This window comes from Sturnira hondurensis, unplaced genomic scaffold (assembly GCF_014824575.4).
Source record: "Sturnira hondurensis isolate 20B ecotype Veracruz unplaced genomic scaffold, ASM1482457v3 Scaffold0021143, whole genome shotgun sequence".
In the NCBI taxonomy this organism is placed as follows: Eukaryota; Metazoa; Chordata; class Mammalia; order Chiroptera; family Phyllostomidae; genus Sturnira; species Sturnira hondurensis.
In genome coordinates, this window is record NW_028093774.1 from 18,868,472 (window position 1) to 18,938,213 (window position 69,742).

General features: G+C 52.5%; 2 protein-coding genes across 9 annotated transcripts; one reads left to right on the plus strand and one right to left on the minus strand.

The window, feature by feature from the left end:
- The first annotated feature begins 1,375 nt into the window (after nt 1-1,375).
- ZDHHC22 (zDHHC palmitoyltransferase 22) lies at nt 1,376-9,584 on the plus strand. 2 transcript variants are annotated; one of them, XM_037031333.1, is made up of 3 exons: nt 1,376-1,564; nt 3,386-3,934; nt 8,882-9,584. In XM_037031333.1, the coding sequence occupies exons 2-3, from the start codon at nt 3,409-3,411 to the stop codon at nt 9,145-9,147; spliced, it is 792 nt and encodes a 263-aa protein (XP_036887228.1). In that variant the 5' UTR covers nt 1,376-1,564; nt 3,386-3,408; the 3' UTR covers nt 9,148-9,584. The 2 variants fall into 2 exon arrangements, with proteins under 2 accessions (XP_036887228.1, XP_036887229.1); XM_037031334.1 differs by lacking the exon at nt 1,376-1,564 and adding an exon at nt 2,577-2,627.
- A 16,639-nt stretch (nt 9,585-26,223) lies between these two features.
- On the minus strand, nt 26,224-41,555 carry CIPC (CLOCK interacting pacemaker). 7 transcript variants are annotated; one of them, XM_037031190.1, is made up of 5 exons: nt 41,458-41,555; nt 35,394-35,566; nt 31,518-31,687; nt 30,966-30,968; nt 26,224-27,791 (listed from the first exon to the last, which is right to left on the minus strand). In XM_037031190.1, exons 2-5 carry the CDS (start codon nt 35,527-35,529, stop codon nt 26,904-26,906), a joined length of 1,197 nt encoding a protein of 398 aa, XP_036887085.1. In that variant the 5' UTR covers nt 35,530-35,566; nt 41,458-41,555; the 3' UTR covers nt 26,224-26,903. The 7 variants fall into 7 exon arrangements, with proteins under 7 accessions (XP_036887085.1, XP_036887080.1, XP_036887084.1 ...); XM_037031185.1 differs by lacking the exon at nt 30,966-30,968 and adding an exon at nt 31,430-31,432; XM_037031189.1 differs by lacking the exons at nt 30,966-30,968; nt 41,458-41,555 and adding exons at nt 31,430-31,432; nt 41,300-41,322.
- Nucleotides 41,556-69,742: the final 28,187 nt, after the last annotated feature.

Genomic DNA, 69,742 nt, shown 5'->3' on the forward strand with positions numbered 1-69,742 from the left:
CTGGCAAGCTGGGGTGTTTTTGCTCCTATGTAAGACCCTTTCAGAGCCTGAGGTTTCCTGGCCCCCCTTTTCATTGTGATGTACACTGATAAAATACAGAGAAAACAGTGTCTGATGGTTCAAAGATATAGGCTGAGCTGGTAAGCACATGGCGTTCATTTTAAGGGGTTGCTCTTGTTTTAATCAACCAGTTGAAAAAGTCAATAAACAGTGATTTATTTATTACGTTTGCCTTCACCCAGAGATGTGGAACAGGGCAGGTGCGGGAGGGGCGTGACAGCCCAAGAAACTGAGGTAGTGGTGGTGGCTCCAATATGCCCACAGTATTTCCAAAGCTGCCGCTGCCTTCTTCACCCCTACCGCCTTTTGACACACACTGGCCAAGGGTCCCCACCTCCTTGGTGGCCCTCAGTATCCACCTCAGAGTAGTGAACATCAGAAGAAGCCCATAGGAACAGGGAGATGGGACAGGATGCCAGGCAGGTGCTCCTGGTCCAAGCTCTGTCTGGATAAGCCCCTCTGTTGTCCTCCCTTCTCCCAAATGAGAGATCCTCCTGGGTCTCAGAGTGACACTGGGCTGTGTAGAGGCCAAGAGGGGGTGCATTGGTTCAAATCCAGGCTCTGCCACTACCCCACTGTGTGACTCTGGGCATGTGACTTAGCGTCTCTGTGTCTCAACCTCCTCATCGACACAGTGGGGATATCAAGCTTCTGCTGGGAAGATTAACAAAGCTGCCTTATGATAAAGGCTCAGCACAGTGCCTGGTTCTGAGGGCCAATAAATAGTGTCAATAATTATGCACTAATAAATAGTACTTACCACAGGCAGGCCCTGTTTCAGGCTTTACGTATATTATCATTTAACCCACACACCTCCGCTTTACAGAAGAGGAAACTGGAATCTGAAGATCACACAGTAGTGAATGGCGGATATGCAGACCCCGGAGACAGGCTCTAGGGTCGGGGTCTCAACCCCTCCGGGACAGTGACAGTGACACCGATCTTTATGTGTGTTGCCCCTGCAGGCTGAGGTTCCGGCCTCCCTGGGGTTCCGGCCCGGCTCTAAGCCCCCCAGGCTTCTCTCTGTCCCAGAGTAGAGAGAGCAGAGAGAGTGTTCAGCCACAGTGGAAAGGCAAGAGCAGGTGATGGCTACAGCTTCCACTCCAGAGCTGAATCAAAATCCCAGGTGGAACCGGTGGCTGAAGTCAGGCAGGGCGCCCCAGCCGTCTCCGAGGGAACTAGGTAAGGGAGGGGTGGGGGGCAAGTCCATGATGCTGAGAGGGGTGGCCAGAGCGCCGCCCCCTGAAGGGGAGGAAGGGGTGGCGAGGGCTGAGGTGGGGGGGTACCCAGCTGCCATACCCGCCGCTTCCTGGCCCCCACTCGCCGGCGCCCAAGTGGGAGGACCACAGCTGCCCGCTCCCTTTCCACACCCCCGCTACCTGCCCAGTCCCCGAAGCGAATCGTGAGGAGGCTCTGAGCCAGCGGGGCCGAGCCCACAACTTTGCAGCTTCGGGGAGGGCGAGAGTCGGCGTCCAGGGCTCCTCTTATCCGCGACTTGAGCTGGGTGAGCTCCTTTCCCCACCCCTCTGCGGCGGTGCGGCGGCGGCGCAGGGGGCGGCTTCCCGGGCGTCCGGGAGGCGGTGGCCGAGAAGCCGGCGGCCGCCCGCGCTGCCTGCCTCCCTGGGGTTCCGGCCCTGCCTCCCGCCGCGGGCGAGGCCGGCGCCAGTGCTGAACGGACAGCTCCCCTTGTCCTCCAGCCGCACCCGCGGTCTCCGTCTTCTCTCCTCCCGCGCAGGGCCCCGGCCGCAGCCGTCAGGCGAACGCAGCTCAGTCCCCCAGCCCCAGCCCCAGCCCTTCGCCTTCCAGGCGCCGCGGCGCATCTGGAGGCTGCTCCTGCGCCCCCCTGGCGACCGGCGTGGGGAAGACACTTGCTTCCCTGGAGCCCGGGGCCGAGGGCTCTCTCCGGGGTGGACAGCGCCGCTGCAGCCCAAGGGAGCGCGTGGCCAGACGCAGGGCCGGGCCCCCAGCTACCACCCCTGAAGGTGCCTTGCGCTGGGCCCCTGCCTCGGAGAGAAGCCCGCGGCTCCCAGGGCAGCTGCGGGTCCCCGGGAGCACTGGCACCTTCAGAGGGGACTCCAAGGTGATGATGGGTCGCCCAATCGGACGGGACAGCCTGGACGCGGGCCCTGTGGCATTTGCCCATCCAGGGTGCAGCAGCCTTCCCAGAACTTTTCTCGCGCCTCGGGCTCTCCTCTCCTTAGCCCCTAGAAAAGTTCTCTCTAGCGCCCAGAATCCTGTTTCCCTGTGGCCTCCGACGCTGGGCAGGAACCAGGGCTGAGGGGAGGGGGCGGGAGGAGTGGGGATGCGGCGGGGGCTACGCTCGGCCGCGGGGCTCGATCAGCAGAAAGGCTGGCGGAGCACTTACTCCTGAGCCCAGGGCGAGCTTGTTGGTACCGAAAGGGTTTCGGCGCCATCGGCGTTGTTTGGGTTTCTAGCTCCAGGAGGGCGGGAGGCGGGCGCGAAGGGGGGATTTTAATATCGTCGCCTGAAATGAAAGCGCTCTTTGCAAAGAGATAGCCAGGGTTGCCGGCGCGGAGAGGTGGGCTGACCAAGACCGGCTGACACAGGTATTCCGGTTGCCCCCACCCCACCCCACTCGGTGCCTGAGCGCGTGTGTGAATGTATCGATTGCTTTAACTGATTTTTCAAAAGGCAGGTAGCAGTGGCTGCTCGTGTGTACACAGATATACACAAACACAGACACCCAGGCACACATAGATTACACATCGAGTCACACAGGGAACCCCCCCCCACACACACACACAAACATCACGGACCCACAAACACACATACCTCCGAAGAGTCCTAGGTTACCGGTGAAGTCCCTGAGTATTGCCCAAGATGGGGTGGGGGCGGCGGCTGAGAAAGGGGAGGTGAAGCAGGAAGTCCATCATTTGCCTCAGTCCCCACCCCAAATCCTTTGCTTCTCTTCCTGCGGGTGGGGGGTCTGAAGGAGAAACCCCAACCCTGGGCTCTTTTCCGCTGCAATAAAGGAGCAGAGCCGTAACCCCCTACCCCCACCCGTTGCAAACTGCGCACAGGCCCAGCCTCACTCTCCTTGTGCCTGCCTCCGGGGAGCCCGGGGGGTTGCCGAAGTCGCTCAAAAATCGAGGGAGCGGGCACCAGGAAGTACAGCCTGACCCCAAGAGGCCGTTGCGGTCTCGGGGTCGCAAGCCTGTTTGGCCCAGGTTAGGAAAAAGAGGAGGGGTGATCGCGGAACGGATCCGAGAGCGAGGATGTGCGTGGAGCCGGACCAACAGACAGCACCGGAGTAGCACCCTAGGGCGCCCCCTGGACGCCGCAGTAAGTCTTGCTCTCACCCTAGGCCCCTTAGGGATGTAATCGAAGATGCTGGCCCTGAGGCTGCTCAACGTGGTGGCCCCCGCCTATTTCCTGTGCATCTCCCTGGTGACCTTCGTGCTGCAGCTCTTCCTCTTCCTGCCCAGCATGCGCGAGGACCCCGCCGCTGCCCCCCTCTTCTCGCCGGCGCTGCTCCACGGGGCACTCTTCCTGTTCCTCTCAACCAACGCCCTGGGCAATTACGTCCTGGTCATCCAGAACTCCCCCGACGACCTTGACGCCGGGCAGGGGACCTCCACCAGGAAAGCTCTGTGTCCCCCACCCAGCACCCACTTCTGCCGGGTGTGCGCCAGAGTCACCCTGAGGCACGACCATCACTGTTTCTTCACCGGCAACTGCATTGGCGGCAGGAACATGCGCAACTTCGTCCTGTTCTGCCTCTACACCTCCCTGGCCTGCCTCTACTCCATGGTGGCGGGCGTGGCCTACATCTCCGCCGTCCTTTCCATCTCCTTCGCCCACCCCCTGGCCTTCCTCACGCTCCTTCCCACCTCCATCAGCCAGTTCTTCTCTGGTGAGTGGGCCTTGAGAGGCAGGTTGGGTCCTGTACAAAGACCCCCCCAACCCCAAGTTTGCTGGATTTAGAAAACAAGCAAATCCAGAATGCCCAATTACATTATCATTTCAGATAAACAATGCATAACTTTTTAGTGTATAAGTATCTCCTAAACACTAGATGAGACGTACTGAAAACACCCACTGTTACCCATCAGAAATGCAGTTTAACTGGGCATGCGGTAGTTTACCTGGTAACCTCTCATCCTACCCCCATCCTCATCACTTCCTCCTTGCTCACCACTGTCCATTTGCTCATAGTGTTGTGGTGATCCAGGCAATACACCTGCTCTGTGCCAGGCGGGCTGGGTGTTGGCCATCCTCCCATGCAGCCTGGGAGGGACTCCCATGCCATGACCTCCCTTGGCCTGGACCCCAGTCCTGCTCACACGCCACCCCACGGCCTTTACTCCCCAAAGGTCTTCCAGCCCACCACAGGAAGGTCCACAGGGTGCCAGGTCAGCCCCAGCAAGAGACTAAGCTCTGCCCTCCTGCTCATTATGTTTGACCCCTCCCANGTGGTGATCCAGGCAATACACCTGCTCTGTGCCAGGCGGGCTGGGTGTTGGCCATCCTCCCATGCAGCCTGGGAGGGACTCCCATGCCATGACCTCCCTTGGCCTGGACCCCAGTCCTGCTCACACGCCACCCCACGGCCTTTGCTCCCCAAAGGTCTTCCAGCCCACCACAGGAAGGTCCACAGGGTGCCAGGTCAGCCCCAGCAAGAGACTAAGCTCTGCCCTTCTGCTCATTATGTTTGACCCCTCCCAGGCAGTGGAGGCCTGAAGATGCCTCCGAGCAGGGGGCAACTTGGTTGGGGGTGCAGCCATGGATAATGGCTCCATCCTCTCACGACAGAGTCACTGGACTGGTGTGGGGTCTACACCTCCACTAGGTCTCACACGGGCAGGGGCCAGACGTGAGGGGCTTCACTGAGGTGCTCAGCAGGGTACCCTAGGGAGGGCTGTATATAGTGTGTCCAAGAACAGCTCCCTGGTACCTGGCCCAGAGGGACCTGGTGGCAGTTCTTACCGCTTTACCTGGCCTTGAAATTTGTCCCTCCCTCATTTACTTCCTCTCCATCCCTACCCTGGCCTTGGACTCTGATTGACTTGGTTCTTACAGCTGATAGTGTGCACCAGAGTGTGTGTGACATTGTTATCTCCCTTTCTCCGATGAAGAAACTGAGGCTCAGATGGGATTAAGCGGCTTGCCCAGGATCTTACTACTACTGCAAAGCAGCCCCTTGCCTGCCCCTCCCCCCTCCAGCAGCAGGAGGAATACAATGTATTTCCTCACCCATTGGCATTTTAGGGACAAAGAGAGCATGGAGCTAGTTCCACTGAGAACCCAGAATTTTCTTGATGTGCCTGGACTGGACATTTATAAAACTTCTGCTCCACTCTGGAGGGAGCCCTCATTTCAGCCTTTGCAGGCATAGCACCATTGTGCCATTTGGTGGTGGGAACACAGAGACCGAGGGAGGACCCAGCTGGGGGGTTGCCTTGAGGTCTGGTGGCTGAGCTGAGCCCAGAACTCAGCTCTCGGGCCTTCTGGATTCTGATGCTGGCATAGGAGGCTGCTGGGACGGAAATAACCAGGAGGAGGAAGGGTAGGTGGGCGGGCGAGGGGGTGGAGTGTGAGCACAGGCAGGTGGAGGGAAGAGGAGAGCCAGACAACCTAATTACACTGTCTTCTCCAAGTGGCTTTATCACATAAAAATGGGGGGTTCCAAAGGGAGGACCTTGCAATGGTTTGATTCGAGATAAGCCCAGGCTCGAGGCCTAGCCATGTGTGCGAGGTTCGGGAGGCAGGAAAGAAGGGAAGAAGCATCTATTTCTTTGATAGGACGGGAGAGCTGAGCCAGTAAATGCTGCCTTGGAGGCCAGGTCCCTGCTGTAGCAGAAGGGTGAGCGCCGTTTCCTTCTGCCTCCTCACCGTGCCCACTAGGAACAGGAGGCCGAGATTTCTCATCTCCAACTCTCCCGTCTTGTCTTCCTCTTTTGCCAACCTCTCATCATGCCCCTTGCTAGTCCTTATTCTCTCCCCTCCCCAGCACATCCACCCCACCTCTTCAGCACCTCCCTCCCTATCTCTTCCCGCCCCCCTCGATTCTCAGCCCAGGTGGTTGAGGGCGCTCCCTATATCATTGCTCAGGAGGACAGGAGGGAGTCAGAAGGCCCAAGTTCTTTGCCAGATGGAGCTCTTATTTCCCAACTGTGGTACTTTTTGGCCCCGACTATGGTGCTGTCGCTGAGTCATATCTGCCACCAGAACATGGGATGGCTGGGAGTGTGGGCCCTGTGAGTTAGAAGGGGAAGGGGTCTTCTGGTGGCTGCAGCCCATGGGCCTTTAGCTGATGCTAAGGACATAGGAGGCTGGCCAGGTGGATTTAGAAGTTGTCTTCTCTTTGGTCTGTGCAATTCGGCACAAGTTGTGTCACCTCTCTGAGCCTCATTCTTCTCACCCAGGAAACAGAGATGATGCCATCTGACCTCTGTCATGGTGTTTGTATAAGTACACCAGCATTGCAGATGTCACCAGAATGTCCAGTAGAAGGGAACGGGGATTAACATTTGTTGAGCACCTATTATGTGCTAACCACTGTGCAGGTCTCATTTCATTTAATTCTCACCACAAGTCAGTGAGGTAAGTATTATCATCTCCATTTCAAAGGCTCAGGAACCAAAGGGTCAGCAAGGTTAAGTTCCCTTGAGGCCACACAACGAGCATGATTTCAACCCCAAATTCGGACTCAGGGTTACTAGCCTCCAGAGCTCACATTCCTTCTACTCCACCACACTGCGTCTCTACAGCTGTTTCTGGATGAATAAGCTGTTTCTTGATGGAAGCAAGGGAGCTTCTTGTCCCTGAATGTCTATTAATGATGCTAGGCAGCGACCTGTCAGAGGTGTCATAAATGCTTGGTGGGAAGCAGGGAGGGAGAGATGGAATGGTGTGACCATTCAGGCCCTTTAGAAAAAACTGATTTTTCTAAAAGAAACAGAACTATTATTAGATAGTTGAAAGAGCCAGGCAGCCGGGTTAGGCAACTTCAAACACTTCAAGAAAAAAGCAGGTCCCCAGAAGAGCTTTTGGTAGCTGCCACAAGGGGCCAGGAGAAGGCCACAAGGTCTTGTCCGCATGCCTTGATTTAGTGCCAGAAAAAAAGCTCGCAGAAAACAGCCTCCATTAGCCCAGGCTTGTCCCTGAGGCTGAGATGCAGGGCCGGCCGGCGCCTGACAGCTCTGATGCCCTCACACCCCAGCTCCAGGGGCCGTCTTGGCCTGTCAGTACTCCCAGAGCCCAACGGGAGCCACGGTCCCTGGACCCTTCATCTCACTTGGGGCTGCCTGAGCTAACCTGTGCTGACAGGAAGAAGTGGGTCAGAGGGATGGCACAGCCTGGTGTGAAGCCTGTCCTGCTGCTGCCCCCGGCCAGCTGATGGGGCCCTCAAAATGCCAGCTGGAATGAGCTTTCCATCCCCTGGGCAGATAGACTTATTTTTCTCCAACTTTGCAAATAGAAACCTGCTATCAAAGCTCCTAGGGCTGAGGGCAAGAGGAGGCTGCTGATGAGCAAACCTGAACCAGGCCCGCATCCTCCTGGTGGCTGAGAATGTCACTGCTCAGGCTGGACACGTTTGAGAAGCCCAACCCTCAGGGGTCTGAACATTGGAGCCTGGGAGCCTGGGGAAGAGGAAGACGGGGGCCAGGGGATGCTGGAGAAGGGAGGGATATGGCTGATGTTTTCAGAGGTCAAACAGGTCGTCTGGAGCAGGCACCTCATCACCCAGGAGGAGGTGGTGGTGGGTGTGTCCTGCAGAACAAGACAGGCTGAGGAGGGCTCTCACATTCTCTCCTGGGTCCACCACCCTGGCTGCTGGGCACGTCGAGGTAGGTGCCTGCAAGCCCTGGGATGGTCTAAGGAGTTGAAGTTGAGAACTTTTGGGGGTATAGTCTCCTCATTTGCGAATGACCCTCAGCAGGGAGCACTGCGCTGAGTGTGAACCAGAAACCTGGCCACTTCACACACACTTCTCCTGAGTCATGGGGCCCTGTGGGACCAGTTTACAGATGAGCAAACTACAACTCGGAGAGGTTGAGAGACTTGTGGGAGACCACAGAGCTGGGAGATTTGAACTTAGCCTGGACCGACCACCCCCACTCTGAAGAAGAGTGTGGAATCTTTCACTCAATGAATGTTTAAAAACTAGTAGCAGAGAAATCTTGTCTAGAGGAGTCTGCAAGAGGTTCTGCCCAAGGCAAGGGCTGGACTAATGACCTTGGGGGCCTCCTTCGGCCTCAGCAAGCTCTGATTGACATGTCCTGGTGGCCCCGTGTCCCCTTGTTAACATTAGTGACTGAAATATTCCCTAAGTTGGAGCTCTGCACTGCCCTGGGAGCTTGGGACTTATTCTCCTCGATGACTAGGCAGCGTTCTCCATCATGCTGTCACTTTCCTGAGTGCCACCCCACCCGCCGTGCTTCCAGCTCCACAAGGAGAAAGAAGGTGCTTCAGTCTGGCCAGCTGCCCAGGCGCCAGCTCCCTCTCTAGGACCCCCAGCTCACCCCTCTTGCCTCCGGAGAAAAATCCTGCTCCCTGTTTCCAGAACAGAAAGGGAAGGCAGAAAGACAGGCATGTCTGGTTCAGGGCAAGTTCCTGTCTAGGTTCTGTCCAAAGAAGCATCCTTCCCGGCATCCCCAGTCCATTTCTGGCCCGGGGAGTCATCAGCGCTAAGAAAAAGTTAGGGCAACTAGTTATTCTTTCTCTGCCTCGCTGCAGCGCTGAGGTTTCTATAAAATGTAGCTTCCGCCTCATCCATCTCCCTTCTGCAGCGACGGCAGGCCTGGACGTGGCCTGGGTGTAAAACGAGTCTGGTGTTTCCCCGCCCCCTCCCCCGCAGGAGCTGTCCTCGGTTCTGAAATGTTCGTCATCCTCATGCTCTACCTCTGGTTCGCCGTCGGCCTGGCCTGCGCCGGCTTCTGCTGCCATCAGCTGCTGTTGATCCTGCGGGGTCAGACCCGCCACCAGGTGCGGAAGGGGATAGCAGTAAGGGCCCGGCCGTGGCGCAAGAACTTACAGGAGGTGTTCGGGAAGAGGTGGCTGCTGGGCCTGCTGGTCCCCATGTTCAACGTGGGAGGTGAGAGCTCCAAGCAGCAGGACAAGTAGAGGGCACTCCCAGCATTTCTCTTGCTGTGTCTTGACTCCTGAGCATAAGACCATGGTATCCTTGTCTCCACCCATGACCCACTACAACCTATGGCTGGTGATGTCCTAGCGTCCACCCACCCCCCCACTGGTACACATGGAGGAAAACATTGGCTGGTGGATCGTGACAAGGAGGAAAATGAGGTCCCCCAGGCGTTTTTACCCTCCCCACAGGCCAGCCAAGTGGCTGTCAGGAGGCCGCCGCTTTGGTTTCTTTTCCTCGGGGTCCCTGCCTTGCCCCCTACCACGTCTCATGGCATCAATGCCATGTGCGCCAGCTCTTCCTCTCAGCCCCGTGTTGGGAGTGGGGAGTGAATTCTTGCTTCTAGGAGGCTGCTCCCTGGGACCTGGAGGCTGGCAAAGATGTTTATAATTACAAAATATCAAAAATTACCAAGTCTGCTCTGCCGACTGCCAGGAAGGTTGGGAAAGGGTGGGGAGGGGAGTGTCCTCATCCCCTCGGTGGAACTGTGGGCAAAGGGAAGGAAAAAGAACTCGGGAGCCTGCTGCTCACAGCACCCTGCCCCCAAGTCGCAAGGCCTTTCTTTGGGACACAGCAGCCAATGGTCTGAGATAGCCAGCTGCTGTTCCCTGCGCATTCTGCCCCCGCTGGCCACCCCAGCCCAGTCCAGGACCTGGCTGGATACTTTCTTTCCCTGGCGTGCTTTCTGCCTTTGCTAGATGCCGGGAAGGCAAAGAGAAGAGAGAAGAAAAGGGGACATACCAATAAATGATAGAGGTACGTGACTACATAAGCATATAGAAGGGGACAAGAGAGAGAGAGAAGAGAATGCTTAGGGAAGGGGAAGAGAGGTTGGGCACTGGGATATTTGGGGAAAATGATAACAAGAGAGGTGAACGGGTTCATTTGTTCCCTGCACTGAGGACTTTCTGAAAACTAAAGGCGCTCCATGTTAGAACGTCTTCCTGGGCGCCGTGGGGTGTGAGTGCCACTAGCCTGGAGGTTTCCCAGCAGGCGCTTGGCAGGCAAGCCATGGAGAGACTGTCTCCGCAGGGTCAGGGAAGGGGCCATCTCTTCCCACCCCAGGATTCCGGAGTCCTCTTCGTGACCGCCAGGCCCAGAGGCAGGATCTGCAGAGGTGCCTGTGAGCTGTGTGCTTCCATGGAGGGTGAACTGGGCATGGAAGAGTCCGAAAGTCATGATGCAAACATTTAGGACCCCACCCGGCCACTCAGGCAAGAGTCGTGGAGGGAGAGAGTCTACCTGGGTCTCAATGCTGGTTACAGGGGGCTGGCATTTGGGGACGGGGAGAGGCAGCAGCTCAGAGGCAGGTGGGGACGGTGGTGGGAGAGCAGAGCCTGGAGGTCCTGCTCAACGCAGAAGGGTGAGGTTGGGAGAGCTGACGCTGTGGAAGGGGGAGACCAGAGTAGGGGGGTGCAATGGCCGGACCAGCCCTGTTCATCTGACTGGCTCAGAACAGGGGCACAGCTGCGTGTTCTGGAGCCCAGAGGACCAGACCCCTGGGACATGCGAGGGAGTGGGAACAACACACGTGCCCCCTCCCAACTGGGTCTTGAGGTCAGTCAGCAATTCATGCAGGCAGCAGGGCTGAAACCCACACTCCGCAGTGTCCAGCTGGTGGCCATGGCAGCCTCAGCTGTCGCCACACATCACCCTGAGTTCTTGAGCAGAGCTTGGAAGGACTGTACCTTGGTCCTGCTTCCTGCCCCCTAGAGGACTACCATGGTAATGGCTCCGCCCTATTAAACTCCCTCCCCTCTTCCCTCATTCATGAGTCTTACCTGTGCTTATCTAGTTAGTGCCAGCTAAGTGCTCTTCTGGGCACTGACACACAGTGGTGAGCAAGACAATGAGATTCCTGCCATCGGGGGCATCTCGTCACTGCCCCCACCCACTGCCTTCCACCCCCAGGAAAATGGTACCTCTGCCATCATGGCGGTCAGCAGGGCAGGTAACATGGAGGGAAAGGATGGGGCAGAAAGGAGAGCCCAGGCTGCCTGGATGGAGGAGTCACTAGGGGGCATCCTCACCCAGCCCTGGCCATGCTTAGGTGGTGGGAGCGGAAGGAGACAGGAGAGGCCCTGGGCGAGCCAGGCCTCGGCTCTCTGTTGACTGCAAAGCTCCAGCCTGGAAGCCAGCACAGCCATTCGCAGCCTCCTGGAGCCTCAGCCCTGTGAGGCTGGGCACTGGGGGAGGGGCCAAAGGGAGACCTACAGGGGGTTGGCTCTGGGCAGATTGGGCAGTGTGTATGTGTGATAGGGGTATGGTGTTGGGGTGGGGAGGTTGCCAGGTGTGGGACTTGAGTAACATTTGTATACATGGCCCTGTATTGCCAATAAAGAACATCAATAAAATATGTGGTTTTTAAATTGGATTTGATGTGATCACATGGGTGCTGTGGTTGGTAGCAGGGCCGCAATGCACTGATGCAGTCATACCAGCTGTTAAAATATTTAAGGTAAGTATCAAAAATACTTCTGCTTAAGTAGGTACATCATCTATGTCTAGACGGCTGCCTCATCAGATGCTCCTGCTCCTCCCCTGGGGCCCTGGCTCACCCCACAATCCAGCCATGAAAAGGGCATCTGTGTGGGCCCCCCCAGGCCCCTGCCCCAGACTTTCAGCAGCGCCCATTGTGATGGGTCAGGGTTGTGCTGTCTACTTGAGAAGTGTGTGGATGTCAACCCTGGTCAGCAGCAGGTCTACAGTGCTGGGGTCTGTAAAGCCATGGGACCAGGGAGGACTGGTTAACCCGGGGACTTACTTCCTCTTCTCCCTCCTCCCACCTCTCCATGTCGGCGGAGAATGAAGAGGCCACCTGCTCCTCCAACACAGCCAGAGATGACCACCCCTGAGGATCAGCCAGGGCCCCCTGCCCTCTCAGCCTCTACCTACCACACCTGGAGACCTTGGGCTGCCCAGCCCTGGTGACTGCCGGGATGGGGTGGAGCCCTGCAGGGAGTGTGGTCCCTGAACAAGTGAATGGGCATGACCTCTGACACACTGGGCTGATGGATAAAGTGCTGATTCTACTTGGGCTGTTGACAAACCTTCAGCCTAGGCCGGGGTCTGCATTCCCTGAACACACACCATTGGGCAGCAGCCCCGCTGATATGCAGGGGCAGGTGGGGAGGGATGAAAAGAGCTATGACTAATGCCCTAGTGCTCAGCACACTCTAGAACATGGGCTGTCTCTCTACACTCCACAGGGAAGATGGACCTGTCTTGTTCACTCTCGTATCCTGGATGCCATGCAGCATGTAGGCACCTAGTAGGTGTTCAATAAATATTGACCAGGCGAATACACAGATTCAGAGCTCATTCTCAGTCCACATCTCCTACGCCCCTCATGCGGCCCTCGTTGTTCTGTGAACATCATGGGGCTAGCAGACGAATGAGACAGCTCCGTCCTCCAGGGGCTCACTTCCGGGGGGAGGTTCCCAGGAGTGCTCAGAGGATGGCACATGCAGTTTCCTGTGCAGGGGCCTGGAAGGGTGTTCGAGGTCTCCAAGGTGGAGACAGACCAGCTGGGCTTTCCAGGCAGAAGGAACAAATCAGACACCTCGGAGTGGTCACGGAACAATGCACACAGGGGATATCTCGGAGAGGCAAGAGGGAGTTGAGGGTGAGTCGAGACTGGAGCAGAGGGGCTTTGAATGCCAAGTAAGAGTCAGCAGTGAATTCGCCGGATAAGAGGAAACCACTGAAGGTTGTGAGCAAGAGCTACATGGTTGGAGCTAGATTTCAGGAAGTGGAGCCCTGGCAGCCGGACAGGAGATGGGAGGGGCCCAGTAAGAGGCATTTGGGAGGATCTGAGTGTGATGGGACCAGGGTCTGGGTGGGAACGCTGGCTGTGGGTCAGGTCAGGAGTGGAGGGTGAAAGAGTCCCTTCACAGGCTGGGAGCGTGACTGGTGGGATGCTGGGGTGGGGGCCCAAGGTGGTTCTGAGTGTTGAGACAAAGCGATCAGGGTGACCTCAAAGGACAGGCCCTCAGGAGCACTGTGGCAGGGAGAAGACCTTGGCCCTGAGGCTCAGGGCCACCAGAGCACTCTCCTCTGTCATTGGTTCATCAGTTGTCAGTTGGTGGCATTGTTCCTAATTGACACTCTGCATGTAGCCTTACCAGAAGGGAGGGGTCAGGGCGATCAGTATGTGGTGCTTTGCTGCACAGCCCTCTGAACCCCCAAGCTGAGTGGAACCTTCTGCCTGCGGCCACAGGGGTCACAGGTCCTCTGGCCACACACCCTGCAGCCGACAGAGTGAAACGCTTGGCTCCCCAGAGCCTTAATTATTCCCATGTGGAAAGTGGGCACTCTGCTCCGGCCCAAGTCCTAGTGTCCGATTGGGCGGGCTCGCCGGGACCCGAGCCACACCCCCTCTGCTGTAATGAAGCCAGTCCGAAGGTCCCAGTGGCCTCTTTTTAGCAAGTCCCTTTCCCGTAGAATAGGGTTGTCCTTGTCACTTTATGCATTCGGCCCTGTAAGTGCCCTGGCTCCTGTCTGTACCCCGTGCCCTTCAGCTGGGCTCAGTGCTCCCCTTATTCCCCTCCTGCCCTGTCTCTGGGCACGCTCTCGGGGAGACAGCCCCTCCTGCCAGGGAGAAAAGGAGGGCATGGGCAGGGAGCAAGGATGCTGTGTCCTGCGCTGCCTGAGATGGTTTAGAGGGGCGGCAGAACCGTGGACCCGGTCACCCACCAGGGCCAAGCCTGCTGGAGGGGCAGGGGCTGTCTGGGTAGTTCGGCTGCCTTGACATCAGCTTCTGCTTCTGCCCTCATTCCTCTCTGTGGGTGGTGCTGGCCCAGCTCCTCTGTTCATTCCTCAAACATTCACTGATGCTGACTTGATGCCAGGCCTGAGGCCAAGAACCAGGAATTCAAAGATGAAGGAGATCTATTGCCTGACCTCAGGGAGCCCATGGGGAAAAGGACCAGTTGCAGAGGGTGTGGTTCAGTGGCTGATGGGAGGGAGAAGAACAGGGAGCTACGGAAGCCCAGAGGAGAGAGCTCACTTGGCAGAGGGTAGGTTGGAAGACTTCCCAGAGGAGGAGCCGTCGGGGTCATGCAGGATGAATAGGAGTTGGCCAGGCAGAAAAGCAGGGCCATGGGTGGGGGTAGGAGAGGCTGGGCAGAGGCAGGGGTGGTGGGCAGTCTCTGGGATTGGGAGTCTCCACTTAGGAGTGGTGGGGACATGAGTACACCTGTTGAGCCACACTGCCCGTGAACCCTGCCTCCCCCTCCTCATCTCTTCTCACAAAACCCTGACTCACCGTCACTCAAGATGGTTCCTCTTGGGTAAGCCAGGTGCAGATTGACATTTAGTTTTTCTAACGGTCAGCAGGGTTCTCCAGGTCAGAGACCACAGACAGGGGGGTCATGTTCATTCCCCAGGGAATCAGCCTGGGGACATCGGAGACCTCTAGACCTCTCTCTCTGGGTCCTGAGACTGGCCTCTGGGAGCTCCCTGCCTGTCCTCCCCACACAGCTTCAGTAAATGGGGTTGGAAGGAAACTGTTTCTACCAAGACAACTTCCAGGAGCTAAAGTCAAGCTGAAAGGCTAAAACATGGGGATAACATTTCACACTGCACAGCCCCCCACCCTGACTGGGGAGGCCCTCTGCACCCGGGTGGGCACCTGCAGCCCCATAACCTGGTGGCCCAACATGCCTCTTCCTTCATCCTCGGCCTGTCCAGGCCCTCTCCATCCCACATCCCACAGGGCCCTGTCTCACAGGTCCAGCCCCTGGGGGAGTCTTCCCTGCACTCAGCTCCAACCCATTGCTCTGACTGCCTCCCTCCTGTGAGGGTTCTGTCTCTCTGCTCTACTGTAAACCTTGGCAGGCAGACAGCGGGATCCTCTGGTTTCCTCCATACTAGTGTACGACACAGTGTTGCCTCTGTCATTCTACCACAAGTAATAAAGACCAACATTTGCTGAACTCTCTCCATGCCAGACCCTTGTCATACACACATTTTACCAGTATTAATTATTTATCCTCATAGCAATCCTTGCTGTATGCTTCGTTACTCCCCCCACTTTCTGAGTAAAGAAACTGAGGCACAAAGAAGTTATGCAACTTGCCCAAAGCCTCATGGCTAGTAATCGGCAGTCTGGGATTCAAACCCAGGTTGCCTGCTTCAGGGTTTATCCTTTAAATGCAGACCCTAGACTATCTTTCCATTGTGGACTATTGTAGACACCCAATCAATTTCAGCTGAAAAGTTACAAGGGGTTGAGCTTTTATTCATTAAGTCACTGATTGTTTCATTCATTCAAGATGCTTATTGAGCACCTAGACACTAGGTGTCTCTGCAGTAGACACTAGGGGGTACAGAGAAGGGAGCTAGGCTCAGCCTCTGCAGCCTTCACAGAGCTGCAGAAGGTGACTCTGCAGGTGAAAAGAGCTGGCTTCGGGGTGTACGAGGAGCATCCGGCCCCTCCCAGGCTGATGATAATGGGCAAGTTGCCTTGTGTGCAGCAGTTTCTTTCAGAGCTTGATCGTGGAGGTCCGAGGACAGTCCAGGCTGGGGACCCTACCCCAGCGCTCAGGGAAGATGCCCAGCCAGGGAACAAGACTGGAGCTATTTCTGGGCTGCTGCTTGCCCAGGCCATGTCAGGGCAACTGCAGGAGGGGACCAGACGCTGTCAGAGGCCTGAGCACAGCCACCCCCTCCCCCAACCAGGCCGGGGGCCACTGAAGAGCCTTAAAGGAGAAAAGTGTCTGCCACAGCTCCTCCAGAGAAGCCTCTGGAGGGGCCGGAGGGACGGCTGGTGCTGCGGGGTCACAGGTCAGTGTGCTCCCCACTGCAGGCAGCCTCAGCACAAAGCTGTGCGGGCTGGAAGCAGGGCACTGACCTGGAACCCGGGGCCCAGAGCAGTGGAGAGGAGAGCGGGCGCTGGGGTGCTGTGAGGCCTTCCACAGAGGAGGCAGGTCCTGTGTCGGCTCCGCCCCAGAGGCCCTGTCCCTGAATGCCTCCGTTCTAGCTTGATTATGATGCCTGAAAACCCCACCATTAATATCTCCTTAAAAATAGCATTGCTCCCCACCCCACCCCCAAGTCCTCCTTTCAAATTCTGGGAGGGATTGGCTTGAGCTGCCCTCTTTTTCTGCCTGACAGCTGAAGGTTGGGCCTGAAGTGGTCTGAATTTTCAAGTGTTTGATGCAGAGGAGGGGAGAGTGGTATCCACGGCAACTCTCTGGGGGGAGCTGAGGGGACTCAGAGGAATGGGGGCCCTGCATGAGTGGTGGTGGGGGGTGCCAGCCTGGGTAACTCCTCCAGCATGGGGCAGGAACTAGGCCTCTGATGGGCAGAACTGAGTGGGGGGTAGGGAGTGGAGGCGGGGCCACATAGCCCTATCCTGTAAGTGGTACCTTGGAAAGATCACTGTATGGTGAGTCCAGAGTGGCTACTGGCTCTGCTGCTGAGTCCCTGTGTGATCCTGGACAAGTCACTGCCATTGTTGGATCCTGGACTCACTCTTAGACTTACCAAGAATTGGACACTCTGGGCCTTCAGTGGGGTACATGGTTTGAATGACCTCCCCCAAAGGGGAGGTCTGCTTTGTTCTACTTTGTCACAGACTCCACAGCTCCCAATTGTCCCACACAGAGTTACTCACCCTCTTCCCCGACCAGTAGGTTCCCTGGAGGCTTCTGACTTTGTGATCCCTGAGGGACTAAGTTTCAGAAGATCTGAGCTCTAGTCCTGGCTGTGCCCTAGATATGCCAAGTGACCTTCCACGAGCCACTGGCCCCCATCTGGCAGACCTGCTGAGGGCATTGTGCTGTGGACAGCGGGAGGGAAGGCAGGAATAGAGCTTAAGAGAAAAGGCAAGGAGGGATATGATTTGAGAGTTGGAAAGGCAGGGGAGCTGAAAGGACATGAATTTGATTTTGACAGGTTCTTAGCCAGCAGAGGTCACCAGCAGCAGGGGAAATGCCATCCTGCTTTTTACTCGGTCTGTGAGGATTGCTTGCCAGGTCCAGGTGCAGAGAAAGCTCAGCAATCCAAGCCAGGACAGCAGCCAATTGAGGCTCATCCACCTGAGCAAGCCTGGCAGTTGAGGCCGAGGAGTCCCTCGAACGCGGTGGATAATTAATAAACAGAGCATGGGGGCGGGGAGATGGCGGCGGGGGCCCTGGCTCACCGGAGAAAGGATTTAATTAGCAAGGCTTTCAGGAGAGAAAATTAAATTACAGGAAACAATGGTGCCCCCGAGGAACACACACCCCCTAAATCGATTCCTCAGGCCCCCACGCGCCAGGGCCGTAATTCCACTGCCAGGTCCCACCTTGTGGGACAAGAGACGCGTGGGGCTGGAGCTCAGCGATCTATGGGGGTGCGCTGCCGCGACGCGAATGCGTGCCGCCCCAGCACCCTCCAGGGCCCACTGCTGTGGCTCGCTCCGCCGGACGGGGGCGCTGCCGGGCCATACTCCCGCCAGTCCCTGCGCAAGCTCTCCCTTGCAAAGGTTGGAGCACCCGCGAACCTAGGGCAAAACAATCCCCCATTGAAGGGGCTGCTGGGTTTCTTGCCTCGCTGAGTCACAGAGAACTTCGGGAGACAAAGGGTGAGAGCTGCGCCCCAGACTCATGCTGCTGGTAGTGGTCTTTCACCCTAGACTCATCTATGCTTCAAAAAAGTGGGGAGAAGCAGCCTGATCCTGGGAAGTGGAGTCAGGGAGAGCCAGGACAGTGCAGCCTTGTCCACACCCCATCTCCCTTACCTGGTCCCCTGCATCACCCCCATAGCCCTCAGGACCTCCCTTTCAACCCTGCCCATCTTCCCCAGATACCAGTGGGGACGGTTGTCCCCTCCACCCTCTCCACTGCCTCCCTGTCACATGGGAATATTTTTATTTATAGCAATAGCCACCATTCTTGAGCTCGTGCCAGATCCAGGCCGTGAGGAGAGTACTTGGCCTAGGGAAGTTCACTGAATCATGAGTCCTGTGTACATGACTAGCCCAGATCTGCAGAAGAGGAACCCGGCACTCAGAGAGGCCAAGGAGGTCGCCTGGGAACACACAGCTGGTAAGTGCCGATGCTGACATTCACACCCCATTGGCCTCTGAGCTCTCCTCCAGCAGGGGAGCACTGTGTTTGATCCCCAGGCTCTAGCACTGAGCCTCTCACTTAGTAGGTGCTCAGTAAGAATTTGTCAAATGAATGGCAGGTGCTTCCGTGTTTGTCCGAGGGGAAGCTAATAGCAGAGAGGCAGTGAGGACGAGCTGAGACGGTGTGTGTGAAACACCTGGCACTGCACGTGGGCACGTGGCCCGCTGTGAGCATCCAGTAAAAGCTGGTGTCAGTGCTTCTCAAAGTTGACAGTGTGTGGGAGTCACCTGGAGATCCGGTAAAATGTGGACTCCAATCAGCTGGGCCTTTGATTCTGCGTTCCTGGGGTGGGGTAGTGTTGCTACTAGTCACACTTACTGTATCGTGTGGGCTAGTCCCCGCACAAGCCCGGTCCAACCCCAGTCCCACAGTAGGGAGCCATTGTAGTCCTTGCCGGCTTTGTCTGAACTCTTGCAATCACCGGCGGAGTTTTCAAATTTACTGGTGGGAGTTGGGTAGAGGTGGTCCTACCTCCCAGAGAATCTGATAGAATTGGTTGGTCTGGGTGTGGCCTGGGCATCAGAATTTTAAAAGGTCCCCAGAGGCTTCCACTGTGCAGCCAAGGCTAGAGCTTTAGCAGCAAAGGTGCCTGAGAAGGGCGGTAACATGAGCAAGGTGGGAGTTGATAAAGTTCACCAGACACAGGTGTGGAGAAGAGATTGTGCCTGTGAGAGGCTGGGCCAGGTGTGAGATTAAGGATCCCGGTTAGGATAGGGCAGACAAGACATAGCTACCGCCCCCCCCCCCCCCCCCCCCCGGCTGAATAGCCCCGAAGAGGGGTGAGTCCTGGGACAGGTTGGGGAGAGTGTGCTTGCCAAGTACTCTGAAGGTGTGTTCCAAGGAGGGGCTCTGTTCTGGGTGCAGCAGGGTGTAGGACGCTGACAGAGAGCTGGGCTGGTTGGCTGCTCATCACCAGTAAGTACAAAATGAATGGCTGACCTTGGACCAAAGCCAGCAGCTGGCTTGTCCTCAGCCCTCAAATGGCTGCAGTAACAATCTTATGATTACTGTTTGTTGAGCGCCCGCCATGTGAGGCCCCTGTTCTAGACACTGTCCACACTGAGGCACAGTCATTTTTGAGCAGGTGGTAACCTAACAGATGAGGAAACGAGGCCCAGAGAGGTTATCTAACTTGCTAGGATCACACAGAAACCAGATCCAGATCCAAAGCCATGATATCTCCACCTCACCCTGATGCCTCATGTCTTCCCTTTGGCTAAAATGCTGTTCCCATGCTCTCAACTTGCCTAACCTCCATCGCCAGGGCTGAGATTGGATCTCAACTGGCCCTGCGTGCCTTTCGAAGCTTTGGAGTGCTCCTCCAACTCTGGTCTGGAGTTGGCCTTGGGCACCAGGCCATACTACCTTGAGTTTCTTCTACTTTCCCTGGGAGTCATGTCTCGTGGCTGAGCTGTAAGGGCGCCAAGGCCGGGACCACGTGCACTCTTCCATGGGTCTTGGGCCTCATTTAGTAAGTGCTTGGTGCTGCCAGGGACAGGATCAGGTCCACTGCCACAGCTAGGAAGGTGCTCTTGTTTGAGGTCGTGTGAATGCTCCTGCTGGCAGCCTGGGGGCAGGGGCGGGCAGGGGCGGGCGGGGGAGGGAAGGCAGACGCAGGTGCTGCTGCTGTTGGAGGTGAGTCACTGAACAGGATAATCCACTTCTGAGAACTCTCCCCTAGTGTGTTTGAGTGTTGAGGTGAACTTATCAACTAATTAATATATTGAGCCTATATCAACACTTCTGTTCTCAACTACAGTTTAACGTTAAGGACTCTTGCCCTTACCAACGGATGCTAAAGCCAAAGGTTATTAGAATGTTAATCTTTACAATGAAACAAGTAAGACGCGTCACTTTAACAGACTTACACACCCAACTTTAGACCTGTAAGAGCCCGTGAGGCCGAGGCCATCGGGGGAGGGACTGACTGACTGACGGTCATTGCACCCTCCCCCTGGAATGCAAGCAGGACCCATGCTGTTTCCTTTGCCATTTCACACTCTCCAACCAGGTCAGCTCCTGGGACATAAACGCGTTGGCGACTTTATGTGTTTGTTATCCTGAAGAATGGCGATGACAGTGTTTGGTCAGGTAAAACGTCGGGAATCATTAAAACTTTCCCAAGTAGAAATGATCAGGGTTTGAGAATAATACAAATCTGAGGGTGTGTGTGTGAGAGAGAGAGAGAAATAGAGGGGACCGCACGTTTGAGGCTGTTTAAAGGCCTCCAGAGTGGGACTTACTGTGAGGTGGACCTGTGCTGTCAGGTGCTTGCTCACTTCTGACCCTGTGGGTGCCGGAGCCCTGTCTTCTTGAGATTTAAAGAAAAAAATCACACTGGCAGAGACACTCACCACTCACCCGGTGTGCGCTCTCCCATTTCCCAGTCCCCCGCTGCTCTGGGCCCTCCTGTCCGGGGGGGGGGGGGGGGGCAACCTAACACACACAGCAACATTGGGGACTTACTAGCTCACTAGTAGCTTACTTAGTGGCTTCAAAGTGTAGCTGAGGCTTGGAAAATGCTTCAAGAATGAGAGCAGCACATTCTTCCAAATACTCTTGACTAGACAAGCGTCAACGTGGGGGCTCTGAAAAGAGACTTGCACTTCAGCTATCCTCACCCCCTCGGTCTGCCGCAGTGCCAGGACCGCTGGGGAAAGCCCACAGTCTGGACCGCCCTTGGAGTTTCGTTGTTGGCTGTGGGGGTCCTGGGCTGCTGGTTTGGGCAGTTCACTGTCCTTCCTTCCCTTTCTGTGGTGGTCTGCTTAAGTGACAACTCACTTGCCTTTCCTGAGCAGCCCAACGACACTCGGGGAGAAGCCCAGAGGACTGGCTGGAGAGTGGAGGGGTCGGTAGGTCCTCCTTCACTAGGAGGACCGCATCTCCAGGCTTTTGTGCATCCGTTCAATACGATGCAGGGCCTGCCGAGGAGGCAGGTTTGTATTCGTGGATATCTTTAAGCTTCTTCTCTTCTCCCAACTTGGGGGCAATTTATTGATTTGTATAAGGCGTGAGCAGGAATGGTGAAGTCAACCCAGCTTTCTGTAGGGGTATTTCGGTTTTACCATCTACATGTAGTAGCAGGTCCTCGTTTCTCAGGCGCTCTCTCAGCCCCAGATGAAGGGCAGGTTCCAAGCCGAACACTCCCATCTGCCCACCCAGCAGCGGAAGGCTTGTGGGTGCCCCTGGAGAGAAGAGGCCCCTGCCTGCCTCTGTTACACAGACATTTACCAGAACTGTGGAGCTCTCCTCCAAAGCTGCTGTGATTCCTGAGTCTTTGGGAAAATTAAAGGCAGCTATTTTTACTCTCGGGCTCTCAAGCCACTCTGAAGGCCCCGCTCCACTCGCTAATCATGCAGCCTGACAGGGGCCCTCGCACAGGCTGGCCTCCGATCCCGCTTTCAGCTCTTAGTCCCCACCGTTTCCTGACAGCTGCCGCCCACTCACTCGCAGTGTTAACTTCGGACTCCACAGGCTTTTCTCTCTTTCTTGCTCATCTCCTCCAGCTGCTGTGATTGGAGGCAGGAACCATGCAGACTGTTCTTTCAAGTGACTCTCTAATGTCTTGCATAACCACCCTTCAGAACAGGAGAGAGAGGAGGGCCACGTGTTCTAAGAAAAACGGAGCAATTCTGAGAAGAAAAAGCCAGCGTACCTGGGCCCACAGAATAACTCCTTGCAATAGACCCGTCAGAGGATGGATTGAGATGTCCCCGCTTCCCATTAGTTGTAAATGAGATTTTGGTAAAAGACGGCCCTAATCATCCCGAGCAAATGACAGCCCCAAAGAGGCGAATGCCCTTACTTGTATTCATTCCATCACTGGGTTTTGGGCAAAGAGGCTTCCTTCTGCGGAGGAAGTTTTAAACTACTTCTGCGGAGTAGTTTTAAAACCCGAGTCTTTTTTTTTTTTTTTTTGCACTCCACCACAATCTCTGGATGTCAAGTGGACGGTGAAGAGTTACTCTCCTCCTCTTGAGACAGAGGAGGCCATGGCAGCAGGATCAGGCCTGCGCCTGCTGTCTCCCCGGCCAGCTGTTCCGGCTGCTCTGTCGCCCAGACCGACCGCTTCCTCGCTCAGCTCTCTGCTGGGGTGGATGCAAGGTCACGGCCAGAAGGCAGGGACCTGAAACAAGTCCTCACAAAGTGCTCCTGCCTCCAGGTAGGCTGTGACTACCTGAGAAATCATGTTAAATCAACCGAAGAGACTCCTTATCAGACACACAGAAACATCCTTCCCGGTGGTGGGCAGAGAAATCAGGAAGGAAGTAAAAGCTAAATGATATATTCTCCAAAACATAAAACCAGGTACAACCTTCATCTCAGGTGAGAAGAAAGCACTGTCTGCAGGTGACTGACCAGGAAAAGCCACTATTTCATTTAACCCCAAGTTACTCTCCTTTGGGGCTAATAATTCTTTGCTTGGGAATAGACTTTTCCAGGGGAATTAGTGACTCCATGGAGCTGCAACCAGGTAATGAGACAAAACCACTGTGGACTGGCAAACGGCTCTTCCAGAGGCACCTGCGAGAAGACAAAACTCCGGCAGCGCGCTGTCATATAAAGTCATCCTAACCGAGCACTAGGAACCTACTTTGTAGGATAAAAATTTTGAATACATTAACTTTAGGGCTCACCCACCTGTAACAGACCCAGAGATCTCACAGACGATTAGAAACTGTGGGGAGAACCAGTTCCGATTCTTTATTATTCAACTGACAGGAGTGACACCTCGAGAGGGTCAGTGACCTATCCAAAGTCACCTTATCAGTGAGTGATAAATGTGACAGGCGTATGCATTCTCCAGACCCCAGCACACAGGCTGCGATCGGCAGAGATGCCATAAAAAATGCGAATTAAACAGACATATACACACACGGGCCTTCTAGATGGACACGGTTTCCACATCTGGAAATCATGCCGAGGGGCCAAGGGGTACGGGCTCAGTAACCGTGCCCGCCTCGGTCTTGCAGAACCTGCTTTGTGGGCTCTCGCTGGTCTGGGTTCCCAAAGCGACTCAGCAAATGTGTGGGGGAGAAACAGTGCTGTAAGGGTTAGACTGTGACAGCCCTGTAGACCTTTGAATGAGCATAAGCTTTTCGTTTTTCCAGGGTCTTAAAAAAAATCCCACGAGGGGTTTGGGGGGCAGGGAGGACACCACACATCTCCCTGTTGAGACTCTGCGGGTGAGCCTTGAGGAGGAGCAGGGCATTAGGAAATCAACTCCAAGAAGTGCGGAGGAAGGCCTGGAGGTGCCCTTGCCAGGGCACCCTCTGTTGTAGAAAGAACTTCACTTAACGTGGCTGTAGTTTATCCCAGTTCACAACTGGAGTAGTTCCATCATTTAAAAATTCTACTTGTTAAAGCGTCAGGTCAGATGGAATGAATCATTGGGCTGAACTCTCCTCTCCTCCCAACCTACCCTGTATAAACCTCTGTGAGTCTAGGGGACATTGCATCACCCATTTCTCTTGAGATCGCTTGCATTTCTTCTAATACCACACCGGTACAAGTCTGAGTGATGGGCTTCTGCAAGTTCAGCATCTAATCCCAATGTGTCCCGACGACATGAGTACATGTTTGTGACTTCAATCAAATTGAGTATTTACTCTGGGTTTCACTTAGTATTTTTAAGCAGCTACAAAGCAAAAAGTCAAACTAGTTTTCAAGTAAGTGACTTTTATTTTTCTCTGACAATTCACAGTCAATCTCTACAAAACTTCATACTTCCTCAAGAGAATTCACATTTGGAAAATAAATCTCTACCCTAAAGAATGCATAGCTGGGAAAACACTTCAGTATACACACGAGAGTTACTTTTCTGCTGAAGGAATCAGAGTAAAGTCAGACAATACTATGATCAATAAACAGCAATTAGAGTGTAATAAATTACAAGGTCATTAAACTCCATCCCCATATCCAATTCAATCAGCAGCTTTTTCTAGATGTGTTTCAATATTGCCAACAAAACCTGCCAGTTCTCTCACAGACTGGTTTGAGCTCAGAAAGTCTTCTCGCTTTCAGCAAACAGTAGCTGTGCCACTGGGCGTCCTGCCGGACCAAATTCTGCCCCACGAAGACCACTGCTACTTATAGCTTTGTGCAACCAGCGAAGGTCTTCCGGGTCAACTCCAAGGATCCTCCACTTGCCAGTCTGGCTCCTGGCCCCAGACATCTGCTAGTCGCAATGGGCTGTCCTTCCGAGATCTCCCTTCTCTACTTGGCTTCACCTGCCTACAGCGCCCCCAGGGAAGGAGCACCCACGCTAAGAGCCTAGAGACTTCCAGCACTAAGACCCGAGGAGAGCTGGGAGTGGTGCTGCCTCTCCCTGCCACTCAGCAGGGAGGATCAGTGACAGACAGGAAGGGAAATGCGAACCTTCTCCTGGGAAGAAGAGTCCGAGGCTTACAGCTCCAAGAGGGTTTTTCTGATGGAATCAATTTGGTTCTCAGTGACTATGCTCAGATTTCTGACACTGAGACTTATGGCTCCTGCTCCGGCTGTTCTGAATGCACCTGTCTCTATAGCTTTGCTGCCAAACACACTCTACCAAAAAGGAAGCTTCCTAGCACGTGTGCAGGGTGGAGTGGCTGTAGTAGCAGAGATTCGGGGAGGCCAAGGGACTGGGCCAGGACATCACTCATGTCGCTGCGTCTGCTTAAAGACATAGTTGCTCTGACTTTTTGAAAACTCTTTCAGAAAGCAAATGGCAGGTAGTAATTCTGCACTGATCAGGAGAGTCCAGAGATTCTACCAAGTCATTTACTTCTAAGTCTGTCTTACCTACCTCATGTATGTGTGAGAAGGAAGAGTAGGCAGCCCAAAGCCTTGCAGTTTTTAAACTATGTTAGAGTTACCGCTACCTAGCAAGTACGAGCTTTAGCTTATTTCTGGCCTTAGTAGAACTTCAAGAACATTTTCCTTGCAGAAAAGCTGGTCATCCAGAAGTTGTTCCTTAGATTTTTAAGAGGATGAAATTTCTGAATGAGAAAAACTTTGAAACTTTACTATTAGAAATCTAGTTTACCTTAACAATGAAGCTGTAGAATGTGCCCCACCTGCACATCCTCGCCACGCCCTGCGTGCCCAGGTGGGTTTCAGAGAGCAGCGCCACGCCTTCGGGTGTGCTGCCGTGCGACGAGTGGAAGACACAGAGAAGACGCTGCTCCCCAACTGCACCACGTCACCCTGCGACACATGGCAGGAGTGAAGACTTTGGAGGCCAAAAGAAAGCTGACAGGATGTTCTCCAAGTTTGTGGGCTTGTATCACTTGTAACCTCAGGATGATTTTAATCCCAAATCCATCAAGCTTAATAATCACTTGTTTCCTCTTTTAGAAAAACAAAAGAAGCCCTGGCTGGTGTAGCTCAGTAGATTGAGTGCAGTTCAATTCCCAGTCAGGGCACATGCCTGGGTTGCAGGCCAGTTCCCAGGAGGGGACTCACAAAAGGCAACCATACATTGATATTTCTCTCCTTCTCTCCTTCCCTTCTCCTCTAAAGATAAATAAATAAAATCTTAAAAAAAAAAGAAAAAAGGGGCAGCAGAGGGTTACCTTATACCACTTACTCTTGGGAACCATGAAACTATCCTTAAGATGTCCACATAAGACCTGGCCTGGTGGCTCAAGTCGTTAGAGCACCTTCCCAATACACCAAGGTTGTGGGTTCAATCCCTGGTCAGGGCACATATAAGAATCAACCAATGAATGCATAAATAAGTGGAACAACAAATCGATGTTTCTCTAAACTTAAAAAAAAATTTTCACACACAAAACTGGCTGTATTGTTTCAAGAAGAGAAAGAAAAGCAGAGTACCACAATCTTCCAGCTCCTGACCGAGACCTGACCAAGAGATACTGACCATGTCTTCCTTCAGACTCTAAGTCAAAAGAGTGACTCACCTGCTGCGATGCCAGGTGGTACTGAATGTCTTCCGCACTTTAAACCCTGAAGCTATTTGCCTGCCAGGTGGAGCGAAGAGAAACCTGGTTCGTGATGAAAGTGTAAGAGTGAGATGGAACAGCCCTTTCCTCCTGGCTTTCGGCTTTAAGAAGCAAAGCTTTACGTGATTAAGTGCTTGCACCCTACGCCCGACCTGTGCCCCAAGCACTTCAGGTTTCGTCCAGATGTCGAGAAGATGCCTCAGGAATGCAAACACACTTCCTCTCACTTTTCTGTAAGACATTCAGGGAAGACCTGTGAAGGGATCCTTATGTCGCCCACTCCTGGCCTGACAGGCACCACTCTGTACACTCATCCACGTCACTGCACCTCTGATCACGGTGAGTGGGATGGGGGGGGGGCGGCAATGAGAAGGACCTCACACACACCTCTCTCCTGCTTTGCCCCGTGACCCATCCGAGTGCCTGCAGGCTAAGGAAGAGGGACTCCAGGACACCCTGAAGCTGAGGTCCTTAGCAGAACAGACGTGTGCAAACTGTGCAGAGACCACAGGTTAATACAGCAGCCAGGTATCGGCAGGTGGCTTCATAAGTGAACCACCAAACAGGTTAGGTTAGAAGAAGCTCTTACATAAGCTTTGGGAAATGGGAGTAAGGTAACAGCCAAAGGGTTGAGAAGAACCACTGGAGTAACAGGGAGATGTGCCCTCTGCGCTATATGTCTGGGCGGGCAGAGAATGCATCTAGGTCACTGCCGGTATGACTGGACCCTGACGTTAGAGACGCCTGCAGCTTGGCCCAAGCCTGAGGAGCCCTGCCCTTGATGGCCTCTACCAGGAGCTGAGTCTGCTCCTTTAGTTGGTCTAGCTCCACCTGAGTGGCCTGGTTCTGACGAATCAACTCCTTGGTTTTCAAAGTGATCTCCAGCAAGCCGGACTTGTGCAGGACCACGAGGGTGTTCTGAAAGCGCCTGTGTTTGCTCTGCCGCTGCTCCGAGAAGATGTCTGGGCTGCGGCAGAGGTGCTCCGCGGCCCACAAAGGCGAGCTGTAAGCAGCCGGCAGCGGAGAGAGCGGGGAGTCGCTCTCCAGCCCATGCGGAGTGCTGTCTGAGGCACAGACAGGACTGGCGGGGGAAGCAAAGGTCAGACTGGGAGCTTTAGCCACGTGGCTGCTGCACACCGGCTGGAGAGTCTGTGGACTTCCACCTGCCGCTAGGGAGGGCACACCCTGCAAGGCTGCGTCCTCTGCCAGCTTGGTGCCGGGGGGCACCGCAGGCGGGGGACTGGAGGACACAGCACCAGTCTGGGTGGGCTCACTGGCGGGCGAGCTTGGCCCGGGCCTCTCGGTGCGGGTTTTCTTCTGCGTACCACGTTCTCTTTCCTTGGGGCTGAGGGAAAGGCCCCGTTTGCCTGGATGTGGGGCTATTTTGGTGTAAGAATTCAGAATGGGCAAGTAGTTCCTGGAGTCCGACTTTTTCTCGCCAGCGTGACAGGGCCGGACAGAGGATGAGACGGGCGGATGGAGGAGCAGGAGCTGTGGCTGTGCCGAGATCACTTCGAAGGAGGGCTGGACAGTCCAGGACTGGAGCTGGGAGGAGCCGCCCTGCAAACGGAAGAGCAGCACAGTGCGCGTTACCTGCCGGGGGGACGCGTTACCTGCTGCGGGGACGGTGCTCCTGGCCCCTGCCGAGGGCAGGACAGGGCAGGGAGATTCGGAACAGGGGCAGAGCTCCCCTCACATAAGGGGTAGCCCTTTCTCAGGAGCACGACTGGAGAAGTGGCTCACGGATCCATTTGGGCCCAATGTCATCCTTTTTTTTCCTTTTCCTATGGGAAAACTGAAGGAAGTATCTATTTTTATTCGAGTGCCATCACTCAGGAAGAGAAATTGTCGGTAGGTGAAGTAATGACAGTAAAGGTCACAACTGAGGCAATAAAAATATAAATAGTACAATTTCTTGGCATAAGTTAAAATGTGCTAATCTCGAGATTATAAATGTGACTTGACATCAAAGTCTATCTTCGTTTAGTTACACCTGAAACCTCTTTTACCTGAACACAACTTTTGGCTAAAAAGTTACATGTTGTCGGGAGTCCACGGGCCCCTTTGTGAGGCAGTGACAACCAACAACCATAAAGCCACTGGAGATAATACCAGTTGCTCTGCCGCTTACTGCAGGCCAGCCCTGGGTGACGTTTCACACGGGCTGTTTCCTTAACAACCCCGAGGGGCAGTCGCCACTTCCCTTCACAGATGGGAAACTGGGGTATAGGGAGTTGAAATAACTTTCAACTTTCAGTGAACGAGACACTAAAGGACAGAGTTGGGGTTCCAACCTCTGACTGACCCTAAAACCCATCCTGACCATTTCAATACACAGCCTTTGCTATATTACTCCTTGAATATATTTTTATTTTTAAAGTACTGATTCAGATGGAAATCTATAATAAAGAAGGGCATGGCTATCTATTTCCAACATTTTTTTAAAAAGATTTTATTAGTTTATTTTTAGAAATAGGGGAAGGGAGAAAGACAGGGAGAGAAACATCAGTGTGTGGATTGCCTCTGGAGCGCCCCCTACTGAGGACCTGGCACAAAACCCAGGCCTGTGCCCTGACCCTTTGGTTCGCAGGCCAGCACTCAGTCCACTTAGCCATACCAGCCAGGGCTATTTCCAACATTTAAAAGCCAGTCCAGTTCCAATCTAGTCCCAAAGATCTGAGTGTCGAGGCCAGGCAGAGAGCCTGCCAGAGGTTCTTATCCTTGGTGGGGAGGTCATGTGATTTGGCCGGAGGAAGCTACCTCCCACACACGCACACCGTCTTGCATACATTTCAGCCTCTTCGACCTGTGACTAGTAACTTTAGGCTCATCTCCTGGGCAAAGGTTGGGGTGACCTGGAGAGCCCATCCCAGAGCCCTCTTGGTGCTCCAATACACTCTGGGACATACGTGAGCAAGCAGTGTGAACCCAAGCATCACACTGCCCCGTCAGAGGAGGTCCAAAGTCAGTGGCCTTTCCAAGCTCAGCTCAGTCCAGCTCAGTCCAGCTCAGTCAGGAGCAAAACAGGCTATTCTCCTACTCACTCACGCCTCTGGGTGGGCCTACAAGGCAGATGGGCCCAGGAAATATCTAATTCCTGTCTTTTCTGAACTGATTCCACTGGATTCCTCCTGATGCTGCTGTTATGCCCACTGCCATGCTAGACACTTAGCTTACTTATTCTAATTATTAGATTTTACAATGTATTACTTTTTTTTAAAGATTCCATTTACTTGGAGAGAGGGGGAAGGAGGGAGAAAGAGAGGGAAACAACCACCTGTGAGACAAACACTTGTCAGTTGCCTCACGCCCCCAGCCATGGACCTGGCCCACCACCCAGGCATGTGCCCCGACCGGGAACCATCCAGTGACCTTTCACTTTGCCAGACGACACCCAACTCACTGAGCCGTGCCAGCTAGGGCTCCAGTCTGTTATTCATGCTGAAATCATCTGAGGGAACACGGGACAAGATTTCGGACTTGGCTACCATCTCAGAAACATTTCACATAAAGCCTTTGTGCTGGAGGTGAGGAAACTGATGACCATCAGGCTTAAGTAACTGTGTGCAAGATCACACAGTCCAGGCAGACCTGGAATCAGACCCTCAAAAGGGGATTATCTAAAACCAAGACATTACACAATATACACAGATTTTTTAAAGTATGTCACTATTTCAACCTTGGGATATGCTGGATTCTAGCACGTGTGGAAAAGAACGAGACAGAACCCCTAGACTGAGCCAGTAGGTCGGCCTGCCCCCGGCCGCCCATCTCCTGGCGGCCTAGCAGCCTTCCCTGCAGGTCTTTGTCCTGCAGACGGCAGCTCGGCTGGGCAAGCCTGCTCACTCCGCAGCTGCGGGCTGTCCTCAACCCTCGGAGCTGCCAGCCTCGCCTACGACAAAGAAGGCATACAAACACAGACACACAAGAAACAGCAGCAAGGGTGCCAGAGAGGCAGGCGGGGAGAGGAAGAGCCAGGGGACTGGAAGCCCTGAGCAGCGCCTTAGTGCTGGAGGAGTGGACGAGCGAAGCTCATTTGGGCTCCATTTCGTGTCTTGATTCTCTTTCTTTGTTCAAAAAGCACAGCTGTCCTTCCCGCAGAGATGTGATTTGCCAAGCAAAAATCTTCAAATTCTTTTTTCCAAACTCACCAGGATGCCTTGTTGAAAATCAGCCTGTGTTCCTCAGAAATAACTAGGGAATAGTTAAGGTGTTGTGTCAGGCTACAGGCATGTATGTTCTTCTAAGGTGGGAAGGTCAACAACATAAAGCCGGATTTCGAATGTCACTAGCTTCAAGCAGCCTCATCAATGAACCCATGGACCCACATGAGAACCGATACCATTTAGAGCAAAGTGGGGAAGGGTTAAATGGTCTTTAACCCAGTTCACGTGATTAAGTTCTCTGTTTCAAACATGGGGCTCAGATTTTCATCTAAATCTTCTTTTCCTACATATCTGGACCATAATCACGTATCATGTACAGTTATGTCACAGGGCCCACAGCGGGGTCTCTAAGCTCCATGGCAAAGCTGTGTGGCCTTTGTTGGGACAGCCATCCCTACGCCACAAAGCTGCTTTCTCACTGGTGACATGTCTCCAGCTGATTACTAAGAAAATGCTCAACGCGACATGAGAGACATGGAAATTGCCTCTGCCTCTCAAACAAACAGATGCATCCTACATTTCTAACCCCCCAGGGCATTTCAAATTGAAAAGAGATCCTTTTGTTTACACCCTAAACTCTGTCACATACAGACTTGAACTGTAAGTTATGACATTTCCGTTTGGTTCCTTCACACAAGACTAAAGAATTCTGGTACCGCCCTGGCTGATGGGCTCAGCTAGTTGGGTGTAGCCCCTTTAAACTGAAGGGTCACGGCTTCAATGCCCAGTCAGGGCACAGGCCTGGGTTGCAGGTTCAGTCCCCAAGTGGGGCACATACTGGAGGCAACTAACTGATGTTCCCCTCACATCATTGTTTCTCTCTTTCTCTCACTCTCTGGAATCGATGGATATATCCTCTGGTGATGATTAAAGGAAAAAAGAATTCCAGTGTCCCTGTGAATGAACCAGGGATACAAAAATAAACCAGTACCGCTGTCTGGAAAATGAGAATACACGTCATGATTCCTGCAGCCCTTTTCACGCTGCTGTCTGTGGTGGAGAAAAAACGTCCTCTCCCCAGGCTGGGCGCACGCCCTGCCTTCCGGGGGTCTGCCCCAGCACCCTGCGCAGAGGAGGCATGGCACCTTCAGTCGCATCGGGAGAGAGCATCCCTCCTCACCTGTCTGACCAGCACGTTCTTCATGACGACCATGGGGGACAGTGTGGGGAAGGCACTGCCTGCCGTCTTGGAGCTCCGCCCCGGCCTGTCTGGCCGGCTCCAGCCCGAGGCGCTCGGCACGTCCTCGGAGTCCATCCGCTCAGCCGAGCTCAGACATTCCGAACCCCCATCTGGCGGGCAGAAAAACGGTCGGTTCACTCGGGACAGGGACTCTTAGGCAGGCCTCCCAGGGAGTGGGGGGTGGCACCCCTTGAAACTGAGTGGAACGCTCATGAGATGGGTCTTTGTGGATTTTTCTGAGGACAGCGTCTTTAACTTTCAATGGATTCTCTATGGGCTCCATAACTATCACTGTCACCCCAAAGACGGACTGCCCTAGGATTCCCTTCTAACTCTCTCACAACAAGGGCCTGTGTCCACTCGGGCTCGTGCCAGCAATCACCACCAGTGCACAGGGGAACTGGGAGAAAGGCTTCAACCACAGTGCATCCCTTTCAAGGAAGTGTCGCTGAGAGGGGCGGGCAGGATGTACGTGACCTGGGGCAAGACGAAGGCCTCTGAGGGGCTCTGGGCCTCACACAATGGAATTATAACAACAACAAAACCAACCTGTAAACCTCAAAATTTACACCCATGCTGAAACTAAAATAGCTTCTTTCTAAGTTTTCTAATGGTAAATTCTGGGTAAGTTCACCAACGCTGAAGTTTAAAATGTGTCTGTCTTTATTGTTCCTTCTACTGGGTTAGGTGCCTCCCTTGCTGGTGCCTTAAGGACCCCGTGGGTGTGCTGACTGGGGGGCGTGCTGACTGGGGGTCCTGCACCCTGGGAGACAGATGCTCTCCAAGGAAAAGAAAATACAACTGACCTTGTGTGATCCGTCAGAAAGTACTCCGCTCCCTGCTGGAGCAAACCCCGAGGCTGCAGTAGCCCTGTGAGGAGCCTGGGGGGCGGGGGGAGGGGGTGCAGGGGTAGATGCTCACTGGGGCTCTCAGAGTAATCTGGATGAGGCAGGCCCGGAATGTGACTTTAATTTAAATGAGGACAACTGTCAACACTTGCATTTAAATCAGAGTCTCCAGGGACGCTTTTTAGGAATTACAGATGTTGGGGTCCTCCCCTCAATCCACTGGACCAACTCATCTGGTACCCAGGCAGCTACGGGTTCACAATTGGGCACCTCTAGTTAAGAACCACGAGGCCAGAAACAAAGACCTCGGGGGCAGAGGGCATAGCTGGTGCCTGCGTCTTGGTCCCTAAACGCCATCCTGCACGAAAAGAAAACCAGGGCTCCTTGGATTCCAAGTCCTTGGCAGGGAAGGTGCAAAATGAGCCTGGACATCTTACGGTCCCAGAAAACACGAAGGTACTCAAACACAAATGGAGGGTGTCAAAAAGACACGGGAGCTAACTGGGAGGCCAAATCTGGGGCAATTTGAGTATAGAAAAGAATAATGATAATGTATCAACAAAATGAATTACAAAAGAATTCCATGAACCACCGTGATACTCAAAAAGGGGTGAGGAGGGAAAGTGCCTCTTTCCAAAGAATGTCAGCTAGTAAAACGTACAAGGACTAATAGAAGTAGATCGCCATTTTTAAACCACAAAGACAGTAAGTAATTGATTTGGGCAAAGACCATCAACGGATGCTAAACGACTGGTCAAGAGTTTGCCGGGAACAGGATAGTCACACAATCTCAAAGTGTCATCTCATACCATGCTTATAATTACAAGGAGAAAAGGGCACCTTTACAACATGAAACCTAGTATACTACCTTAACCCAGTATTAACACTGCCTTAAACCGAGTGGTCAACCAGAGCATCGCCAAGAGTAAGCCGCATTTAAGAGTTTCCTTGTGTGTGCAACGAGAAGGATGTTAACAAGAAAAAAAGACTGTAGTAGTCTGGTAAATGTTTATCCTGGTTCTAGTAATTGGGAAGCTACCAGAAGAATCCAGAGTGTGGGGCATTCTACAAAACAGGCCTAACTCATTCAAAGATGTCAATGTCATAAAAAAGAAAAAAAAAGCACAGAAAAGGAAAGACAAGGGTGCTGTTCTGAACTAAATAAGACGAAAACGACAGGGCAACTAAATGAAAGGCACCGACTTCAATAGACTCTGGATACACAACAGACAACGTGAGTCACAGCCAGGAAGGACACTATTGGGATGACGGGGAAAACTCGGAGTGTGGACTGCAGCTAATTAATAACTGCAGATTATGCCGTGCTCTCAGGTAACTAAAATGATAACTCGGGCAGTGACGAAATCGCTGGCACCTGGCCCTGATGTGGCCGGATGCGTTCACTGGGGTCACTTTCTGGAGCACAACACGTCTGATTAGTCTCACTAGAGCCTGTGTCCAACCAGCACAATGCTCCGTAAAGCTCTTCCACGTGGGGAATAAGAAAGCTGTCAAAAGCGCTGTCCAGACTTCGGGGCAGAGCAGAAAACAACTGGCCTGATCATGGTGGAAAGAGGAAAAAAGTCAACACTACTGAGAAAAATAGGTGGTGGGATAATGAATGATGTCTATATTTTTCTTTGTACATCTCTACATTTCTAAGCTTCTACAATGAACATGTATTACCTTCGTGACATGAAACACAGATGAAAACAAGCACGACATTCAAAGAAAAAAGGGGCACGAAGCCTGCCGTGTTTCCCAAACCCATCTGATCACACCAGGCACCAGACCCTTGTGGCCGGGTGTGATTCCGGGCCCTCCCCCAAGACCCTTGATGTCCCAGTGTCCTGGAGAGGGGCCTGGGGAACAGTGTTTTTGACAAATGCCTCAGGGGGGCCTTATGAGGAGGCAAGCTTGAGAAACAGTGCAAAGCGATACAGAAGAAAAGCCCAGAAGGCTACACGCTGGCCCTCCCCTTTCAGGGCGGTCCCTATTTTAATCCCTCGGGCAGTCGGTGCTCTGTTCCTCCCTGAGCAACAGTCTATCTGTAATTTTCTGCCTACTGGGGGAAAATACAATACACCGACCTGAGGATGAGGCAGATCCTGTATTTCTAACAGCTGTACTTCTCGCCATAAGCTAAGGAATCAACAGGACAGACTGACTGGTCTCAGTGAGGCGGGATGACATCCGCCTTCCTCTGGGAGAGGGCTCTGTCCCAGGGGGGCACCCCAGCCAGAGTTCCCAGCATCACCGTTCTGCCTCCCCCCAGGCCAGAATGTTGACACTAGAGCCATAGTCCAGTGTGAAGACCACCCTCGGACCTGGAAATGGAAAAGAGCCTCGGCACAAAACCGAGAGATTCCCTGGGTGTGCAGCTGGCCCTTTTAGGCAAGAGTTAAGACAAACCGCTAAGGAAAATCATTCTATTTTCTTGGCCCTGAGGACGCTCAAGTTTGGAACTGGGCCCGGAGGCTCACAGTCCAAACACAGGACGCGTGGCTCCCGCGAGGGTGGGCTGTAGAGGGGAAGCATTTTTGAGCACAGCAAAATTACTTTCTTAGGAAAAAAGTTATCTTAACAAATGATATGTTACTTTTGTTTAATTGGTTACTTGGAAACAGCATACAGTATTTTTCCTGCGGTGTAACTATTCCCATGAAAAAGGAGCTAAGTCAGCAAAATTATGGGTACCGAATTTTTTTTCCCAGTAACCATTTGCAACAGTTGGATATGTAAGATTTAAAACTGAGCATCTGAGTTGAAAAAAGATGTCAAATCATTCCTTTGGAACTAACCCCATGGTGACTCTGATGTGTACCTTGCCACAGAATTACCATTTTAAAAGATATTTATTTACTCTGTACATGAGAGCTCCCATCCGTATCACACAAATGAGTGATAGGGAGGGACTTTTCCAGACAAATCACTCACTACAACGTAGAAGGGAGGCGGTATTTTTAACCTGAAAATCCGGAGTCCTTGTCTGACTCGGCGGCTGCCGTGCCCAGTCGACGGGCCGCCTTTTTAGCCTCCGCGCCTTTGCCCAGTTTAGCTGAGAGCCCCCTGGGGCTCTCTCTGGGTGGGTTTTTCCTCTCCATGTTTTACTGGGCTGGAAGCGAATGCATCTGGAGCGCCCTGTGGAAACAACAATTACGTAAGAAGTCAGTCCCTAGAGAGCCGAAACAGGTGCTCAAGATGGTGCGTAAAGCGAGTTGCGAAGAACACTGGTCTCACCCACTTCCTCTGTGTCTCCTCAGGGGTCTCGACTGAGGAGGCTTCGCGTTTCCTAAACATCAGGAGGGTTTCCACCCAAAAGGAGGTTCACTGTCCTCTCCCTGCCCTCAAATTCCATTACGAATTCAAGGCACACAAGCCGCATTCAGTGGAGGCTTTGTAAACAGCTAACAAAGGCACATTTGACTAGGTTTCTGGGCCGGGTAAGTCACCCCGCTGCCCGAGGGAGCGGAGGGAATGCCCATCTGGGACGAGGCCTGCTTTCCCAGGACACATTCGCCACCTCCCACGGTGTGGTTTCTCAAATTAACCTTTCACTTCTTTGGATGTTTTACTGAACAGAGCAAAAACAACTCCTCATATATGCACGCTCCCTTTGGGCTTAAAAAGCACTTTTATGCACAAAGATCATACAGAATGGTGCTTTGCTTCTGTAAAAGCCTGGAACATTATTTCTGCTAATGTTACCTCACGCCCATAACATTATTGCTGTTAATGTTCCTGTACCTCTTTAGGGAGGAGGAGGTTGAGGTTCAGATTACGTCACACTGAGTCATTTAAAAATATTTACCAAGTGCCCACTATGAACCAGGCATTGTGCTGGGACGGGGGATACAGGGTGAGCCAAATAGACACGGTCTACTTCCTGGAGCTCACGCTCTAGAGAGAGTCAGACACAGACCAAGTAACCGCACAATTATTATTTTGATAACAGCTATGAAGGGGAGGGGCCAATAGTCTAATAGTCTGGGGGACAGGGAAGCTGGGATCTGGGGCATGAGACAGAGTTACTGGGAGTTAGCAGAAGTTCAAAAATGAGCTGGGGGAGGGGCCCGGGTGGGGTGTGGAAGTGTGAAGGCCCTAAGGGAGAAAGAAGCCTGACCCCAACAAAGAATTGAAAGGCCAGGGAGACCAGGGCTGGGTGGGGTGCGGGGTGCCTGGATACTGGAAGGGTTGGTGGGGGCCAGACAGATAGCGCCTTGTAACCCACGTTGTAAAGACTTCAGCTATTATCTTAAGAGTGATGGGAAGTCACGGAAAGATTTTAACGGGAAGCGTGCAATCGGATCTGCATTTCTAAAGCACGTGGATGCTGGACTGAGATCCAGTAGGGAGAGGCCAGAGTGGCCTTGAGACCCTCTAGACACTGCCATTCGACGACGCAGTCCAGGTGACATAAGGTGGCGGCAGTGGACATGCCGAGAAGTGAGTGGACTGGAGACACATTTAGGAGGCTGACTGGATGGGGCTCAGTGCTGTATGTCAGGCGCCAAGAAGGGCACAGAGGACCCGTGGTGGGGTGGCCAGGCTGATTCAGTTCAGGCCACACACAGGGAAGCGGCCGTAGGCCACGCGAGTGGAGACTCTGTCACACGGACCTGTTTGGGAGTCAGGGAAGAGGCCGGGATTCGCCCCAGTGGCACACAGCGTGCCCACAGCAGATCCATACCTGAGCTAACAGTGCAGAGAATTAGATGAACGAGTCCTTTCAAGGGCTGGCAGAGGCTGAAAATGCTCCAGATATTTTAACTAAGCCATCTGAGGCACTGAGAACTGGCAGTAAGAACACAGGGACACAACAGGGCTAAGGACAACAGGAGGCCGACAAGGACAATGACAATAATAAAACTGGGTAAGTGCTGGTCTGAATGTTTGTGCTCCCCTCGAATCCACGTGTTGAAACCCTAACCCCCAGGATTAGGAGGTGGCCTTCGGGAAGTGCTTAAGTCATGAGGGTGCAGCCCTGGGGAGCAGGATCAGAGCCTTACAAAAGAGGCTCCAGAGAGCTCCCTGGCCCCTTCTACCGTGTGAGGACACAATGAGAAGTCTGTGACCCAGAAGCAGGCCCTCACTGACCAGGCCGGCGCTCTGACCTCGGACTTCCAGCCTCTAGAACCACCAGAATAAATTCCTGTTGTTAATAAACCACCCAGTCTGTGATACAGCAGCCCAAGTGGACTGAGGTGTAAGCAAAGCCTAGTGACACTTTAATTCACCATCCACTTACAGCTCCATCCATTTGTCCCGGGTGCAGAGAAGCACGAGCCCCCTGCCAAATAGCACCGTGTCTGGAATACCCTGCAACGCCAAGTCTGCACATTTCTGCTAATATGGGATCTCATGAAGAACGTCAACTACTCCAGAAGCAGGGGAGGGATTCAAAATAAAATTAAATAGAAAACAAGGGTACCTGTGAGCATCCCGGAGCAGCCCTCTTGCTCATACTTTTGCATACAGCATAAATGGACTAAAGGGAACACACTAATCTGAATGAGACTGGATTTTAAACACAATTCCAAGCCAAACTTATTTTGTGCCACACCGACCTCATTTAAGGGAACTGGTTTCCCATGTCAGACTAAGCACTCTCTGACAGGTCAAAGGGTTCGTCCTTTGTGCACAGAAGATAGACAATGGCACCGTCATGTCCAGCACAGCATTATGCAAAAGCAACATCTCCCTGTTGGACGGCCAGGAAGACCAACAGCATGGACAATACAGCTTCAAGAGTAGACTGACATGTGAAAATGTATCTCTAATTAAGTCGTAATCCTTTTATGTGAAACCCAACGAATGTGCATGGTTTCGTTTCCCTGAAATAACACCATCTGAAAGTGAATAGGAGGCTTCTTCAAAATGGAAGGAGCTGTAGCTTGTGGAAGGGCTGTCGGACTTATTCAGGTCTGACCCTGCTGTTGATTTAGATGAGGAAAGATGCTTATGTTAGCTGCAACTGATTAAGAACTTGACAGCCCTGGCTGGTGCGGCTCAGTGGGTTGGGCGTTGTACTACAAACTGAAAAGGTACCGGTTTGATTCCCGGTCGGGCACATGCCTGGGCTGTGGGCCAGGTCCCTCCCTGGCTGGGGGTGTGCAAGAGGCAACCGAGTGACATTTCTCTCACACACTGACGTTGCTCTTCTTCTTTTCCTCCCCTTTTCCTCTCTCTAAAAATAAAAATAAATAAAGGAACTTGACAAAGTTTCCCATTATCTTACAAAATATAGATTATTTTCCAGGTATTTTAAGATAAAGCATCCCAGTTTAGTCTTCTACAACCCTTGTGACAAGACAAGGGCTTGCTGCTGATACGAAAATGCGGTTAGAAGAGCTACAGAAGCTACCCAGGAATTTATTCTGGCCCATCAAGGACCTGCAGGACAATACTGATGGTGGAATCAAAACGCTGAAACACTGACAAACTGGTGAAGAGGAAAACAGATGCTAAAATTTTAGATCCTGGGGAACTGGCGGCAATTGGAAGTAAAAACCACACGGTCCACTTGAGAATAGTAAGTGAGCTACTCTGGATGCGCAAGTATCTAAAAACGTGAAAGCCTCCGCCCTCAGCTCTCACTATGCAGCAGAAAGCCTTAACGCCCAGGGGCGTCCAACAAAGTTGGAGAACACAGGGCTGCCTCCCACCCTGGCCCCTCTGCTCTGAGAGGGGCACTTCCTTCCCAGAAGTGGCACTGAGGACACACCAGCCCGTGAACAGCAAACCCACTCACGTGCACATGGCAGCAGACAGGGCTCTCCGCAGGAGAGGGGCCGAGTAATGGTGTCTATCCCGGCGCTCTCACACCCAGTGCCATAAGGGCGGCAAAGTCCGAAAACCTCAGAAGGGTTTTTTCTTCTTCCTCGGTGTTATTTTGCAATAAAGACAGAGGGTCAGGAGCTGGCGAGGGGGTGAAAATGGGTTACCATGCTGTCACCCACTGTGTCATCTCTGCTTCCTGACACAGACTGGAAATCACAAAAACTGTCTTACAAACAAAGCATATCCTCAGGTGCCCGACTCTGCGTTAAAAGGACTCCACCGTAAGCTCCCCAAACTGTCAGGATCGTCCCTAACTGGGCCCCTTACTAAATGCACAGGCAACACAGGGTCCAAAGGTCCACAGAGAGAACAGTGCGTGCTAAAACTTATCATGAAAGTGAATGTAAATATAAAGGTTTATATAAACAGGTACACGATAACATTCCAACAAGCACTCCATGGCATTTGGCTCTATTTTTGCACTTCTACCACTCAAGCTAATTACTTGTCTCCTCAACATCAACAGTTTGGGTGCTGGGTTTTTCTTATTTTTGCAACCTCAGCCCCCAACAATATGTATGAGGGACTCAAGAGAATAATGAATTCCTCCAGCTCTTCTGTCCTGCTGGGCCTCGCTGGCAGCCCCAGCAGTTTTGCTGTCACTGAAATACCTGAACAGCTGGAAAGTCAAGATTCTGCATTTCCTAACACCACCATCACCTCCACATCTAACTCCCAGTTCTGGTCTCCTGCAGGAAGCAGATCTCTCATCTACCCCTGATTCTCTGAGGAAAACAGGGATAAATCCATCAACCAAGCTAAAGGTTGGGTAACCCCCAAACAATCTCTATGATGATGTAGGCTTACGGTAAAAAGGAGAAGCAAGGTTTACAAGGAAGCATCCGAAATGCTGCTCTCGGATCTCTCCTTTTACAGATACTTGGCAACTTTCCCGGGAGCTCAAGTTCCCTTTAAAATGTGTCACATGTATAACACGCGTGCATGCACAGAGCTGTGAGGAGAAAGCCCAAGCAGAGACTTAAATACAATAAAGTGACAAGGCCATACGGCCTCTCCACCCAGAAAACCATGAGTAATCCCAGTTAGAATTACTAGGTTTCTCTGAAGTCATTTTCTCTTGGTCTGCATGTTTGGAGATACCATCCCGAGGAAATGTCTGTGTATTATAACTGGGGAAACGTCTATTGTAACAGAGAACACCCCCACCCCATCTACCTAGATCTCTAATACTCATCTTCCCCTTCACATCCATTTTCATTTCTCCACTTGGCTGCAAAAATCCATGTCAAAGGTACTATACCCCCGTCCCATACAATGTCTTCTGTTTGGCACCTGGTATGGCTCACTCCATTCTCTTCCCCTCAAACTCCCTGCTTCCAGCAGAGCCCACAGTACCTGTGCCCACCTCCCCATCCGCGTCAGCTAAGGGGGCAGCTGTGCCAGGCGGCAGGAGCACCCTCCAGGCAGGCGAGCCTGCCAGCTCGGCAGGGCAGAACTGGGCAGACCCTACTAGGACGGTGCTGTGGCTGGAATCCCACCAACCTCCCGGGGCGAACGCCCAGGCAGTACACACTGCCAGGACTTGGGCAATAACGGAGAGCCTGAATTTGGGCTGCACCTGGGCCTGGATCCGAGCTCCGCTCAACCCACCCACCAACCCCTTACTTAGTACTTCTTTCCCATCTCCCCGACCCCTGGCACCCTGCCCGGCCGGCTGGCCACCCAGGGGAAACAAACCAGCCAAGTGAGGGAGTGACAGCAGGTCTCTGAAAAAGACCGCACACCTGTGCCCCGGACCCCTTACCGGGTTACCAGCTCCCGCACCCACTCACCTGCCCCTTCCCTGCCCCTCCGTTCACAACTTGGCAGGGGGCCTCCAGGCTCTCCCCCTGCCCGGAAACCCTGCAGGCTGTTAACCCCAGCGACCATGGCCCACCTGCCCTAACGGTCTTACACCCCTGGCACCAGACACAAGCCCCCTCTGGGGACACAGCCCCGTCCTCACCCGTGATTCCTTCCCCCAGACGGTCCCACCCCTCGCAGCCAAACCAACCAAGTGGGAGAGGGACGCACAGCATCAGGTCCCACCATTTGGCCTTCTGTCCCCCAAAAGTCCAAGTTCTTCCTCTTGACTACTTCGCGCCCCTTCTTTCCCCTACTCCCATCTCCTTTCCTTTCCCCACGCTCCTCGCCCAAACCCTCTCTTCGTGCGCCCAGTTCTCCTTTCTCACCTAGGGCCGAGGTCGCCGCTTCACGACCAACCTGCGGGTCAGGTGGCGCATGCGCCAGCCCGGCGCTGCCGCTCCATGACAACCCAGTAGTCGCCGGGTCTCCAGCAAAACCCCCGCCTCCCGGCCTCCCGCCCCTTTCTCCTCCCTCCGCCCCCGCGGCGGCTTCCTCCAGCCACGTGACTGGCTCGGAGGACCCAACACCATAGAGACTTCTCGCTGTTCTCCTAGAAGGGCCCTTGAAGGTGCACCCTGTTCCCGGCTCCGCCGGAACGCGAGTTCCGCACGCCGCTTAGGGAGCACGGACGCCCCGAAGAGGGTGGCGCTCTCTCCGCAGAGGGCGGATGTCTCTATGGTCGGCTCCCAGGCCGTGTCGCCATTTTGTACGAGGGAGGTTTAGCCTTGAGCTGCTCGGGGTGCGCTTTGTAGACGGGGTTTGGAGTAACTTCTTGCGAGCAGGCATGATTCTTTTGCGGGAGCGGGTGGAGATTGGCCAGGAGAACTGGCTCTCGTTTTGGACGCCACGACACCGCTAGGGGTGGGGGCCAGGACTGGCCATGCTGACTGGCACGCGAGCGCGTGGCAGCGGCGTCCGGCGTGGGAGGACAGGCGGACCGCCTCGCGGACGCTCGATCGGAGGGAGGCGTGCTCTGGCCGCCCCCGCGCGGGTCACGTTTTTGCCACGCCTGTCTAGACGATTGGTTTGCATGCCCTGCTACTCCTCCAGAGGAGGCGGAAATGCAATCAGTATTTTTGTTGGATGAGTTCATGTTATCAGATGTATGAGTCACTTTGTCCCGTGGGACTGCTCGAGTTGCTGGGTTTTTGGTGCTGTTCTCACGCCAGCTCTTGGCGAAGGGACACAATGAAGACACCTGCAGCCGCTAAAGAAATAAAGGGATTGGAGCCGGTTGAAGTTGTGATGCTTTGAGCCAAGAGTTCCTTCTTGGTTTAGAGAATATTCCTTTACTGGAGAGAAAGGGACACAATTTAAAGAGGCTGACAGGAAGAGGCAAGCTCTAGAGCTGCCCTGTCCAATGATCTAATGATCAGGGAGGCGCTGATCATTAGAGGGTGTTGCACTAATTAAAATGAAAATAAAATAGTGTTCTCAGACGTTCCAGCCATATTTCAAGTCCTTGATAACCACATGTAGCTACCTGGACTACTTTATTGGACCGTCCAGGTGATAGCGCATTGCCAGCATTGCAGAAAGTTGTACTGGACAGCCCCAACCTGGATGATGGGGTGGGAGAACTGGCCCTATGTAGGTAATCCAAGCCCAAGTGCTGCCAGGTCATAGTTAATTACATCCTTCCCCACAGAAAATGTTAATACATTACTAGGCATGAATGTATCAGCATAAGCTCTGCCAGCAAATAATTGAAAGCCTACAGCATGTAAGGCTTTTGTTTAGGGGCTGTAGGGAGTGCAAATGATAGTTAACAACTATCGAGTAATTAGCCAGTCAACTTAACATGTAGTCTCCTGTGATGCCTGCACAAATGATGAGGTTAGTGCTATTATTTTCAGATGAAGGTACTGAAGTTTATGCCCATGAAATCACACCTGCTCAGCCTGGGAGCCTGACCATGAAGACATAGGCCCCCTTTTGAGGCAGAATAAGTGTCTGCTTCCAATACCTTAGAGTCTGAGGGCTTTCAGGATGGCAGCCAAGTAGGTGGGAGCTACACTCACCTCCTCCCAGGGCCAAACTGGAATCACAACTGATACACAGAGCAATCAACCTGAATAACCTGAATAGAGATAACCAAGGATTTACAGAAGAAGCCACATTGAGACAGGAAGGGCAGAGACATGAAAAGGGCTGGCCATGCTCCTGTGGGCCCCCCATGGGGCAGTGCTGAGATTCCAGAGGGATTTCTCAGCTGCAAAGTTTCCTGTTGAGAAGGGGGCTGGGTCTCAGCCCCACGTCAGGCTCCTGGATCCAGAGCACCAGAGCCTGGAAGGGGTGCCCACACAACATCTGCCTGTGAGAATCAGCAGGGATTCTGTCCACTAGGGAGAGAGACAAGTCTGCTGGAGACACAGGAGCCTTCTTGAAGGGCCGACACACAAAAGCTCCTGTACGGTTGTACAGGAGATCACTCGGCTCTGGCAGAGGTGGGCAGAGCAGACTAGAGTAGCATGAGGAGAGGTGGGTTTGTGGCTCTGGGGAGGGAGCTGAAGGGCCAGCTGCCAGGATCTCTCTGCTGAGTCACTCCCACATCTTTCCTGGTGGAGCACTCCCTTCTGTCTGGCGTCTGCCTGGGGCGCTGCAATAGCCCCACTCTCTGGACTCCCTTTCATCCCACCCTGTGGAGCGTGCACCCTGCTGAGGAGACAACTGCCTGGGCTGGGGTGTAGAGGTCTGGGCAGATTCCTGGTGGGGGGGGGGGGGAGTCTGTTACTTACTGATTAGTGTGGTTTTGAGGAGGGGGCCATTCCCTCACTGATGGGTGCTTCCTGCTTGTGAGAGATTTGCTAGCCCCACTCTCTGGACCTCTGTCATCCAACCCTTCTGACTGCTTGTGACTCCACCCTGCCAAGCCCTGGGTAGAATGTGGGATAGAGCTGTGGGGCTCTAGGGCAGGGCCCCTCACTGTCATGGGAGACATACTAGTTCCACCCCCCCTCCCCTGACTCAGTGGCTCCATCCTGCTGAGATTGGGCTCCAGACAGAATCTGGGACACACTGAGTTGTGTGGCTCTGGGATGGGGTCATTTTTCTTTCAAATGTCTGATGGTGTGGAGCCCTCCCTTCAAAAGGCTAAATCTTGATCTGCTCAGGCCTAGTAAACTCTGCTGGCCTCACCAGGATGACTCCCTGAGACCGCTTTTCCCACCACAAAGGTGTGCCAAGCACCCAGTGGGTGGCGGCTAGACTTGGTATACTCTAGGACATTTGCTCAGTGGCCTCAGACGCAGCACTGGCCCCAAGTTTAAACCTGTATCAGTCTGGTGAACACCACTGGTCCCTGCCTGCTGACTCACTGAGAAGGTACCTTATACAACTTGAATACAACCAAAGGCTGTTTTGGTGACTGAGCCTAACAGCAGGCAGAGGTGGATCCCAGGGTACCTTAGGACTTTAGCTGACTTGTCCCTGGGGTGGTGCTTGTAAAATTGGTACATTTTACACATTGGTACACAGCTTGATCCTTTCTGCACATACTCAGGCCCAGCAGAGGCAGCCCCAAACTGTGGATTGCTCTGTGGCTCCAAACGGGGTGCCCAGGGCCAGTCAGCAGCGCTACACACTGGTCTGCACCAGTCTCTCCCAAGAGGCTCCAGAACCAACACACCCTGTGGCCAGCTTTAGACACGATCAGAGCAGGGTCCAGTAGCTCCACAAGCAGCATCTCCAAAGAGAGGTCTCGGCATGCAGCAAATCCTACTGAGGTGGATTCGGCTTTGTGTGGTCAGAACCACCTGCACAGCAGCTGATACAAGGTGGGTGGGTTGGTCCTCCTGGTCTCAGGGCCATAGCTGTCAAGGCTCAGTTACAACCAGAGGGCCCATGTGACCCACACAAGGGACCTTCCTCGAGCATCCAGCTCAGGTGATCAAGGACACTGTGTCACTAGGTCACAAAGGACCCTTACTACATAAGGCCGCCCTACCAAGACAGGGAATCATAGCAGATCTCTTTAGTACAAAGAAACAAACAGAAAAAGACAGCCAAAATGGGGAGACAAAGAAACATGCTCCAAATGAGAGAACGGGAGAAATTGCCAGAAGAAGAGCTAGGTAAAAGGGAGGCAAGCAATTTATCGGACGTAGAGTTCAAGAAAAAATGGTTAAATGATTATAAGGATGCTCATGGAACTTAGTGACAACTGCAAAATCGTGAAAAAAGACATTGAAACAAACAAACAAAAAAGCCAGTCAGAAATGAAGGGTGCAATATCTGAAATGAACAAGACACTAGAAGGAATGAGCAGTAGGTTGGATGGAGCAGAGGTTCGAATCAGTGATTTGAAAGACAAGGTAGCAGAAAACACCCAATCAGAGCAGCAAAATTTTTGAAAAATTTGAAGTGAGGATCATTTAAGGGACCTTTGGGACTACATGGAGCTTAAAAACCTGCGCATCGCCTGCATCATGGGAATACCAGAAGGATGAGGGGAAGCAAGGGGGTGGGAACCTGTTTGAGGAAATAATGACTGGAAACTTCCCTGACCTGGTGAAAGAGAAAGACAGGTCTGGGAAACACAGAGAGTCCCAAATGAGATGACCCCAGAGAGGTCCACAGCAAAACACGTAATAATGAAAACAGTAAGTTTCTTAGAGTCTGATTTAGGAAATAAAGACATACTATAATGGTGTAATAGTTGTAAACTATAATACTATAATAGTTTATTATACTATAATAAACACTATGACAGAGAGTGTAACAAGTGCCAGAGGATTCTGGGCAAAATCTAATTAATAAAATCAAAGGAGTAAAAGATAACCTTCAGCTTGTTTTTTGCTGTTGGAAGAGGAAGAGACCAGGAGGTAAAGCTTTAAGAAGGACAGATGAAAGTTGGATTTACAGTAACGGAAGTGGTTAAGAGTATAGTGCACACCAGACAAAACAGAGTAAATAAAATAAGCAAAAGTATGAGGGCGATTTCAGTCCTCCAAAGGTGCCACTAAGTTGAACCTCCTTGATTTTGCCCACCTCAGGAGCACACAGCAATGCTGCACAAAGAACTTGGGTTTCAAAGAGAAGTTTGGTATTGGAACCTATTAAATCAGATCAATTTACTGCTAGCATGATTGTTGCTGAGCTACTGTATGGTTCTGTATGATTAAGCAACTCATGAAAATGGAAATGTTTCTATAGCCAAACCAATGTAAAAAATTTTTCTTCCTTTCTTAATTAACTCACCAGGTTTGAAATCAGCTTCTTTGCTGATAGTTTCCTGATGCCGTCAGCTCTTTCATCTTTGCTGTCACACTCTTGTTGAGAATGAGGTTCCCGTAATGGAGAGTGGGTTTCCAAGCGTTGTTTCTTCTTGCTGTGGAGTTCTTTTCGGTTGCGGTCCTCAGTACCAGTTGTGGTTAAGACTCGCGTACCACCACCGCTGCCAGCAGGGGGAGACCTGCTCCCTCGAATGCCACTCTTGGGGATTGATTTTCCTCTCTCCGGTCCCGGAGCGCCACGGAGGAGGTCAGAAACCGCACCTCCACGGAGCCCACTTCATTCGGTTGTTATCTGCCGTGTCCATGTCAGGGTTTGAGTTTTCAGTCCTGCGTAGGATGTCTTCAACAGTTAACTTTGTGCTGAGTGTTATTTGAAGACATTTTAAAGATTTTATTTATTTATTTTTAGAGAGAGGGAAAAGGAGGGAGAAAGAGGGAGAGAAACATTGGTTGCCTCTCACATGCCTGCAGTTGAGCGCCTGGCCTGCAACCCAGGCACATTCCCTGATGGGGAATCGAACTGCGACCTTTTGGTTTGCAGACCGGTGCTCAATCCACTGAGACACACCAGCCAGGGCTAAAAGGCATTTTAAAGTAGTATACAATGTAATTTAAAATATTTGTAAACATTATTTTAATATTTAAAACAAGTTATTTTTAAATTATTAAAAAGTAATTAACATAGTGTAATAGCAATGAAAGTGTTCAAAGATCTGGCTTCAAATCCTAGGTCTTCCCAGTATCATTTTTTAAAAGAAGGAGCATTTCAACAAGTTCCCCCACACATACACAGGAGGGGAGATGGGTGATAATCTCTATTTAAAAATTGAGTAATTTCTGCTTTATGAAAAATTCACTGCATTTTTTTCAGTTTTGCTGTGGACCAGTAGACACATCACCACAAGGGCTGGCATCAGTTCCTGGCCCAACATTTGGGAACCACCTGTTTAATTTTCTGAACCTTAGGTTGGCCCGCTATACAGTAGTTAGCATCTAACCTGGAGGTAGTCTCATTCGTGCTAACCACTTTACAGTCTTTTAAGAGGGTTTGATGGCACGGTAGGTGTGTGTACGCTCTAGAGTCCCAGAACCAGGAGCCGGTGAGAGAAGGGGCAAGGGGCGCCAGCCTGGGCCTGGGCAGAGGGGTCTACCCAGCTGTGTCCCAGGCTGGCGGACGCAGAGGTAGAAGGTACAGCAGGAGGCAGGATGGTTGTTTCCAGAGCAGTTGGATGACTAGACCCCGGCCAGCCAGGTTGGTTCTTAGGGGACGTCTGAACAAGCAGGAACAGTGGAGGATGACTTTCAGGTTATAGTCAGGATGCTAATATATAGGCTCAGGTTTAATTCCAGGAGCATTGGAAGCCCCTCCCAAATAGCTCTCTGTCTTCTTGCCAATGCGTGAAATTCCTTTACGTATAATCGCTTGACATGCACGCGCTCTGGAACCCACTCTCTGTCATTGGAGGGTCTTTACATTCAGAGCATTTGCTCCAGAATGTCCCAGAATCCTCCTCCCTAACATTTGATTTGACTCCTTGCTGACTCTGTTTGGATTCTGTAAAGAAAGTTACAAAACCTGGTAGTCAGTAGAGGGGACAGATGTAGTGGCTTCGCTCTGCAGACTGACACATGCCCAGGATCTTCACACACCAGAGCCTGGTGGGCAGGGCAGGTACCTCTGACAGGCTTCGCTCCACAGGGTTGGCCAGCTTGTTTAAATCAACATCACTCCCGGTTGAATAAATGGGCACCAGATATTGGGTGAAGCTTTGCCCAATTGTTTATCAGAATTACCTGGTTGATTTTATCTTGATACAGAATCTGCTTTCTCTGTAACTGATTGTCTGATCCCAGAGTCCAAGATCTCAAAGTTAATCTCAAACAGGAGAGTGAAAAGTAATTTCCGAAGAAGACCTAAAGATGTTCTTGGGAGTAAGGGGAGGGTGAATATTCTTATTTAAATGTTTATTTATTGATTTTAGAGAGAGGGGGAAGAGCAAGATTGAGAGAGGGAGGGAGAGAGAGATTTGTTGTTCTGCTTATTTATGCATTCATTAGTTGCTTTTTGTATGTACCCTGACCAGGAATTGAATCCTCAACCTCGTTGTATCTAGATGACATGCTAATCAACTGAGCTACCCAGCCAGGGCTCAAATATTCTTTATTTTAAAAAAGCACTCATGCCCTGGCTGGTGTGGTGCAGTGGATTGAGTGCTGGCCTGCAAACTGGAGGGTTGCTGGTTCAATTCCTAGTCGGGACAGGTGCCTGGGTTGTGGGCCGGGTCCCAGGTGAGGAATGTGTGGGAGGCAACCATAAGTTGACGTTTCTCTCCTTTTCTTTCTCCCTCCTTTCTCCTCTCTCTAGAATTAAATAAATAAAAATTTTTAAAAAATTCAGGGGCCAGGTAGCTCAGTTGGTTAGTGCGTTGTTTAAAAAACACCAAGGTTGCAGGTTTGATCCCTGGTCAGGGCACATATAAGAATCAACCAATGAATGAATAAATAACTAGAACAACAAATTAGTGTTTCTCTCTCCCTTCCTCTCTCTCTGCAAAATCAAATGAAAAATTAAACGAAATTTAGGGGAGATGGTTCTTTTGAAAATTCGTGTGGAAAAGATGACTCCCCTTAGCCTCCCAAATTTGAAGTGGCACTTAAAGGCTTAGAGACAGACTTCTCTCATCTCCAGTGAGTGCTTCATCGTGCTTCAAAGACGACAATGCCAAAGTCTGAAGTGGAGCAGAGTCTGTACGAGGCAACTCATTTGCCTAAAACGCCTGGGAAATCACATCCAATCAAAGAAATTACTAGGAGCATTTTTTTCAGGTATAAAAAAGTGCAGTTTATTCACTTGGGTTTCTTTGGGATGTCCAGGGTCCCTTTTAAGGCTTAAAAGGCCGCTTTTATCTAGTGCAATCTCATCCCAGCTGGAGTCACGGGACGTGCTGTTCGGCGGCACTTACTGAATTGACAGCCATCCACGGGCAGAAATACAATACTTTTGGTCTCCTGCTTTGCGGGCAGGATAACCCACAGGAAGGGTAAATCCCAAGAAGTTCATGGGGATGTCTCATGCTAAGAGTTTAATGAAAACTTCCCTCCAGCACTTTTCTGACAGGGCACTGAGATTTTCCCCAGCATTACCACGCTTCAGGAGTGATTGTGTTATCCAGGTGCAGGTGTTCTCAGCTGTCCTTTACCTGTTGTCTCTTCATGTCACGTATAGCCAAGAAAGCAGTTGACAGGTTCATTTCGATTACACAGGGAATTACCAAGTGGTTGCCTAGCAACTCACACAGCTGCAATCAACAAGGTCTCTGTTGTGGAATGTAGAGTGGTTGGCTTGCATTCAAGAATGACTGTATTTGCATATTTCTTTTGGGCTTCTAGAAAAATAGGTATTTTTCCTAGATTTGAGGCTATTAAAATGTCCTTTCGTATTGCTTTTTCCCAGTGTGCATTTTATAGTATCCCATTATTGTAAAAAATGACAATTATCTGATCAAGTTATTAATACAGCCATTGCTTCAAGTAAATTCAATTCTGTAAGCATCTTCAGTGTGGATACTGTAAGGCGTTATAAGGATAAACAAGTATGGTCCCTGTCTCAGGGAACTGATAAGTTTAATAGACGAATATAAATCATTTGTTTACACACGCGAAACAGACAGCTATGATGTGTATGTAAAATAAAGGTATTTTTTATTTTAAAGAGTTCCTTTGTGACTGATCAAAGAATTTTCACTTTCATTTAGAGCTCTTCCTTGGTAGCTTACAGCAGCGATCTGTTCAAAAACCTGCGATCAGTTCAAGATCAATTTCAAGGCAGCGCTCCTGTTGGAATCTCAGTAATTAGCAGCTGCTGAACAGCGCTCGCTGGCGTCTGACACCGGCGGCAGCATCGGTAGGAGGGGCCGCAGTCTTGCCGCATAATTGCCGCGGAGGTGTTCGCAGCCTCCCCACCTGTTTCACACCTTCCAGTTTAAAAGTCCCTCGTCTTTCTTTGTCTACTTTGCAGCAGTGTGAGGGTTTTTGGAAAGTTTCAGATTTTGACTTAAAGAGTCTTTTGATCACTCGAGCTAAGTTTTTCCCCACGCTGGGAAAGCTACAGCTAGGCGGAGCCTGGGGTTTGACCAGCTCCTTTCCCTTGAGTTGATAAATCTGGCGGTTGGTTTGGCATCTTTTTGCAAGGAAGGCGGTACGGCACGGTGTGAAGTAACTATGCCTCACAGCACTGGTGCCCAGTCCTGCCCACACTCATGAGATGCACCTCCTCATTGCACCACACGGGGGAATCCATAAACGGACACTCTTACAGTCCTTGTACCGTGGCGCCGGAATTCTCCATCGCCTTTTGTTAGCGAGCTTGTTCTTCCCTACTTGCCCCTCATATCCCTGTGTAGGACCTGCCTCTGCTCGTTTCTTCCACCGTCCAGTTCGCTCAGACCTTTTGCCATTCTCGAGAAATCATTCAGACCTCTTGTCTTCGCTTAGAGCACCAGACCCAAGGTCAGGCAGAAGGGGACAAGGGGAAGAGGAGGCTGCATGAGACCAGTCCCTGTGTAGGAATGTCTCCTGTGCGTCTTCATCTCATCCTGGTAACAGCTGTGCAGCTCCTCACAGCCACACGAGCTCAGGGAGTGCTGAGCTCCACAGCACTTTTCTTCATCCCACAGACGAAGCTCAGGGAGACCTGACACTAGAGGACTCTTGACTCAAAATGGCTTTCCACCTACAATCAAACCAACCAGCACATGTGATGTACTGTGGACCTTCCGAGGGCCAGGGACTCGGGAAAGAATGAGATGCAGTCTCTTCCCCTGAGAAGTTCACAGATCAGTTTTGTTGAGTGCTATAAGGAAGACTGGGAGCAGAGACAGAGCAGTGAATTCAGGAAAAGACGTAGAGAGAGCCATTTGAAGTAAATCCGGGAGGCTGGCAGACAAGGCAGGCCTCTCAGTTTACCTTTAAAAATAGGCTTCATCCTGGCCAGGCAGCTGAGTTGATTGGAGTGTTGTCCCCATCACCAAAGAGATGCAGGCTCGATCCCCCATCAGGGCACGGACTTAGGTTGCGGGTTTGATCAATTGGGACATGTGTATAGGAGGCAACTGACTGATGTTTCTCTCTCTCTCTCTCTCTCTCAAATCAATAAACATATCCTTGGGTGAGGATTTTTTTAAATGGGCCTAGAGTAAAGAATCTATTTCTTTTTGATATTGGGAAACCCTTTATTGCTCTAATCTAAACCCTTTATGCAGCAGTCAAAATAGCAAAACTTCTTTGCCTAATGACCTAGTCACAGAAGCCCTTAGCAAATCATATTTGGTGTTTTGCCCCAACATAGATAAAACTATTTGTTTTTCTCCTACCCCCAGAGCCTAGCTAGGTGTCCCCAGCCGCTACCTGGGACAGCCTCTGAGAGGTTCTCCCCATGAGGGCCTCCCTGCGGGAGGGGCCGTCAGCTGGGGGAGGTCTGCTCCACCCCCCCACCCCAGCCACAACTGCATTTGAAGGAGTCCGCACCACACCATGAGTGTCTTCCACAACCTCTTCTCTGAAGACGGGGTTTCTGAAGTTCACTGCCGTATGGAAGAGAAGATAAAGCGCAGTTTTCACAATATCACACTGCCAGGCTTCACCAGTCTGTGGGTGCCCACAAGGTCAGATTGATGCCCATACCTAACTTTCTTTAACTCTGAGCCCCTCTGGAAGGTCTGTAGAACTCTCTGCTCATCCTCCACCCCACCAACTCTTTCTTAGTTGTTTCTGGAGGCCCCTGAGCTATGTCCCATGGGCTCAGGGGCAGACCCTTGCCATTGGTGGTCTCCTCAGCCCCTTAGAGGGGGTGTCTCATCAGCACGTGTGTCCTCTCTGAGAACACTGCTCTTATAATGCTCTGCTGGTTGCCCTGCTGGGCACAGCATCCTCTCCCAGGGTCACCCTAAGCCACCGGCTCACCAGAGTGGCAGGTGGGATGGAGCAGTGGGGAACAGATGATCTTCCCCCCAATTGGCTGCACTTTGTTGCCTGTTTTCGTTGGTTTTGTCCCAGAGCAAAACTGCTTATAACTTTAGCTGCTTGAAGGGTTACCTCGTTAGTCCTCTTGCGGTTGCCACCCTAACTGTCCCCTCGCTCAGGTCAGGATGGGGAGGACAGCTCACCAGTTCCTTCCATTACTCTAATCTTCGTCCCCAGGAGCTGTGCAGCCAAACAAACCATGCCCACAAACCAAACAAATGAAATAAAACCTTTCTACTTCAATAAAAATAAAAGTCTGTCCATTTTTTAAATATATTATTTACTTTTTAGAGAGGGGAAAAGAGGGAGAAAGAGAGGAAGAGAAACATCCATGTGTGAGAGATACATCAATTGGTTGCCTCTCACATGCCCCTCACTGGGGACCTGGCCTGCAACCCAGGCATGTATCCTGACTGGGAATTGAACCAGAGACCTTTTGGTTTGCAGGACAATTCTCAGTACACCAGCCAGGGCAAAAAATAAAAATGTGTCAATTGATGCAAGTAATAGTAATACCATACTGGGCTGGGGGCAGGGGGGTGCTTCATAAACTTCATTCCATTATTCGTAACTTGAAAATGAGGCGAAGACCACGCCCATGAGGGACATGGTGCACGAGAGCTCCCATCTCGTGGGCAGTCTGTGGGAACACCGTTGGAAGAGATTTTGGAATGGTTGCAGTCCAAAACTCGACACTGTTTTGTCAAACAGCATTTTTGCTCTATGAGAATTTTCTCTGTAGACTCTAAGTCTCTAATCCATTCCCTTACATCTCCCCCATCTCCCACCCCCCCCAAAAGAAAACTAACAAACACAAAACAAACTATCTAAACCCAGGGAATGCAAAAGGCAAAGATAGACACGGGATTGCCCTAAATGTGACCCTACAGTCTGGTGGACAGAGCCTAGGCTGTGGCATTAATAATCTCAATAGATACCCAGCTCTGTCGCCTACAAGCTGTGGTCCCCTGAGAAAGTGAGTCCCTTTCTCTCCTCTCTGAAATGGGGAGACGATGATGTTGGCCCTCCTTTCCAGGCTAAGAGAGGATGGGATGAAATGCTGCAGGTGAACGTGCTTTGCAAACAGGGAAGTGTTTGTTTTCTCTAAGGGTGAGCTGGAAGAAGTCACAGCAGCTCGGTCGCATCCAAGTGGCCTTCATGGGCTGCTGCGGTCTTTCCCAGGGCTGGCTCTGTGCCTACACATCGTTCCACCTTACGTCTCTGGCACAAAAGGGAGGCCTGGAACTGACAGGACCCGTCCTGATGGATTACCTCATCTGAGCACGGTGGGAAACAACCCAGCTTGGGGAAGCCAGCCTTGAAACCAGAGGGAAGGGGAGTGCCCGTGACTCGGTGAATGTGCGCATGCTCACTGCCACTAAGCATCCAATCGCCTTTCCCGCTGGCAACCAGCTCTTCTGGACCACTTTTCATCTCAAAATCATCGCTCTGTTTTCCCCGACAGCATCGTGCTTCATGCCAAGAGCATATCTTTTTTATTTTTTTTATTTTTGCAGCCTATCTTACAAGTGTGAGTAACTCACTACTGACTCTGGGATCTTTTCCAAGCCACAGGCACTCTTTCTCCAAGTTTGAACGCTGGCACTTTCTTGATTTTACCAGAAGGATCGTGCACGTGCAGAACGTGACAAACACCAGTGCTGCCGAAACCAGGGAGGGCAGAGCCCCTCGGTGGCCGGGGAGCCCACCGACCCCCAGCACAGAAACGTATGATAATAAAAAAGGAATGACACAGCGTGTCATGGCCTTGGAAAGTCCGGCTTGTGTCCCTGAATAGTCATGACTTTGGTCATAATAGGTCGCTCCCAAAGACCCACGCCCAGCAGCAAAGATGGCTCTAGATCCAGGCATCCCTCACGGTCCCCCAAACTTTGGGCCAGAGCTGTGAACCCAGGTGGGCAGCTGACAAGCTCTCCACATTGGACAGTGATTGGAGTTACGGCAGTAGGTGGATGAGCCGCTTGCTGTCGCTCTTCAGGCTTTGCCTTCACTTGGTTTTGCTATAAAGATCTCGCTGATGCGGATCTTGTCCCATTGCCCACTCAGAACCCTCCCCCTTTTGCTGTTTCTGTATAATATTTGGCCTGTTTCCCACCCATTCATGGCTCCTTTGCTGGCCCTCTGGCTCAGGGTATTGTGGCAGCTGCCAACCTCCCAAGTGCATGTGCAAAGGGCCGGTCAAGGGTTAGCAGCTGCAGTGTGGACTTGTGCTCTGTTGCCAGAAAAATGGGCCTTTCGGTGACGGGGCCTGCCCAAGGTCTGGCAAACAAGTCAGCAACTAACTTGGCCCCTTCTTCAAATGGTGAAAGAAACTGTAGAAACCGGTTTGTATGGTCTAAGTGTATTCTGAGTTCAAAATCAAGTGTTCTGTTACTGTGGCTACTTGTTTAAAAATCCCTCTTCCAACATTAGCTTTCACCAGCAAGGGTATCTGTGCCTGGAAACACACAGAACCTGTACCAGATGAACACAAAACATCACTTCTGTGCAATATGCAATTTCTAGAACGTGGGCTGAACTTCAGTAAGCATCTAACAATTTTTTTCAAGATTTTATTTATTTACTTTTAGAGAGAGGGTAGGGAGGGAGAGAAACATCAATGTGCGGTTGCCTCTCGTGCAACCGCCACTGGGGACCTGGCCCACAATCCAGGCCTGTGCCCGGACTGGGAATTGAACCAGCAACCCCTGGGTTCGCAGGCTGGCACTCGATCCGCGGAGCCACACCAACCAGGGCAGCATCAAACAATAGATAGGCTGCAATAAAGGCAAATGAAGGCTGATACAGAGCATCGGCACAGTGTTCTTGAAAGAATATTATGTGTCCGGTGTTTACTCCACAGAGTGGTGTGATGCTGTTTTTTTCTTATGGTGGGAGAATGAAACTATGAAGAGATGGCTCCTGGGTCTAAACAGAAAGGAGTAGTGCTTGGCCGCAAAGAAGAATCTTCATGTGCGTAGACTGGACAGTAAATGCGTTAGCAGCTCTTTCTTTCTCTACCCATTACTCTAAATCTTCACTGATAAGTCACTATACCTCACATGCACTTATGAATTTTGTAATGCATTAATTTTAAAATAATTTGTTTATATAGACAGAATCCCCACAAACATACTTTCCTGCCTTAAGGTGGCTCCTGATGACCACCACCTGGCCAATGGCATGATGGATTTCAGAGATATTAGAATATTAAAAAATCTATCTTAAGAGAGTTGAAATGCAATAATTTAGCAGCTTAGAAAAGATAGAAATTTGCCCTGGCTGGTGTGGCTCAGTGGATTGAGCTCCAGCCTGTGAACCAAAGGGTCACCAGTTCGATTTTCAGTCAAGGCACGTGGCTGGGTTGCAGGCCAGGCCCCCAGTATGGGCTGCATGAAAGGCAACCACACACTGATGTTTCCTTCCCTCTCTTTCTCCCTCCCTTCCCCTCTGTCTAAAAATAAATAAATAAAATATTTTTTAAAAGAAATTTCTTTCTTTTTTACTTGAGGTACTCATCCCAGCTGGAAGGAGGCTCTGACCCCTGGTCATTCAGGGGTCCAGGTTCCTTGCATCTTTCTTTGTCGTTCCCTAGCTTGTCCTTTTCACTTGCCTGGTCAAAGCTGGATCTCAGGCAGGTTCGTGTTCTGATCCAAGGGAAGGGGAATGGGTGTGGAATGGGCAGGCACCAGCCATCTCTCCTGTTCATATAGTGCAAAGCTAATCACACGGTCACACTTAGCCAATGCTGTACCCAGCTTAGGAGCCATGGGCCCAACTACAAACGTCACTAGGGAAGAAGAAAAGGAAGAACCTTGAAGGAACTACGTTTTGGCAGCCTATTTGGATGAACTATCTCGGTGGCTAGTTTGTCCTAGAGAGAGTTTTTGTTTGTCACCTGGAGGTTGGTTTGAATAATCGTGGCACAGGCTCTGTTCTGCCATTCATCACAGTCCTGCTTGCACTTAAAACCCATCATCTTAATGGATTTAACAGCAATACGCTTCTTTTTGGTAGAAAGACGGTGGTAGCTATCTTTCACTTTTTGTTATCCAGAATCCTTTTACCTGTCCTCTGGTAAGTGTACCCTGATTTTCCCCTTGGGAACCTCCACTTTTTAATCTTCCATGTGCTGCACTCAGAGGTGACTCTGCTCCCAGACCCCGAGGTAGACATGAGGCTACAGCCTGGCCAGCGAGGCCCTCCTATTCCTCATCCTGGCGTGTGGCTTGGTGATGGGCCCATGACCGCATCAGCGCCAATGGAGTGCGGTCAGAATTTTGCTAGGCCGGTGGGGGAAAGCACTCCACACTGTTTTCTCCATCAGTCTGCAATCTGGGAAGGGACGGGGCTGGAGCACTGGAGTCAATCTGGCCCTTAGAAGAAGAGAAGATGGAGAAGAGCAGGATCAAGAGAGAAGATGAAACCAAGTCCTGGTGATAATTGTTTGACCCCTGGGTCAAGCTATGCCTGCCTCCCTGGTCTTCTCAGTGACCCCAGGCGGCATCGGCCCCCTTTCAAGTCACGTAGAGTTGAATTTTCTGTCACATGGTGCCACCAGGGGAGCATTAAACGATGTAAGGGCCACACAGACGCGGCCTTTTTTTTTTTTTCGGCGTGGAGTGCAAATTCCCTTGGGATGTGTGTGGTCCAGCTCCATCCTGCATCTCCGAAGCTGTCTAGCCACTGAATGGACGCTGTTCGTGGCCAGTGGCTCTCAACCAGGAAAGCTTTTGCCATCCAGGGATATTTGGCAGTGTCTGGAGGAGGTGTGATGGTCACAGTGGCGGAGGGGAGGGGTGCTACTGGCACCTTGTGGATGGAGGCCAGCATTGCCCCGGACACCCTACCACGCCCGGGGCAGCCCCCCACAACAAAGGCTTGTCCAACCCAAAATGTCCTGCTGAAGCTGAGAAGCCCCGCTCTAACCCCATGTGGAGCTCGGACTCCCTGGAGTTGCTGCCCGAGAAGCCGAGAAGCCGGGGCTTCCTGAAAGGGCTGTGTTCTCTCCAAAAAAGGCCTCGCCCTGAGGCTCTCTGGCATGTCCTCTCCAGACAAAGTGACAGCAGCTGGTTCACGATGAAGCTGTTCGGGAAGCGGACCCAAGAGTGCTGTCATGGCCTGGTTGGGTTCGGGGATGCTCCTTGGCACCAAGGTCTGGACGAGAGAGAACCGAGCGGCCCGGTGACAGAGAGATGTTATTTAGGGCCTAGCATCTTAAAGAGCATCAGAGCCCTCGCTCCATCAGACTGAAAAACTAGGTTTGTTTGGGTCTTGAAATAACCACCATCACCATGAACACAACAAATTCTTTTTCCTAAATTGTAGAGAACCAGCGTCTACTCCCTGAGGACTTGGTGCCGGGGAAGGTGGGCTCTTCTAGGAGCTCTACGGAGGGTCCCAGCTTTCCAGGCTCCCAACGCCACTTGCAGCCCAGCCTCCCCCCACGCTCCCTGCAGTGTCTGGTCGGCAGACCCCCGACTCTGCAAGCCCCAGCGCCTGCTTTCCAGGGTGGCCCTTCTTTACAAAGCCCGACTCCTAAAATAGACCAGAGGCGGCCTTTTTCTTTTTTCTTTTTTTTTTCGGGAGTAACAAATAATGAGGTACTTAAAGGACAGATCAGACCACAGCTCCAACATCCCTAGGGAATCAAAATTTTTTTTTAGAACTTTCCTTCCTGGTGCTGTCTCCTGGTTTTACCCCAACCCCTCCCCCACTTAGTTGGCTTAGCACAAAGATTCCAAAAACCAGCCAGTGTTCCCAGGGCTGCATCCTCCCAGGAGCCCCTCCTGCCGCTCTGGCAGCCGCTGACCTCATGCCTGGCCTCCCACTCTGGGGTGAATTCCGGCCAAGCCAGGGTGAGGAGTTCGAGGGTGTGGGTGTTTTGCCTGAGGACAAAGAGTCCTTTTTGTTGTTGTCCTTGTTCTTGGTGTTATTTCCAGAAGACAGAAAGAGAAAAATAGTAAACATTTTTCCCTTTTGGACAAGAGCTGAGACAGAAACTGCAGGGGGTGGGTAGGGGAGATAAGGCCCAAGGTCCCCGGAGAAAGCGTGAGCTCCAGGAAGCAGATCTGCTGGATATGGGGTGTGATCCAGGCCACTCCGCACTCTCCACTTGAACTATCAGTGAGGGAGGCTAGTCCCTCTCCCCCAAGCCCCAGGGGGAAAGCCCAGCCCACCTCACGCCCCACGCCTCTCTGATGGGGCTCAGGTACCCTTCTTTGGTGTCACAATCCCCTGAGAGGTTTCAAGCATCCCGTCATCATTGGAGCACAGCCCTCCTCTTCCATCAGAGGCCAGTCTTCCTCCTCCCCTTGCCCGGCTGAGGCCTGGGACTGGGGTGTGGGCCTCCAGGGGTGGGGATGAAGTAAGGGAGGCTTCCATCTGTCTGCTTCCTCACCTGGCGGCCGCCCCCACCCCCTGCCCCAAATGTGGGTTGTTTTTAGGATCCAAGGGGGAGAAGTGAGGGAACAGAGAGGTGGGGCAATTCTTTGACTTTTGTGGGGAGCTCCCAAGTTCTCCTGAAGTTCCTGGTTGGTGTCTCCTTTCTGGGTAATGACTTTTTATTTGTTCGTTTGTTTGTTTGTTTATATTTATTGTTGTGAGAGAGAGAGAAACATTGATTTGCTGTTCCATTTATTTAGGCATTCATCAGTCGATTTTCCTGTTAGGGCCTGACCGGGAGTGGAACCCACAACCTTGGAGTGTCGGGACGTTGCTCTACCCAGCTGAGCTATCTGGCCAGGGCCCGGGCAATGACTTTTGATTCCCTCTTCAGCCTCTAGGAATCCAGCATCTCCTTCCAACTTCTTCCTGCTGAGATCCCTTTGTCCTTCTAAGAACTTAAACTAACCCCATTCTGGAACTCTCTCCCCACAGGGCTGCCTGTGGTCCAGGGGAACGCTCCCAGGACTCCTGCCCCAGCCCCAGTGCGGCCCCTCTCCTTGGCACAGGCCTGGGGCCCGCAGCTCTGCAGGGCTTTACAGAAGCCCGTGTCACGGGCTGGAGAGGGAGGTGGCAGGACCTCTGACCCTGCTGGGGCTGGGGCTTACAGCACAACTTCGCTCTCTCAGAAGATTTTTCTGCTTCCAACACCTCCCCTTCTTGAAAGTCTGACCCTTTTTATGTGCTTGATAGGCTGAGGGGCCCAAGTGCTAGAGAGCTGGTTCTTTGCTCACGGAGTCCTTTGTAAACACCGTTACGGGGCCCGCCTCGTGCGCAGTGTGCTGTGGATGTACGTCACCAGCCTGCCAGATGCCCCCCCGGTGACGGCGCCTCCTGACGTGGAAGAGACTCCACACCATGAACAGGGCTGGCCCTTGTGAAAGGCACACTAGCTATTGCAGAAATGATGGCGTGCGACTTCCGAGGTGGGGTTGTCGTTGTAGGTTCGACCGTGTACCCCAAGAAGAAACACTGAAGTCCTAACCCCTGGGAGCTGTGCCTGTGACCTCACTGGGGAGTAAAGTCTGTGCAGATGCAGCCGAGGGGCACACTGGATTAGGGTCACACTGGATTAGGGTAGGCCCTGAGTCCAATGGCCGGTGTGTGTTATGAGGAGAGAGGGACACGGAATAGACTGACACAGGGCGGAGGTGAAGACAGAGGCAGAATTCGGGGGGTGCTGCCATAAGCCAGGGAACGTCTTCGGCCGCCAAAGCCTGGGAAAGTCCAGGGAGCTTGCTTCCTGCATCCTTTGGAGAGAGGTGGCCCTGCTTAAACCTGGATTTCAGGCTCCTGGCCTCCAGAACAGTGAAAGAGTGAATATCGGTTATTTTAAGCTGCCCCGTTCGCGGTACTTCATTATGGCCACCCTAAGAAATCAGTCTAGTCATACGAGGCACTGGAATTCTTCCTTGCTCTCTCTGGGCTCCCTCACCCTGCAGGAGGCCAGCTGCCTCGGCGGGAGGCTGCCCAAGCAGATCTGTGGGGAGTGAGGCCTCCTGTCGACAGCCAGCACCACCTCGTCCCCAAGCAAAGGGGCAGATCGTGCAGTCCCAGTCGGCATTTGACTGCTGCTGCCTTAGAAATCGTGAGCCAGTGGCCGTGTGAAGCCATTCCCTGGTTCCCGACCCACAGAAACTGTGAGCTGTTAAATGTTCACCGTGTTGTGAGCACCTAAGTATTGGAGTCATCGGTTGCGCAGTCATGGATAACCAATACCCATATGAGTGATATGGAGGCCTCAGGGTAACCTGGAGCATGAAGAGTTGCGTTTTAGAACTCGCACATGGCATTTAGAATGGTCAGGAGCCCCAGTGCCATTCCCTCTGGGGACGTTTCCAGCAATGGGCCCCTTCCATGTGCCAGGCGCTGTGTTAGGGGCTGGGGCTGTAGACTTGAGCATTCCTGTCTCACTAGACAGAAACAGGCAAGAAAGGGTACTCGCACTTGCCAAGGCAGGAGGAGGAGGGGCCGTGGAGACACTAAAAGGAGAAGCCTTCAGCCATGTGACCCTGAAGAGATAGGACGAAGACCAAGTTCAAGAACACAGTGGGAAGTGGAGCTGGAACTAGGATCCAGACGCTGAACTCTAGTCTTGGACTTGTGCTTCCAGAACGACATGAGGCTGGTCCACGGTACCAGGATCTCTGCAGGTACCTGGGCGCATGGCCTCGGGTCCTGTGNAGCATTCCTGTCTCACTAGACAGAAACAGGCAAGAAAGGGTACTCGCACTTGCCAAGGCAGGAGGAGGAGGGGCCGTGGAGACACTAAAAGGAGAAGCCTTCAGCCATGTGACCCTGAAGAGATAGGACGAAGACCAAGTTCAAGAACACAGTGGGAAGTGGAGCTGGAACTAGGATCCAGACGCTGAACTCTAGTCTTGGACCTGTGCTTCCAGAACGACATGAGGCTGGTCCACGGTACCAGGATCTCTGCAGGTACCTGGGCGCATGGCCTTGGGTCCTGTGGAGACACTGTCCTCTACATAGTAGTGTCTCCGTGGGGAGGTGGGGCCCAAAGTCCCAGGATCTTGTTCTGCTCTGCCAACTTGACCAAGGCACATTTGCGGATCCTTTGAACCACCAAAGGACACATCGGCAGCTGCTTTGAAACAGCACACCTCTAAGAGTGAGAAAGCTGGCCCTCACCTCCACCCGAGTCCCAGCCCCGCATATTGCTGGAACTTTCTAAAGAGGCTGGATCAGAACTTGCCACCTACCAACATCTCCCAGATGGGCCTCTCCCAGACTTGCCCCTCCCAAGGTCAGTTTGGAATAAGATAAGAACAGCCGTTGTTTCTGGAGGATTTACTCAGCAGCAAGTGGTGTCTCTAATCTTCACAGTGCTCTCCAAGACAAGGGGTTATGACCCCCATCTGGCAGTCTGGGAGAGTGGGGTTAAGGACCAAGCCCAGGGTCACACAGCTAATGAGAGGCGGAGCTGGGACCCTGATCGGGGTCTGTCAAACCCTAAAGCCCCTGTATCCACGTGCCTCTTGCTGCCACAGAGGGAGACCCAGGGCATTCCCTCTGGATTAAACCGGTGCCCCAGGAATTGAGATTTTCTCCAGGCTCAGGAATTACTGTGGGCAGGGGGTGAGGTAGAGAGACGCGGAGGGCAGTGAGGTGGCCCAGAGTGGTGGTTGAAGGGAGTGGGCTCTGATACCCCCCGCCTGCCCAGGCATGGAACCTAGCTTCCCTTTGCGCTCCAAGTCTCCAATTCCTCATCTGAAAATTGGGATGAGAGAATGCACCTCATTAGGTTGTTGGAAAGATTAAAAGAGATAATGCACCCTGGCTGGTGTGGCTCAGTGGATTGAGCACCAGCCTGTGGACCGCTGGTTCAATTCCCAGTCAGAGCACATGCCTGGGTTGCGGGCCGGGTCCCTGGCGTGGGGTGCATCAGAGGCAACCACACATGGATGTTTTTCTCTCTTTCTCCCTCCCTTCCCCTCTCTCTAAAAATAAATAAATAAAAGTAAAAAAGATAATCTACAAACTTCATGGCAAGAGTAAACAGTCAGTTACATTTTTTCTTCTATTAATATTATTGATGTTTTTCTCCCTGTATGGCCATTATACTCTTTTATCCGGTCAATATTTTCAAAGGGACAAAATTAAGTGAAACAGGTGTGTAGAGGGAGACTGGTGGGGATTTGTGGCTGGAGGGTTGTTTTCTATTTTTTGGATCGTTTCTTTTCCAGCTTTAAACAGCTTCCTGTGTCAGGTGATGAGTGTGATTAATTGCAATCAGCTCTTCTCCGCATAATAAGGGAAGTTGGAGGTGGCTCTGTGGCTTCCATCCAGGCAGGTGCAGTTTCCCTTAGCGTCCACGAGATGCCGCTGTCAATCACGCTTCGACTATCTGCAGCCAAACCAAGGTACTGGGAGCCTGGAACTCGTTTCCAGAGTCCCCCTCAGGAGACGATGCAAGGGGCTGAGCATTCTTCAGCAACACCCTTTGAAATGCTTCTCAATGCCACCACAGTGCGTAAGGAGGGCGTGGTGACGAGGAGGGACTCACCTAGGTGACCCAGGTTAGGTGCAGAGCTGGAAGATTCCCAGGGTTCCCTGCCTTCTGATTAGATGCCTCAACCCTCATCTGTCCTGCATGTGCAAGAGGTTTGGCGGGTTGGGAGCCTGGTTTCTGTGTCGAGAGGGGTGGCCACCTCAGGGGATGTGATTTGAAGATGAGGGGTCAGGGTGATGCTGAATGTCCTGTGCTCTGTGCTCTTGAACCCTGGTTCTGCTGGCCTGTGGGCCAGCTCCCTGGGCTCTCTGGGCTGCCTTTCTGGTGACTGCTGTTCTAATGGCCAGATGACAGCCTCTGTTATTAACTTGGGAGGTGCTCCAAAAGCCAGCCCCTGTGGGAGAAGGCGTGGTCCCAGCCCTGCTCCTGAGCAGTGGGGTGTCTGTGGCTCTCGGGGAGTCTGGGCACTATGTAACACCAGGCAGGAGAAGATGCTGCTGACCAATGCAAATCTCTCCATCCAGAGTCATTTGTAGGGGCCTGCTCCGATTTTGGGTGAAGCACCAGAAACGCAAGAAGCCCTGGGCTAGGTGCCTCCCGACCTCGGCTGCCTCACCTGTACAAAGGAAAGATGTTCTGAAAGGGGGGAGCGCGTTTGTAGAAAGTCCGCTGCTTGGATGTAGTCGAGGCTCAGGAGGCTCCCTTCCCAGTTTCCGAGGAGCCTTCTGGAAGGGGCTGGCCGGACTAGTCCCATCTTGAGCCTCTACTCTTCCTTCCCTGGGGATGAGGAGCTTCTGAGATTCCTTTTCCCTCCGTCATTGTTCAGGAATCACCTGTCAGCTGTGGGCCGTGTGCCTCGGGCTCCAACCCAGGGCCCAGCAGGACCTTGCCTCTGAGCTCCGGGGTCCCAGGGAAGTCCGCCTCTCCCAGCAGGAGCACATAATGCAGAAGGAAGCAGGGCACGTCCTCCGCTGTGGAAGGGCAGCCAGGGTATCCCCACCCTGTGCCCTGGGACAGAGGAAGGTGAGTGGGGAAGGACCTATGGGCGTGGCCTTCGCCTCTCCTTAGTCAGATGAAGGCTTGCTGGGGCATGTGGGACACCCCCCCCCAGCCCCTTGCATACCACAAGGGGCATGTGGGACCCCCCCGCCCATTGCACACCACAAGGGGCATGTGGGACCCCCCCGCCCCTTGCATACCACAAGGGGCATGTGGGACACCCCCCAGCCCCTTGCACACCACAAGGGGCATGTGGGACCCCCCCCGCCCCTTGCACACCACAAGATGTAGAAGTGACATGAGAGAAAGCCCAGAAATACGATATTGTGATCTTTCTCTTTTTTTCCTTTCATTTTTTGGCTTTTTGAGAGCTGTAGGGGTAAGAACAGAGACAGAGTCTGGGACTGGTTTCTTGTTATTGCCTTTTAAAATCATGAAAATAGTCGAGGTTCATTCAAAAAATAGAAAACATGAATAAGCCAAGAGAAGACAACAGAAATCATCTGGTAACAGCTTGGCGAAGACCCTCCTTTCTATACTTAGATACATAGAAAATACTTTGGCCTCATCAATAAAATGCTTTTTTACTGCACACAGATTTAAAACCTGCTTTTTTTCTTTCCCTTTCTTTTTTTTTTAACCAGTGTACTGGGACATCTTTTCCGGCTGACAGATAAGCATACTTCCCCCCATGGGTGCTGCTGGCTTTATGAGACTAGCTGGTAGCTGGGAATCTCCTGGTCTGTCTGCCTCTCTCTCCTCAGCCGCATAAATGGCCTGGGCGCCTGCACCTGGCTTGGTGCTCAGTCCTCGGGCAGCTGGAAAAGGTTGGAGACCCACGGCACACCTAAGGTCACACAAACCCAACACACCCACAATGATCTGGATCACTTGGGTCCCCGCCTGGGTACAGCACCAGAGAAAGGGGCACGGACAGAGGGCAAAGCCACATGGAAGGGGACGTGGGAGCCCAGAGGCTTGTCATCTAACTATGTGTCCCCTTAAGTAGCAAGAAACAGCTAGGAGGCTGGGCCAGTGGGTGGTTAGGATTCTGGGGTCAAATGTGGTTCTGGCTCTGTCATCCACCAACTGGGACATTTGAACAAATGACCAAGCCTTGGATTATCATCTATGAAACTGATAATAGCTACTAATCACGTTAGTGTAAATGTAAGGATTAAACGAGAGAATTTGCCAGAAAAAGTTCTATGTGGTATACCACAGCATTTGAATTATTTTTAGTTGTGTTGTTGTCATTCTGCAGCTACTGCAGAAGGCTCTGTCCTTCCCCTCCATCCCCACCCCACTTCCTGTAGTTCTGATTTCTCCCACCTTCCCACTTCCACCTTTCTCTTCCCTTCCCTCCTCTCCCTGCTGGAGCCCTGGTCTGGCAGCTGCAGCAGGAGGGCGTTGCAGGAGGGCAGCAAGCCCCTCTGGAACAGAGCTGCCTCCCTCTCCCGCCTCCCAGCCTGCAGATCCCAGCAGCCTGGAGAAAAGGAACCAGCCCACAGCTGGGCCCTCGGAGGGAGGTGCTGCCCAGAGAAGGTCCATGGTCCTCAGGCTGAGCTGGGCAGGCCAGCCTGGCTGGGCCCCTGCAACCAGAGTGAGTGACTCTTAATACTGGGAGCCAGGGGAGCACAAGGGTTGAGCCCATAACCCTGGAGTCTGATGGGACCCGGCTTCCAGTCCGCAGGTGCAGCTTTAAGTCATTTAACCTCTCTGAGTCTCCTCTTCCCACTTGTAAATCACAATGGCACCCACCACATAGGGTTTGCGAAAATGTGTGTAATGTACACAAAGCACTGGGCACACTTTGTGCGTGGTGAGTGCCCAATCAGTGGCAGCTGGAGTTGTCTGTGGGATTATCGGGGAGGCTGGCCTGGAAAGCTGGGAGATGGCTGCATGGAGAAAATGGACGTGTGTAAAGGTAAAGGCAGGTAAAGCTCTAAGCTTTACCTGCCTCTGAAACCAGGTAAAGGCTCCAGTCACCCTCGTGGTTAGCTGGATTTGTCCACACCAACCGCCCCCCTCCACATACCCCCTCCCAGGGGTGCGGGACGAGTGTTTCCAGTTGGATGATGAGAACTAGGGCAGAGGAGCCTGCAGGTGTTTGTGCAAAAAGAGGGCTGTACTCAGCTGGAGGAACCATCGGCCTGGGAAGTGGGTGGAGAGGGGGCAGTAGAGGGTTGCTGACTGGCTGCCAGGTGGCCTCCTGGGCAGGGACAGAAGGGGGCAGGTAGAGGAGAAAGGGGCTCCGTGACCTTGAGCAGCTCAGGGCCTGATGGTCAACCAGAAAAGCAGGTGCCCCCACTGGCCTCCTCGCCTGCACACGGATAGCTGTGGCCCCGGCTAGGCCCCTCCCCCTTCGACCTGCTCATGAGGAGTGGCTTCTCTGAGGGCAGAGGGCTGTGCTCAGGCAGGTGAGCTGGTGGTGGGTGACAGAGAGTGAGAATGTGTCTGCCTGCGTTCTTTTAACTTCTCCGGCAAGGTCACCAAGGGGTCTCCATTCAGAGCGGTCTCGAGCTCAGTATGATTTTCTCCTACCATTTAATCTACTCCCTGGATGGCCTCCCGTGTGCAAGCCGCTGACAATTGCCAATCTTTGCAATTGATTTCCTGGAAGCAGCCAGCCCGGCCAACAACCACTTGATGGAGATGGGCTAGGGAGACGGCCGCAGAGGATGCAGCTGAGCTGGGTGTGGGAGGCCCAAGCCATCCTCCCACACTGGGGTGGGGGCTGTCAGAGGCAGGGTGCGTGCACGCCTCAGCCCACCTGCGCCACCTGGAGGTGTCAGCTCCTGGAGCATGACTCCCACGTGTGCCCCAGGAGGCCCGGGTGAGGCTGGTTGCAGAACTGTTTGCACAGATGCTGCCTGAGAGGGGAGGGAACTACCACGGTCCCAGTGTGGGTGGCATCCACTTCAGAAGCCTTTGGACACTTGCTCCCAGAACTGGGTGGGAACTGGGGACCCTGAGTGAGGCCAACAGTGGAAGGGGAGTGGCAGAGTGAACTGTTTCTTCCACATGTGCAATTTTATGCAAAAGCTTAAAAAAAACAAGCAGCAATGCACAAGGACGCTCCTGTGGGCTGCCGTGACAGCGTGTCCCGGATGTATGGTTTTTAGGGAAAAGCTTCAGAGCAACGTGTCAGCATGACCCCGTTTATGTAAAAGCAAAGAAAAACAAAGACCCTGGCACCATACGTGTGGTGTGTGGGTGTGTAGGTGTGTAAATGCCCAGGAAGTGTCTGGGATGATGTGTGACACTCAGCCAACCACTAGTATAGGCCACTGCCGGGAAAGCAGTGGTATTGGTCAGCGATGGGAATAAAGGGACCTTTCACTTTTTTCCCTCTTTACCTCTGTGGGTTTTTTTTTTTTTTTAGTGGTGAGAAAAAAATCAGTGTTAAAAAACAAAGAAAGAACTGCCCCCCTTTCTTACCTCTGTGCTTCTTGCCTGATCCCCCCACCTACCACTGCCATCTCCGATTCCCATTCCTTACCGTACTTCTTGGGACAAGGGGTCCTTCCTGAGTCCCTTAGTTTTTTTTTTCCCCCTCTGGAAGGAGAAACCCTGAGCAGGGGACACTGTCTGGATCCACATCAAAAGGTTCCTGTGACATTGGAGGGCACCAGGAGCAGCCTGACACCCGTCCTGGACTTCTGACCCGAGTCCTGCACTGCGGCGGCCATGCTGTCCAGGAGACTGTGTACACACAGCCTGCAGGGACCGAAGCCCCTCCGGTGTTGGTATGTGGCAGGGAGATGTATGGGAAGAGCCCGGCGAAGCCCAGGGGCTGCAGAGTGGAGCTCTGTTAACTGAAGCTCCTTGTTCTAGGGAAACCCGTCCTCCCCTCCCCACTGCAACTGCCAGCTGACCAGTCCATCCCGGGGAGAAGGAGCAGCTTTGCCTCCTCTCCTGCCGCTGGCTCCCCAGGGGTGCTGAGGGGTCCTCTGCCTGGGAAGCTAGGGTACAGCCCCCACACTAGCCCTTGGATCAAAGCACCTTTGCTGTGGAGGGAGTCAGGGCCCCTCCCCTCTCTACCTGGCCTGGCACGGCCCACCTCATTCTACCAGCCTGGGCAGGGGCCATGGCCCTCTGGGGCTCTGCCCCGAGGAAGAAGCCCTGCAGACCTGGATGTCAGCCTGGCCAACTGTGGGCCCAGCCCCCGTTGCCCAGGGAGCCTTTGCTTCCTCCTTCCTCGTTCTAGAAGGAAGAACAAGGACTGGGGGCAGAACACCTGGCCCACACACCTCTTATGTGCCAGGAGCCTGCCTGGGCTCTTGACACTTCGCTCATTCACATCTCTTAATCCCGAGGTGAGCACCCCGTGGATGAGGTCACAGACATGGGGTTGGGGGTGCCTTGGCCACACAGCAGCACGGTGAACGGGCTGAGATTTGAGCCCAGGCCCCTCTGCTCCAAAGGACGGCCCACTCCCACCCCCACTGGGGCAGCCTCATTGCTCAGCAGCTTCAGGGCCATGTGCTGTCACTCATACCTGGAGAGCAGAGCACAGAGTGACGGAGGGGTCAGCAGTCAGGACCTCAGCCTGGTAAGGACCCCAAGGGAAAACCAGTCTCCAGCGTCTCCTGAGAGCTCCCAGCTGCTCCCTGACCAGCTCTTTGAGGGGGCTGTTGTCAGGGGCCCCCCGACTTTCAAGTCCTCCGGTTGCAGGCCGGCTTCACTGAGTTCAGACCCTGGTTGGCCTGGTCAACCAGGTCTGCCCTCCTCATGGATTTATTGGCTTTTTCTCTGGAATCTGTCTCGCCTGGCCAGACAGGTGAGGCCCCTTTTCCTAAATTCTTGCCCCCTACTGCCAACATCTTTTAGTCAAGATTGATACAAATGATACAAATCGGCAAAGTCTGATGCTTCCTAGCAGATCCCAAGTTTGCCATCACTAGCCGCGTGACCTTGAGACACCTCTGAATGTCTCCACATGTCAGTTGCTCCCTCTGCAAAACAGCGGGGTGAAGAGAGCGGTTGTTTTCCCAGGGCGTTGCAGGCATCACCATGTGCACAGAACCAGAACCAGAACCGCTCCAGGCTAACGGCGAGCGCTCTGTACATCTTCGTTGTTACTGTCGTCTCTCTGTTCCTCCGCATGCCTCTCAAGGGCTGGATCACTCCGCAGACACGGCTGGGAGGAAACCAGAGTGGGCCGGATGGAAGCAAGCCCAGGGGCCTGACAGAACTGCCAGATGGTGCTTTTCTCAGAGCCTTAGAGAGGAAGACCAAGTTCACATGCCAGCTGGGGAGGTAGGGGAGACCAAGAAGGGAAGCAACAGGGGCATACGTTAAAACGCTCTGGGTTGTTTTTGCTCCCCACCTTTCCCCAGAGCCTCCAACACTCGTTGTCAAGTTCGTAGGACTCCATGCCAGGAGGGAAGACACCCGGTGTCTCTCGGCTGATGCAGGAATTCCCTGAGCATCTTGCGAAAAAGCCCCACGGAGAGGGGGCCACTGCAGAAGGAGAGAGAGACAGTGAACACAGGCCAGCCTGTCCTTAGGGATATGCAAAGGGCCTGGGGCACTGATGAGCTAGACCACCGCCAGGCTCTGCAATGCCATTTAGTAGTCGCTGTGGGCAAAGCCAGTGTGGACGTCTCTAGCAGACTGCCTTCTCTTTTGGTTTCTTTCCCCAGGAAGGGACTCTTAAAATAAATTGCTTCTTAATAAAAAAATAACACTCAAAATTCTCATAGTTGGCCCTGAAAACACCTGATAGTTCCTTTTCTGGAATGCTTGTATCTACCTGTCCTCCCCACCAGGCCGCCCCAAGGATGGGACCACCTGTGCTCTGCTCACCACCGTGTCCTGACCCCAGAGCCAGAACAGACAATCAGTATGTGGACAGAATAGTGGAAGGGGGCCTCTAAAGTCCTGGGAGCCCTGACTGAGAGCTAGCAGACATGAAAGGGCCTTGCACAGTGTCCAGCA

What these genes read in the sequence shown, in the direction of transcription:
- ZDHHC22 (XM_037031333.1), top strand. Translation starts at nt 3,409, where the DNA reads ATGCTGGCCCTGAGGCTGCTCAACGTGGTGGCCCCCGCCTATTTCCTG. An exon ending in CATCAGCCAGTTCTTCTCTG is followed by an intron (nt 3,935 to 8,881) that starts GTGAGTGGGCCT and finishes CCTCCCCCGCAG; the next exon opens with GAGCTGTCCTCGGTTCTGAA.
- CIPC (XM_037031190.1), bottom strand. Translation starts at nt 35,529, where the DNA reads ATGGAGAGGAAAAACCCACCCAGAGAGAGCCCCAGGGGGCTCTCAGCT. An exon ending in CAAGGACTCCGGATTTTCAG is followed by an intron (nt 31,688 to 35,393) that starts GTTAAAAATACC and finishes TCTGCCCGCCAG; the next exon opens with ATGGGGGTTCGGAATGTCTG.